Source organism: Meleagris gallopavo, chromosome 5 (genome assembly GCF_905368555.1).
Source record: "Meleagris gallopavo chromosome 5, MGAL_WU_HG_1.1, whole genome shotgun sequence".
NCBI lineage: Eukaryota > Metazoa > Chordata > Aves > Galliformes > Phasianidae > Meleagris > Meleagris gallopavo.
Genome location: NC_139408.1, coordinates 13,386,061 through 13,457,196, shown reverse-complemented (window position 1 = coordinate 13,457,196; position 71,136 = coordinate 13,386,061). Strand labels below are relative to the sequence as shown.

General features: G+C 44.6%; 1 protein-coding gene across 5 annotated transcripts; it reads left to right on the top strand.

Annotated features, from left to right (window-relative positions):
- Positions 1-12,768: 12,768 nt before the first annotated feature.
- Positions 12,769-46,899, top strand: LOC146544247 (uncharacterized). 5 transcript variants are annotated; one of them, XM_085224310.1, is made up of 5 exons: positions 12,871-13,004; positions 13,195-13,303; positions 13,842-14,003; positions 46,024-46,143; positions 46,592-46,899. In XM_085224310.1, the coding sequence occupies exons 2-5, from the start codon at positions 13,283-13,285 to the stop codon at positions 46,640-46,642; spliced, it is 354 nt and encodes a 117-aa protein (XP_085080436.1). In that variant the 5' UTR covers positions 12,871-13,004; positions 13,195-13,282; the 3' UTR covers positions 46,643-46,899. The 5 variants fall into 5 exon arrangements, 1 of the variants encoding a protein (XP_085080436.1); XR_014883420.1 differs by lacking the exon at positions 13,842-14,003; XR_014883423.1 differs by lacking the exons at positions 13,195-13,303; positions 13,842-14,003 and having other exon boundaries at positions 12,769-13,004.
- Positions 46,900-71,136: the final 24,237 nt, after the last annotated feature.

Sequence of the window (71,136 nt, the reverse complement as noted above, 5' to 3'; positions counted from 1 at the left end):
CACAGATCACAGAATCATTAAGATTGGAAAAGTCCCTTAAGATCACCAAGTCCAATCCCCACCCCATCCACACCATGCCCACTGACCACGTCCTTCAGTGCCACAGCTCAACAGTTACTGAACACCTCCAAGGATGGTGACTCCACCGCCTCCCTGGGCAGCTGTGTGAGTGCCTCACCACTCCTTTGGAGAAGAAATTTTTTGTAATGTGTAACCTGAACCTCCTCTGGTGCAACTTGAGGCCATTACCTCTCATCTCAGTCTTGTCACTGGTGTTGAATGTTGTTCTGTCCTTCTTCCATCAAAGTTTCCTTGGTACAGGGCAAAACAGACGGGCATGATGACGTTTGAGAGCTATCAAAAATCTTCCTGTAAATATTATCTGCTTTGATCGTACTGGGGCAGTAAAGGCTTGTTTTTGTGAAGAGGAAGAGCCAGTTTTCCAGAACTCTAGTATTTTACAGAATGCTTGACACAAAAGCCGTAATTGTGGGATTTTGGTTCCCTTTTTAAGTCCTTATGCTTTCAAATTCTTGGAGCTAATTTTCATTGACAATAGGAACATTCCTTGAAAAATGCTGATGTAATGAAGTACGTGCTACTTGAGATTAAAAGATTTATTCAGTGAGTCCCTTTTGAAACTTTTGCGAAGTATCTTAACATTTTTATGTTTCTCCAACTGCCAACAAAATCACATTGCACCACACAGTTTGCAACATTAGTCAGATTTTGACACTGGCTCACGCAAGAGGCAGTTTTCATAGTCAGGAATCATAAAATGTTAAAGGAATCACCATTATTTGAAAACTAGACGCAGTTCAGTGAAGCAGATGGACTTGCTAACTGTGACTTAGGAGGTCTGTAGCACAGCTGTGTTGACATGGATTATAGACAATCAAAATTGTATATAAAGGGCATGCCATAGTTTTAGTTTTAAGCATATTGCTAACATTTAATGAAGTATGTAACCTTATATGGTTTACGTATTTTCGTACTTTAGCTGCAAGTTATGCTAAGGCCTTGACTAAACCATCCCAGAAATCTCTGTTGCTATTTGTAATGCAGTCACGCAGACCTAGAGTGCCAATAAGCCTTTGATTGAATCTTGATTAATGTAAATACACTAAGCCTGTAGGTGCCATTCCAGCCTAGGCAGCTTCTTGCAGCTTTTAACCATGTCCACATCAGAGTCAGCCTCTTTGCTTCAGATGATTTCCAAAGACCAGCTGAAGAATGTTTGGACATGTTTGTGAAGGATCAGGGATAGAGACATTTCCTGAAGCCCCTCGCTGCCTTGTTTGCAACACCATCCAATAAAAATTAAGCCCTGAGACAGAAACTTAGGAAAGAAGGAAACAGAATTCTGTATGTTTCACAACTGTACTCTCTGATCCCAGGAGAAAGGTTGGGTAAGAAATGATATGATCTTTCTTACATATCTGTTTGTTTTCAAAGTTTTTAGTTAGTTTTCTTTTACTAGCCAGGGCTCCTGGCTTAGGTGAACAAGTTGCCAAAGTGTTTCAGTTCATTGCTTTAACTAAGTGGTTCTTGTCTAACCAAGCAGCGTGTAACTGAGTAGGAAATGAGATGTGTTTTGGGAGGAATAAGGCATTGCAAAGCATGGTATATGTTATTGGGATCTAGATGAATGGGAAAGACCAAAGCTAGTGCATGGTGGTGTTTGGTGCCTTTGCACCTGTTTTGGTTGGTGCCCAGCTGTGTCCCAGACTAGGATGTATGCTGAACATTTGTAACTGCTTCTGTGTGTGGGATGGGACAGGGTTTTCCAGCACTGGAACTGGCTTCTCTTGAAGTAAATCTGTGTGACTGTAACACTCCTATCTACATCGCTGCCAACACTGGCTAGAAATTCTGCTGTGGGGAAAACTGTAACTGCAATGGCATGTGATGAGAGCAAAATGTGATGATGAGGAAAACACTGCATGGCTTTTGTCCTTCCTGCTATGGTAATACTCTGCAGTGCCTTCTCCTTGACGATGTCATCTTCAGAGTCTGGTTTACTATATGGATCTGTATACAAAATAGGTTACATCCCCTTCCATTGTCTCTCTGTCTAGATTCTATGTTGCAGATAGCCACAGACTAGTACTGCTACTGCTAACAAGAGTCTGCCACTACTGGCTGTGATGGGAAGAGTAGCTAAGAACTTTCTAACCTACACAAGCTTGCGCCCCTTCTGTGATACAGTTCATGCCCTTCATTGGTGAGCATCATTAGAGCATCATATCTCCTTTTGCCTGTGGCAGCAGCATCTGAATATTGTGGTTGGTACCTCCTTGGCTTGGGTGTCTTTGCACAGCAACAACACAGGAGAGGAACTGATATTCTAGAATGTGTTTCAGGCTGGCAGACGTTTGGCTTCTGCTGTCGATCTGCTTTATTGTTCAGATATACAAACTGATAAAACTGGATTAAAGAAGCCATAGACCAGACCCCAACTTCCTCTTGATTTGCATGAATGGGCAGATAACGTAGGAAAGCCTTGCCTAGACCTCTGCTTTTCCAGAAGGATTTTTAAAATTTATTTTCTCCAAACTTCTTTCCTTTTATTCTCATTTTGTTTCAACCCTTCTAACACATGTTGTTCACTGTCACTTGGAGCCCAGGAGCCCGGAAGAGTGTTCACTGCTTGTCTGTTCAAGAACTCCAGAATAGTCCTATGCAACACAAACCTCTGTATTTTTAATGGGGCCTATCCAAGCTACAGTTTCCTATCGTCATTTGGCCTAACTGGGTCACTGTTACACCTCCTGGTTTAACACTGCTGCAAACAGTTGTAGACTGCTGCCATTACTGCGTGATGACATTTCTCTGGCTGTTCAAATATTTCCTCTGACTTGTATTTTCTGTAACATCATTTTTCTTGTGTTTTCTATGGCTTACTGTACATTTCTTTGGTTTCTTTTTTTTTTCCTCCTTTTCTCCAACTATTCTTACAACACATACAAAAAACCTCACAACTGTCAAATATTATTGTAGGACTCCCTGTGACTACCTATGTGTTTTGCTCCAGACACGATAGTTTTCTTTGCTTTTCTTTACAAAAGAAGGCATTTTAATCAAAGAAGAAATCTTTTTTAAAAAATAATTCTGTCAGCCTTTAAAATATGCAGTGCCTTGATTTGTGGTTCCCGTAAAATTGTGAGTTTTCAGCCAGAGTTAAGAGATGAATTATTGCCTGAAGTGGCAGACAAAATGAAAAATGGTGAAGCTTGTCTCTAACGCACACATTCTGGGGGTTACCAGTGATGTCATACCTGTGATTGTGTCCTCGTGGACCTGCTCTTTATTTTTAAGCAGAATATTATTTCCTAATCTCAGTAAAACAATCCAGACCAGTGCATTATGGTGCAATTACTGTCTCTTGGCTGCAGTTGCTGAGTTCTGGCCCTACGCTTTGGAGGACCACCTTGATCGTTTGACACTCGCCTGGTTGTGCTTTGCCGATTTTCTCACAGAAACCCAGCTTGTTGTGACACCTATGATTGAAATATGCATTCTTCTTATTGATACTAACGCAGGCTCGTCTTTTTTATTTTTGTGGAGGCAAAAAGCACATGTACCAATAGCCTTAGATTACAGTAAAACTGCTGCTGCAGCTGTCCAGGTAACCAGGTAGCTGTTCATATTTGGGTTAAAATAGCTACCCCAACATGCCTCAGCTTCACCAGAAGTTTTATTCCATGGCAAAGCACAGGACAAGCAACAGTGTCTCAAATGCCCTCAAGTTGCGCTAGTGCTGCAACTTGATCCAGGCATTCTTAAAGAATGATCAGCTCTGGATCAGCCTAAATTAAAGTCCTGCCTCATCTTATTTCTACATCTCAACCCATAGAATAGTAATGCACGAATCAGCAGAGTGATGATCACAAGAATTGTCCTGCATATGATCTGTTCTTTTGCCTTTTCTCTCCCATTCAGTGTTTGCAGCAGAGAACCAAATTATTAATATGTACAGAAATTTAGTATGGTGGAGAAGAAGCAGGGTTAATCTGCAAGCCATAAGAATGAGTTTCTTCCTATTATTTCTGTTATTTCACTTTGTTCTCACTGTGTGCTTTTCTTCCTTTTGGTACCAAATCACGATGGTGGGAAAGTTCTACATTGGCAAATGATCTCTGGGGTAGATCATCTGCTGTAAAGATTACTGCACAGCTTCCCTGCATCTTGCTATTGAAAGACTTGCATGAAATTACATTGGATTGCACTTGCTTCTTAATGGACTGCCATAGACTGCTAGCAAGATAAGTTCAAGCTTCTCATGCTGCTGAAGACTTTCTGTGATGGCTGCAGATACTGAATCTGTGAAGGCCTTGTTGGTGTTCCCCAGACGTTTCTGCTTGTTTCCCGCTTAAGGCTTGAGGAACAGACCCAGTAAGACCTTTTCTAATTAGTCAGTAATGAAAATGTGCTGTTTTTTATGTTAGTAAATTAACTGGAAAGACAATTTGGCATTTTTAATGAATGATAAAAATGCCTTGGGTACTGGATTGCCTTTATTGGACTGGCTTGAATGTAATATTTTCCAGAAAGCAAGTGAAATCAAAATCATCCAGTGCCACTGTTGCATGGTTGTCTTGGTTCAAATATAACCACTGATCCCTGCTTTCTGAGAACTGGTGTAAAAAAATCCACACCACTGTATTTGGGCCTCTACTTTTAAAGCAGTAGAACTCCTCATCATGATGAAGCAACACCAGTATCTCAATGAGAGGACAGATGTGATCTGTGTTTGCCATGTCATCTTCATAGTGGAACCACACCAGGGTTTGTAACATACAGAGATGTCTTCCCAGTCCAAACCAGACGTTAGTTAGGATTGGCTTATATACAAAGATGCATTTGTTAAGCGGATGTTTTGTTAAATCAGTTAAATCATTGCACAATTCTGTGAGTGAATGGTGAAGTAGCTCAGGCCAAATGCATCCTATTCAGATAGTTCTTTGCCCTGGTGTAGCTGAATTCATGTAAAATTCTGCATTAAGTAATATTTAAATTGATGGCAGGATGTGTGTGATGAGGTTTAGACCTGCCTGAAAAAACATGGCATAACATGAAATTCCAATGGTTTTTGACCTGTTCGTTTTTGTATCTGTGTTGTGCATTATCCACACGGAGTCTTCAGCATCACTGGCTGTGCTTTGGGGTGAGGGAGGTGGTTAGGAGTTCTACTGCAACGTGTGTGTCAGTACTGTGAAATTTAGCATTCCCTGTGGACAGGGGCTGCCAGACAGAGCTGAGAGCGGAGTTGCCCAGTTCAGTGAGGACAGAGCTGTTCTGGGCAGGGGAGGTGACTGCTCCTGGTATGCTGGGAATGCGAGGGAAGAGCCCTCTGTGGCACAACTCCATCTGCTTTTACTTATTTCTTCCTTTCATATTCCACGGGGTTTTAGTTGCTGCTTGTTGTTCTCGCTGCCTGGACCTTCCTCTAGGCTTTACAAGCACTGGAGACGCCCCTCGCTCTCTGCTTGGAGACGCTTCTCTCCCTCCAGCTGGGAGCATGGCATGCTCCAAACCCGCGTTTCATCCTTTCCTCAGGAGAGCAGCCACTGCTCTTTAGGGTATCTGGGGAGGGGAGGTCGCTCCTAAACCCAGAGCAATGCAGTTTAGTCTTGCTGTGCATGATTTCAGTCCAGTATAATGTTCTTCCGCTTGTATTTCTCCCCCTACTCCTAAGTCCAATGAGTCACTTTTATGGAAGCTGTGGGCTTCGCACGTCATTGTCATGGCTTTGTCTGAGGTTCTGTTCTGGTCCCTCTGAAGCCAGCAGAGTGCTTTCCATCAGTGGAAGCCTTTTCCATTGATGGAAAGGGGAGCTGAGTCAAGCATCTGAGAAGTGGTGCCAGAGCCAGTCAGGGACAGTCAATGGGTACTTTTGAAATATACAATTGTCTGTATGCTTTGGTGAAGAGAGAAGAGACCAATGAGGGGATGGAAACATTTTTGTAATGAATACTAAAGGTCTTCCCCAGACATTAGCTCCCTCATCTGGGATGAGGAGACCATCCAGGAATGAGGAAACTCTTGCACGTCGCCAGAAGCAGAGCTGAGATGTGAGGAGCAGCCTGTTTCCAATCAGGGTCTCACGCACTGTGGCCACGCTGCTCTCGCAGGATGCAGAGCCTGCCTTCCACTAGGGTTTCTGCATGGGCTTGGTGAGACAAAGGGTAGCACTAGCTCCTGCACTTTGTGAGCAGTGCCCCAACATTCCCACTCACATCATGAAATCCACCAAGCTGCCTTCCTGAAGCTCACGTTGATTACTTGCTGTTTCCCAGCCAGAGGTTATCCAGTCCCATGATTAGGAAAGCAAGTGAGCCCATCACAAATCCAAAGCCTCTTGCTGTGTCCTGCCTCCTGATGAGTTTCTAATTTATGATGAACAACCTCAGTTTGAACAAAGCTCTCCTTGCAGGTCAAGTTTTTTTGATCCCACCTGTAGCTTTCTGATAGACAATTTCAAGTCAGTCCACATCCTTTCTGAAGTTCAATGTCCTGAGACTAGATTGGCTGCTCCAGCTAAGGCTTTGTATTCTGAGCAGTGCAGAAAGGTTCTCCGTGTGGTTTACAGGTTGATCTCATGTTTGTACAGCCTAGTACAGTGTCCTTTCTTTGTAGCAACAAACTGGAGTTGACTCATTTCCAGCTTGCAGTCCATCTCAACTCTCTCCATATTTTTCTGAGGGATGTTGTCAGTTTTTCTCTATGCTTATCTCTACTGAATGGGCTCCAATTTTTTTTTCCAAACAATTTCCCTACTTTGCCAAGATTAGAGTTTAACCCTGTCTTCAGACAGTCCTTCCAAACTTCATAGCAGCTGCATATTTTATAAGCGTGCGATCTATCTCATGGCCCATGTTGTTAGAGAAATCTTTGAAGAAAGCTGGACTCACAACAAACACAATACAACTTCACTGGGTTAATCCCTCCATTCTGACAGTGACCCATAGATGTTTAGTGTCCAAGTGTTATATTACCAGTCAGTTTTGCATCTGCTATGCAAAGGTTTATTTGAGACCATTTATTTGATGTCTTATGAGGATGTTATGCATCTGAAGCTTTACAAGTCAAGGCACGTAACATTGGCGGCCTTTCTGCTATCCACTAGGCTGTCACAGAGGGAAATTAGCTTGGTTGGATGCAGTTTGTTTCTGATTAAATCCACATTAGCTGAAGTCTTTGCTTTGTTATCTTCTGTGCTTACGAATGTTTGTGGTATTTATTCATTATTTATGTTGTAGACCTTTTTTTTCTGGGAATGATTGCTAACCTGACTTTTACTCCTTATGCAATTCCAAAAGCTTACTTAATTTAGGTACGAAGTTTGCTTTGTTCTCTCTGCTGTGCATCATGCTTGACAGAGACACAGATAATTCCTCATACTTTCAGCCAGTTCTCTAAATCTTGTAAGCTAATGTTCATCAGGTGCTGCTCTGTCCTCACTTTGGGTTGAATACCTCTCTACAACTGGTTTTAGCCATGCTTCTTGTGATACCTGCTGCTAGGTGGCCACTCAGGTTTTAAAGTCTCGTGGATGTACCATGGGCACAAGCGAGTACTGCCCATTCCACAGAAGCCTGGAGAGGAAAGTTGACAAGCAGCCTTTTACCTCACCCCTCTCTGAAAGGTTTTGGTGTGTGAGAAACACCCTAGTGCTGTTGCCTTTGTTAGCCCCTGGCTGTCCTGCCTGGTGACAGGAAGCTGTGCAAAGTCTGTAGTACCAAAGAGAGGCACTGCTGCTGTCTTTTCCACGTTCCAAAAAGGCTGTACAGCACCTGTGCTCAGCTCAGCACAACTGAGGAGCCCAGGTTGGTTTCCGTGCAAGGCAGTGCTGAATCAGAGTTGGTGTTGATGCTTATTTGCAAGCAGATGCTGAGCTCCAGCTGCTGGTGGAGGAGGTCAGCTGCATAAACAGCATGGAGATGGTGCAGTGCAGCTCCCTGTTAATGTGTGGAAGACAGGCAATAATTACGGGTTGAAAAACCTAGATTGGAGGAAGTGTATATAAACAGTGAGTAGTGGCCTCTTCCAGGCTGGAATGTAGTAAGTAAACATGGGGAATGCAGGTTGAGCAGAGAACCTGTAGCATTCTTCTAGCTGAATGCACTGAGACATGTTAATGACCCAGCAGGCTGCCTAGGGCTCTCACAGGAGTCCAGAGAAGGAAGTGAGGTTTGAGTGCCCAGACAGAAGGACAGAAAAACAGAGGTGACTTTGATGTCTCTTCTAGTAAAGCTGTAATAGCTTTCTGAAACTTTTCTTAGGAAAAAAAAAAAATTGTTCCTGGGAATGTTTTTGAGGCTGTAGCGTTCAGAAGTCCTGTGCAGCCTCAAGCTGTTGGTTTATGCAAAGAAAAGGTCTGCTAACCACTGGGGCAGCACCTCCCTTACATTGTCTTGCCATCTGAATTAGCCTGCAGTGCCCCCATCCTGTGTTATCCAGTGTGAGTTAACTGGAGCCAGATCTTTCATTTAACGAGGGATATATATAGGGCCAGAAACTGGATCTAAAAGATGAAGAGACATCTAGAGAGTTCCAGCTCAAAAGGTTGTCTGGGAGTTTGCACCGCACCCACTCTTTTAGGAGCAGGAATAATATATAGCCTGGCAGACTGTAAATCAAAGTCTTGTATGGAGAGAATCCTACCGTGTGCAGTCTACTTCTCTTTGTTGATGTAAGGACTTCTGGCTTTCTTCTTGCCTTCTCACACTTTCTTGCTCTCCAGACCAGTTGGTGATTTCTGGCCTTGATCATTCCATCCACTGCCACGTCCCAAAACTATCACTACCTGCACTGTGTCCAACAGGAGAGCGGCTCCAGCTGTAAGGTGTGGAACAGCCTTTCTCGGCCTGCAGTCTCTCAAGCCATTCTCACGAGCTTGAGATCCATCCCCAGACTCACTTCAGCTTTTGGCCCAGCTCCAAAGCCTGTCGGGAGGGCTCAGAAGTGTACTTGCTGCAAAATCCTGGGCCAGATAAGCCAATAAAGAGATAACAATGTTGGAAAAAAATAAATAGAAAACAACTCAGTCCCCTGATTCATTTTGCTCTGGGAATCCCCATAGTCTTAGGTTTCTAGGCCTGGCCTTGTTTCCAATTCGTCCTCCTCCTCTGAAGAGCCTTTTTGTCCTTAATTGCAACTATAAATAAATCATCGTAGCCAGAAGTAGTATTTTTCCAAGTCTACAACTCTAGTGTCTAAACCCTTCAGTTCCCAGGAATTCACTTCATCTTACCCAGAAGTTGGGACAAAGAAGTGAAAACTGCATTCATCCTTTGTAACACTACCTCCAGGCTTAAGAACTTTCCCTTGAAGTATTTCTGTCTTAGATCCATACCTGACCTCCAAAATATGGTAAAGAAGGGTACATTAAGACTAACTTGTCTCTCTGGACCTCTGGGGTTTGTTGGAACTCAGAATGCAGGCTTTGGTGCCTGAAGGTGAGTTAGAGCCAACAGAGCTCTGTTTGGATGTCAGCCTTCCTCAGCCCATGGGAAAGTGGTGGCATCTACTGTGGGCCCTGTACCCTCAGATAGGCCAGGAGCTGAAGAAGAGACTGAAACCATTGTGCAGGACATGGAATAAGCTGGGCTGGCAGCAGTCATAAACTTATAGCGTGTTTTCTTTCCTGCTGGTGGAATACATAGTTTGTTCTGAAAGTAATGCCTCCTATTTATTTCCACGGCACAACGACACTGTTTGATAGAGCAAATTTTCAGCTATGAAACACTGTTCTTTAATAAAGTCACCACCATTAGCTATGCATTTTTGCCAGTGATGAGCAAGAGCTTCCATGCCATGCTGGTAGAAATCTGCACCAGTGGAAGCCCTGCTGTTGTTGTTGCTACTGCTGAAGTGCACCACCCACTAGTTGGTCTTTGTACAAGTGTTGATGAATGTCAGCGAGTGCCATTTTTACTGCATGGAAGAATTGAATTCCACACCTTTACTTCATCCACACTTCTGTGTCAGGCATCATTTTGTCAGACTGCCCCTCTACTGCCATCTGTGGTACAGCAGCAGAACATAATGGAATACTGATGGGAAGGTTCAGCCTTTACTGTCATGCCGCCAACATCCATCTCTGAAATCACTGGCCAGCATAATAAAATAGGAGGCATTACTTTTGGAGCAGCCAGTGTATTTCAGCTTTGTTGACACAGGAAGTATTTCTGCTTGTGTAAGTCTTCAAGTAAAGGGAGGAGCAAGCTGGGAGTGAAACTGCCTTGTAAGGATAGAGTATTAGTCTTTGTTTCAGTCTAATTCCCACATTGTCACGGGAACATGTGTGATGGTGGTAGTCATCCTTGTGGATTGTCCTCTTGTTCTTCAAAGATCATTAAACACAATTACAGGAAAAGAGATCTTTGTTTCTGAGCAAAACTCAGCTTTTATGTAAGTGTTCCACATTTTCTTCATAATTCTTTACTGATCGTGGCTAATTTTAACCATTTGGTTGGCATGAATATAAGCCAGCCCTTTTCTGCCTACTGCTTCCCATTTATTTTCATGAGAATCGGGTGTCTGGATCCTTAAGTCACCTTTAAATATGCCAGCCTCTGATCACATTTGCTTCGTATGACTTACTCTGCTACGTGTCTTGGGGCGAAAACCTCCCATTTTTGGATAGTGATGGTAAATTCCTAGGGGCCTCGGTGAGGGCTGAATTCACATGTCTAACTGGAGAGAGGCTCTGCGTTAAAGAAGCCTGCACTCTCTGCCTGTTTCTGCTGTCTGCCTCTTGGTTGGCAACGTGTGAGGTTGCACTTCCATGGGCCACAGCTGCCCGTGTACACAAGGGAGAATGACAAAGGGGCTTCCAGACCCAAAAGGGAAATTGTTTTAGCAAGGGATGGGATGTGGTAGCACAGTGCATGGAACAAAACAGGCAGTGCCACAGCCAGCAGTAGACAGTAGTCAGCTGGGCAGGGGCTGGAGAAGCAGAATCTACAGCAGCTGAGGTCTAACTTGAGTTTGATCTTGCAGCTTCAATAGGTCAAGGCAGGGAGCTGTTGGCTGTATCTGTTTTTTTTTTAGTGATGGTACTATCATCCAACAAAGGCCTCCATTTAGAAGGTGAAGGCTCTCTAAGCTAGTAGAGACTACTAAAAAGTATTAATAATAAAAATGCCTTTGTAAGGCAAAGAGAGCTAGGGCAGAACTGGTTGGCAAGTGAAAAGTATTTCCCATGATGAATTATGAATGAAAAGAAACGTTCCTGTGCTTTGAAATTTCTGCAGGATTTTTTTTTCCCCCATCAGAAACATTAAAACCTGAAAGAAGTTAAGTTAAAAAGAAATAAATAAGATCTTAAGCATCTCCTCCCTCCAGGAAATGAGCTCCTCCATCTCCCTTTTCTATGAAAATGTGTATTTAGAAAATAAACTGTTTTTCTGTTTGAAAATAAAACAAACTATCAAATATAAAAGGTTGACCAGCTCTAGGAAAGTCTGGTCTTGTGCTTAAGGCACTGATTTTGGACCAAGAGACCTGGGTTTAATTTCCACTTCTGCTACAAACTTTTCCTGCGTGACCTTGGGCTAATCCTTTAATCTCGCTTTGCCTCTGTTCCTCATCTGTCAGATGAGGCTATGACTTCCCCACCTCGCAGGGGTGTTATGAGAGTAAACACATCCTCCGTGCCCCGTGCCTCACCTTCCAGCCAACTCCTCTCCTGGGGAATGGGGAGAGAGGGACGTGCCCCCCCTCTGGGAGCTGCTGCCTACCTCCCTCCGTGCCATCAGACAGACCGGAGAAGGCAAGGCTGGTTAGGACCCCTCGCATCCTTTGGGAGTGAGAAGAAGAGAAAAGAAATGCTGAACATGTGTGAGCCATGGGAAGGAGAGATCTGTTGATTTTCTGTCTTTTTATTTTTTTTTTCTTCAAGATTTCAGTATGTTTTTTTCAGCCCAGACTTCACAAAGCATCCACAGCACTCTAGCTGCAAAAGAACCGGCCCTGTGTAGGGCTGGCTGCTTCCTGAATTAGTCTCCATTTGCAGCAATTACCTTCTTTCCTTTCTTGCCAAATGTTTCTCTGAGCCTGAGGCCCAGCTAATTTTTTTTGTCAGCTCTGGTTGCACCGGGCAGCGCTCCTTTCCATACGGGAAATAGAGATGCCATTCAGGCCCCTCTAATCCCGCTTTCACTGCTGCACTCGTTAAAACACTCCTTTATTTATTTTAATTTTATTCTCTCCTCCCCACCACCTTTTCTAAACAACCCCTTACATTATGCTTTTAATTACCTTTAGATTTCCCTTGTGTAACTTCGCCGGCGTTCACAGAGCCGTAGGCAGAGCGCGTGGTGCCGGAGCCTCGCACACGGTCTGTGGGCTCACCCCTGACTCACTCAGTGGCATGCTGTGAATGACTCAAGGACCCGAGGGGACAACTGGGAGCGGACAGAAGCGTGGGGGATCCAAACAGGGGTATAAAGAGGGGATGAGAGATAAAAGTGCTCCGCTGTCCCTATGTGCCATTGGTGTGAAGAGGAAAAGGATTGAGTTGAAGGCTGAGAGCAGGATTGGGAAGCGGGGTGTCCCTGGCAGGGCTGGGGGCAGCAATGTCTGTATCATGGCTCCACAAGCATGAGCCGTAATACGGCATTATATAGGCATGACTTCATCTGTTTCCATAAGATTGCTTTCTCCCTCTCCCTTTCTTTGGCTGGTAATTGAGAAACGCATGAGCTCACCTCCTAGGAGCGGGAAATGAGAACCGCAAGAGGAAACGAGCTGGAAAGCATATACGGGGCCGGAAAAAAAAACAAAGATTAGGTGGGGGGGTGGTCAGAGATACTATGGAGAAGAAAAGGGATTCCTCTTGCATGGGATCATCGCCATACAGGGCTTATGACAACTTCCTCAGCTCTGCAGGCAGGGCCAGGGCTGGGGCAGCCCCACTGACATTGTGCGGCAACCTTGCAGCTTTGAAAGCATCCTTAGGATCAAGACAAATGGATGGTGTCATATGTAACAAGATGGTGGGTAGTTCGCAGGTTTTAGGGTAGAAACACAACCCATCTGCCCCAGCTGAAGCTGCTTAGAGATGAAGAGGGTGTACACAGGTGGAAATGGGAGCACAGTGTGAATGCACCCAGGTGCTGGGGATTTAAAAAGCCTGGGGAGAAGGGCTGATGGTTTTTTGTTTGTTTTTCTTTTTTCCTCCTTCAGAATTAGGTCTTTCTTGGGCTGATAGATCTCATTATGAGGGCTGGAGTTTCCTGCTAGTAGGAGAGTTGCTTAAGGTTGTGCTTTGCTCATGGACTTGCCTTGCAGGCTGGTAAGTAGAATCTATTGCCAGTCCTCCACTTCTTTAATTCTTGTCTTGAGTCTTCTACCTAAAGCAATGTCTAGTATGAGGTGAAAAAAATCTCCTTTGGGATCTGGCTTCCACCTGGGTTTTTTTTTTGCCACTTTCTTGGCTTTTGAAGTGGGGCTGTGTTGTAGTAAGCCTAGAGGATGCTGTGAGGATACACAGAGGGCTGGAATACCTCTCCTCTGGAGACAGGCTGAGAGAGTTGGAGTTGTTCAGCCTGGAGAAGAAAAGGCTCTGGGGAGACTTAATTGTGGCCTTCCACTACCTAAGGAGAGCCTACAGGAATGCTGGTGAGGGACTGTGTGTCTCGCTCCGATTTATAGGAGGGAGATGAGGTTCTTTTAATATTATATACCCGGCGTGAGAGTAAGAAGCAACGGTTCAAGTGTTGGTCCGACCAGTTTATTATAATCCTAATCAGGGAGACGGGGAAGGGAAGGAGGGAGATAGAAAAGAGAGGAAAGAAGCAAGAATTGTGTAAAGCGAGGATAGTCACCACCAGGATCCAGCAGCGGTCCCGTTGCACGACGTTTCGATGGTCCGAGGTAGGAGCAGCAGCGTGGCCGGCCTTGGGCAGCAAGCAGGTGGCAGAAGGAAGTCGCGGAGCCGATCCAGGAGGAAGCAGCAGACCCAGGAGAGTCCGCCAGCACGCAGGAATTCCGTGGTGAGGGATCTGATGGCAGACACCTATCCTCATGGTTTTCGGTTCCTCCTTTTATCCTCCTTTTCCTCCTGCTTACGTGACATCCCTGGGCGCTTGAGCAAGAGTCATGTGGTATCCCCCGAGATGGCCATCGTCCTGAGATAAATCCACACAAAAGACCGCTTCACAGCTATTTAGCTGCAGCTTATCTCTTTCTCCTTGCCCCTGGCCTTGCCCATCGAAGTTCTCCAGACAAAGGATTCCACAACCTTTGCCCAGGACTTGCCTGGACTTGTTCATCTATGTCCTTCAGACAAAGGATTTCACAACCGTTGCCCAGGATTTGCCTGGACTCGGACAAGTCCATCTGTGTCCCCAGCAAGCTTTGAGACACTGATGTTAACAGAGTAACATCTTACATCACCCCGTGACTCAAAGGTTGCTTTAAAATGGGACACAGATGATCCATGGTGGTGAGAGAAGGATAGCAAGCATAAGGGTAAAGGAAGGAAGGGGGATCTAGATCCTCGCTGTTATCGAAGGTATATTCAGTTTTTATTAAAGGGCGCATCTGGGCTGGAGAAGCCTCTAATTTGTCTAGCCTTGCCTTCATTTCTTTCAATCCTTCTAGAGGAAAGATTTTTTTCCTGAGGCAAACTATGGGTGACAGTATCGCTAGTATCCTTACATGTTAACAGTTCCTTAAAAGCCATCTGCAACAAAGCTGAATTATGTTTCTCTCTTTCTAATTGTTCCTCAAGGTTCACTATTTGATTCTGCAAAGTTTTTACCAATTCTTGCGTTACTTTAACCGATTCCTGCAGTGCTTGTATAGTTTGGGTTTCTGCCGAATGCTTTTCATCTCGGAACTCCACGGCAGCTTTTAAAGCAGCCCCGAGTACGGCACAAATAAACGCCCTTCCTTTTCCAGCTCGGGTAGGAGCATTCTTTTGCAGAACACTAATTCGGTCCGAGACACTCTGCAAGTTATACCAGTTCTGTCGTGCCCAATCCACACCTGATAAAGAGGGTCGAGCACCGTGTTTTTCTAAAAGATCAAATAATATATCTTCACTTTTCATGGTGGCAACGCTGTCAATATGCTGAAAGATCTACACTAGGGGAGGAAGAGGTATACGTATTTGAAAGCTCAGGTAACTCCTTACCTCCCGCCGGGAAGGCACACAACACTTATTAAACAAATGCAAACGCTCCAATCACTCTTCCCTTTCTCTGAGAGAAGCACACAAAAAGGTTCAAATTTCACGCTTAAGTTACAAGATACTTAAATCACAAAATGCAGAGAGGTCTTCCCGAGGAGGCACGCACGTATTCAAAAATTAATTCATACGTCCCCGAGAGGTATACGTATAAAAAGTAAAGTTTCAGAATATGGAGCGGTCTTCCTGGAGAAGGACTCACGTCTAAGTTTTCAAAAATATCGCTCCTTGCAACTCCAGGAGGTACGCACAAAGAAAGTTTCAGACTATACCTGGAAGGACAACACTCTCACGGTGGGTATCCTGCCTTTGACTACGAAGGAGAGCCTACAGGAATGCTGGTGAGGGACTGTGTCAGGGAGCCTTTCTAGGGTAGGGGGCAATGGCTTTAAACTATAAGGAGATAGGTTGAGATTAGATGTTTGGAAGAAATTCTTCCTCACGAAGGTGGTGAAGCACTGGAACAGATTGCTGTGGGTTCTCCATGCCTACAGGTTTTCGAGGCCAGGTTCGATCGGATTTTTAGCAGCCTAGTTTAGTGGGAGGTATCCCTGCCTACAACAGGAATTTGGAACTATATAATTATTAAGGTCCCTTCCAGTGTGAACCATTCTGATTCCACTGTGACAGAAAAGCTGGCTTAATGTGACCAGGTGAATGAATACAGCCTCTTTCTTGCAGTGCCTTACGTTCTTTCCCCAGTGCCTGCTTTTTCTATCTTTCTCTACAAATCCTCTACTTGTTCTCACTGCTTGCTCTAAGCATGTCTTGCATCTTCTCCTACTCTCACTTTTGAGTTGTGGCTGGGAAAAATCAGCTGTCATCAGTTAAGGCTAGGTTTTGAACCAAGAAGTCTTATTCTTACCTTGCTACTGATACAGTGTCATCTTATTTATTGAAGGGGCCCCCACTTAATTAGTTGTCACGCAAGTGTAAATTACTGACACAAAAGAGCAATGATATAAAATAAAATAATTATCGCCAGAAAGCTGGGCTGGTGAGAGTCCTACATGCAGCCAAATGCAGCTGGGGATGGATGAAGCTAATGATATAAAGGTGGGATTTATAGAGAACTTGCAACATGTCTGGTCAATGCAGGGGACTGCTGAGCTTCACCAGAGGTGGTCTGAGGAGCTTGGAGCTTTGCAAATGAGCTCTCTGTTCTTGAATTATGTGACCCTGATCAAAAAGCATAAATAGAGACAGGTCAATGCAGGGGACCAGGTGTCACTGGCCTGTGTACCCATCTCTACTGGCTTGTTCCACCTCTCTGTGGTGACTAAGGGTTTTCTTAAGTATTCTAAAGGAACTTCTATCTGAAGGGAGGTCTGTGTGATGTGTTAAGGCTTAGAAGGTCTGTGCTGGCACAAGTGGGTGCCCCATATACGTTATACCCTATTTATGTTTCCATTAGATTTTTTTTCCTTCTCTTCACCTCTTTTTTTTTTTTTTTCTTCACAGTTTTTCCTAAGTGAAACACTAATGCAGTAATGTTCAAACCCACAATGTTTGAATGGCCTCTAAATTAGGCAAAACAAGCTTGCCCAGCCCTAGCTGAGAAAACTGGACTCACTTTCTAATTCATATACACTGTTCATTTTGCCCTAATAAATACATTTCTGTCCTAGACTAGGAGTGCTGGAGGACCTTGAAAAGTTTAACATTAGGACAGGTGACCCAGAGGGAAGAGGAGAGGCTGGGTTGATAGCCATGAGCATTTAGATGCCTGGTAAGAAAGGCCATATATTGCAACTGTGCTGTGTTTGAATAAACCTGTGCTGGGAGACTCAGTCACAGTTAAAGAAGTCCCTTCGATGTCACTCTTGGTTTTCAAGAGTTTCTCTCTCCCTGGAGAAATCAAGGAGGTTTTAAAACTGTAGCTAATGAGCAACAGAGTGATCTGATGGGGCTTCTGAGAACTGGTGGTATTAATTGACAAACAGCTGAACGTGAGCCAGCAGTGTGCCCAGGTGGCCAAGAAGTCCAGTGGAACTCTAGCATGTATCAGAAACAGAGCAGTCAGCAGGAGCAGGAAGGTGTTCACTCCTCTGTACTTGGCCTTGATGAAGACTGCACCTTGTCCAGAACTGAACACAGCACTCACCTCATTATGAGAAGGACAGTGAAGCTATGAAGGGTCCAGAGCACAAGTCTGATGGGGAGCAGCTAAGAGAACTGGGAGTATTCAGTCTGGAGAAAAGAAGGCTCAGAGGAGACCTTATCACTCTCTACAATGACTTGTCAGGAGGTTGTGGTGAGGTGAGGTTGGCCTCTTCCTCCATGTAATAGTGATAGGATGAGAGGGAATGGCCTTAAATTCATCTGGGGAGATTCAGGTTGGATACTAAGAAAAAATTATTCTCAGAAAGAGTGGTTGGGCATTGGAACAGGTTGCCCAGGTAGTAATGAAATCACTGTTCCTGGAGGTGTTCAAGAAACGTGGAGGTAATGTACTTAGGGGCATGGTTTAGTATGTGTGGTGGGAATGGGTTTGATGTTGGAGTAGGTGATCTTAACTTTAATGATTCTTTTACTGATTGAAGGTGGGCTGGGGTTAGGCTCTATTTCATGTCTTAGAGCACAGATCTAGTTTGCATCAGACTCGGTTACTTTGATTTATAATGTGCAGTGTCAAACCACCAGCAAACTTATTCTGTGCAGCGCATGTCACTCTCCTGTAAAGACTGAATGTTTAAGTGGGGATTCTTGGGACACTGAAAATGAAGGAAATGTATGGAATATGGTTACTTCTCCTACACGTACACACAGCCTTGCAGCTGTGGCAGAACTTAAGAAGCCAGTATCCCTGTCCCAATGTGTGCACCTAAACTGACCTACAAGCACCACCGTGGCTTTTTGAGTTGGCCATTCTGCTCTGTGTGAGTTGCTTGGAGTTTAAGAAGGTCTGTGGTTCAGCCCTTGCAATCCTCTTTCCTGCTGTTAAGTTGGGAATGGGCCATGAGAAAGATAAATGATTCTGGCTGTGGTAGATCCTGACTGACTGATATCTATCCTAGGGAGAAAATGGTCTGTGCATCTGTGCGTTGTGGAAGCACCCTGGGCCCATGTATATAACAAAAGGCCTGATTGCATGGCACGTCTTGTCCTGTTACAGAGTGAGGGAGAGGGCTGTGGGCCAGTCTGCTGCTGCCACAGGGAGAAATTACATGGTTTGCTTAATACAGGTTTTCAGCCCTGATCTCAGCTGCATTAGCTATAGCTATCCCATCCTATAAGAAGGAAATTAAATCTCAACTTGTGAAGCTGATGCTGTGCAACTCTTCCTGCTGCGGTGGTTTCTTTGGGGACTGTTAAAGGACATGGCAGGTTGGCATGTCCTCAGTGCTGGGCAGGAGTGGGAGTTTCCCCAGTGGCCTCCCATGGAAATGAACACAGCTTCCGTGTAGTCTACAGGTCTGTGGGTAGTTGCTGCTTGATTCTTACCTGGTCTAGACTAATGATGAGCCTGTCTGCGTTTGTCTGAACACCCAACCTTTTCCATGAAATGCACCAAGTGATAGCGTGGTCTAAAATAAATATTTTTTTCAGACTTCCCTGCCCGGTCACCTTGCCTTTTTACCTTCAGACCATAGAGTATGAATCAGAACCTGTTTGCCTGCCTTTTTAAGGCTTTGCTTTTTTCTGACTAATGTCTCATTACCTTTGCTTTTGCCTTGCTTTCCTCTTCTGCCCACTGCTGCATGTCTCTTTTTTTTTTTTTTTTTTTTTTTAAATCAGGCCTTTTGCCTGGAAAAAGCAGGCTGTGCCTTCTGCCTTGCACACCTGCCCTCATCTGTGTTGGCCACTTAGGTATTTTTGCCTTTTTTTTTCTTGGCCCGTCACACGCATGTTGATCGTCTGTGCAGCTGAGGTCAAGGAATTTCCATGTCGTACTTGGAGAGAGGGTTTCCCCTTCACAGCCTCTGCCTCAACCAGGCACCAGTTCATGTAGAAATAGCTTGGCCACTCTTGGAAATAGGTCTGTATGAAATAATAAAATAATATTGTCTTTTTGAGGTCAGGAAAAAAAAAAGTTCTTTTATACAGTCATACATACACTCTTAATTCCACAAAGCTTGGTCTGTTTTCTCCCGTCTCACACTTCTCCCTCGCCCTACCTTTTTCCTAAAACACTGGAGGATTCAGGCTCGGAGTCTGACGGCACTGAGCATACAGCATGTACTGTGCCTTTTGAAATGCTGGCTGCACAGAAAAGCCTTAACTCTGCACTCTGTGGCTTTATGACGTTGTGCGTGGTGTGTTGGTGGTGGGGTTCCCTGCTGGCAGAAGGGCTGGGGAAAAAGGGCAGGTGGAATGAGGGCTTGGAGGAGTGGAGAAGAATGGCTTGTGTGATGGGCAGGTTGGGGATTTTTTCATCGTTGTTTCTTCTTTCTTATTTCTGTTGTGACCCTCCATACTGCTTGAGTAGATGGAGGGAAGCTATGTATCTACATATTGGCGTGTCTTGTGAAGTGTTTCCAGTTGAAACTGGAAGCCAGGGAAGCTCTACCATGGCATCCTACAGGCACAGTGATGGACCAAAGAGCTGATGGTGTTGTGCTCTATAAGATGTGTGGGCAGGATGGTTGGGGCTGTGTGCTGTCATCCTTTAATGCTTCCCATGCATTCACAGAATCGCCAGGACTGCTCTTTACTGCAGCTGGGGAGAAGCTAGGGAAAATCCCTAAACGCTAAGGAAAAATTACTCGGTTTCAATGGTCATAAGGGTGCTTATGCCATCTTTGCCTACATGCTTGTTCTTGTCAGAGGGGTCAACTTGGACTGATTCTTAAAGCAACCACAAACCCATCTGAAGAGGCTTGCTGCCACTGTGGTAATGTAACTGTCCAAACTGAGCACACTGATCTGCAGCCTTTGCCCTAACAGATGTTTCCTGAGTCACAAGTGCCCAGTGGACTGGGGTATGTGCTCTGATGCAGCATGGCAGCATTGTGATTTCCCTTCTTTTGTGCGGTGAGTAAATGGCACGTGATGCCCCTCTGCATTTTCACTGTTTGATATGAACATTTTAGCTCTCGCGTTCTTCTTCTGGGCATGTTTAAAAAAATCCTTTAACCTCTCCCTGCAATCTTGCTGTCTCAGGCTCCCTCTTGGTTTTCTTCGTTGATGTTGGTTGCCCAACATCTTCTCCTAGCCCCAGAAGGAGCTCAATGACTGCTGAGGCACATGAGCCAGCAGGCACGTATGTATCGTACATGCTTTGTTGGTTCTCGTGACAGAGCAGCACAGTGAGAGACGGCAGATTGCACTTGGGGTACCAACCAGTCTCATCCTGGCATCTTATAGCATTGAGATCCATGTGTTAACTGGGCGACCTGCAAAGCTCTGCTGAGCTATTTTTCCTGTTTTAATCATAGTCTGGGGAGTATTTGGGTGGCTACTATTTCTTTAGTATAAGAGCAAATGAGAAAACCTGTACTGCATTGCTTGTTATTTTGTGCACTTCTACTGTAACCTGTTTTGAAGCAACCAGCCCTTAATCTTTGATCCTGATGACCTTGAGAACTCTTCTGTGCTTCTAACGACTTCTGGCATCCTTCTCTGGACTCATTTGTGCTATCCCTGCTCTGAAACGGCAAACAGACTTCAACTCACAAAGTGTGAATGTCATTGATTTATGTGGTGGCATTTATAACATTGTTGGTATTGTTTTTTATCTTATTTAACCTAGCATTTTTTGGTTCTTTTTTTTTGATGGCCTCTGTGCATAGAGCAGATGTTTTCATTGAACTGTCCGCAGTGACGCCTAGATCTTTTTCCTGAGTGGTTACAGTTAATTTAAAACCCATCAGTGTATTACCTCAGCAATCCCTTGATGTCACTGGTTAGAAGATCCCAGCTGGCTGCTGCTTTTAGTTCTATTGCCTGTCTGTTTCCTATTATTTTTTATTATGCTTACATTGACTTGCATGCTGGGCTGGTTTTTAAAGCGAGGTGGGTACAGTCATTTACAAGTGGCTAATGCAAGCTCTGAAATTCTTCTACTTGTGTACATAAATATGTTTGTGCTTAGGTGTTTTCACAGAATATAAATGCTTTTCCCGTAGCAGATATGACTGAGTAATGCCTGTGGGAAAACAAACAAGTGCGGCATGTGTTTGCACATGCTCGTCTTTGGAAGCAAACCTCACTCGCTGCAGAGATGCAGATCCCTATGAAAGAGCAGCTTGTGTAGCATGCCCTTCTGGGCTGTGCCAATGGGCACAGTCCTGAATGTTTGGCACTGGGCTCTTTCGCGTAAAGTTGTGTGGCTTCAATGAAGTGACGGGATAGGAGAGGAATCCCAGATGCACAGCAGGTTGAAAACAGCTGACGCAGGCTTAGGCAATATAACGGTGCCCTTTGAGATTCCTGTATGTGTGGTTTTGTTGTTGATTTGTTGCACGGTTTTGAAGACCTTTAAAATATTGCATGATACTTTCCGATGTGTGAAGTGACCTAAATAATATGTGGTGTCCCAGTGTGCTAAATGCAGCCCTCCAGAGGGTGCTCTGGTCTGCTGAGGCTCCGGCTGAGTCACGTAGATGGGATCAGGGCACGCAGGGACGATGCACGGGGTTTGCATTTGAAAGCTTTATCGTGGAAGCTGGTGGAAATGTCATTCTTGCCTCCCAGAAGGGCAGTAGTAAATTGGTGTTAATGAGAGATACTAGGAGCCTGCTGTAACTCTGCTTAATGACTGCAAACTCTGTAAAGTCCCATCTTGCTCTGAGCAACCTTGCATGCAACCTTTGGCAGCAACCACATTATTGGCTGTGCTGGAAGCCATGCACCCAGCTGCTCTGCCACTGAGGGAAGCATCACAGGAATATGCAAGTGTTTAAACAGGAAAACAGAAAGACAGCTGCAATATGTCCAGTTTCCTACTGCGAGGAAGATATAACCAGACTAATTTTGCTGAACCATGACTCAGTTCAGTCCAGAGATTCCAATGCCATGCAGTAAATGTTACAAGCTCCTTTGAGGGAGGAGAAAAACGCCAATTCAAAGGCATGGAGCGGAAGTGCCCAGCAAGAGACAGGGATGAAATTGCCAGCAATGATGGATGAGGAAAGCCCAGGAGAGGGTACTGCCGTGCAAGAGTTGAGAGCAAAAAGAGATGAATGGCCCTCGATGACCAGGACCCACCAAAGTTTTTGTGATGTGGGTAAGAACAAAAGCAAGCTGCACTCAGCTGTGCGTAGTAAGGAGGGGATGGTGATGTGCTGCTGCCTCATGCTGTGGAGCTCCAGGGTGGGTGATGGATGATGCTCTCGAAAGCTAAAGCCACAGTGGATTCTCCAGTTCCTGGAAGTGTACAACTCGGCTGGTTCCTCCCTGCAAAGGACAGGCAGCTTGGCTGGCTGCGTCAGTTCAATGCAAGCCAAAGGTGATTGTGAGCAGTGTGCTACACCCATTAACCTCAGTGAAGAATGCCATCTATTCATCTTGAGTTAGAGCAGGAGTAACTCATCTGATAAGCCAGTTTGTGAAAGAGATGAGTGAGTACGTGTAGCCCCAGAGATATGCCATATCTGTGCCTTTCAGCTGAATGTTTAAATGTGATGGGGATAAGCAGTCAAAGAACAAAATCAGATTTTTTGCAAGCCCTTTAGTCCTCAGCTCCACAACGTTGGTGGTGATTGCAGCAAGTTCTGCTGATTCATGGCTGGAAGCAACAAGAGTGGGAAATGCCTTCCCAGTGCACTTAATGCTGGTAAACCTGATAGGCGACTCTATGGTGGATGCTGTGAGGATGCACAGAAGCCTATTTCCAGTGCCAGGTCTTGGATGCCAAAACACTATGAATGGAAGAAGAATACCTCCTGCTACAAAGGGATAGAATTGCAAGGAGGATGGGGGGAGGTCAAGGTGTTCTAAAGGATAATTATGTGGCAGGAAAGTACCAGAGATGTTGCCTGCTCTGCTATAAGCTTCACAACCTTTGCAGGAGATGTCAGAGCAGGGCAGTGACAAATCTGAACCACATAGGGTCAAGCAGCTGAAACTCTTATTCCGGCCTGCAGTGTGTGGTGGGAAGCACTGCTTTCCAGTCAGAGCCTCTGTTGTTACTGGAATAAACCCCAATAGCCTTTTATCAGCTTCCCTTTCCCATGCACATAGCTTATTTTGCTGGGGCAGATGTTTCACAGGCATTTCTCTATCACAGCAAGGTCTACAGTTCTCCCTGTAAAATCATTTCTATGTGAATCAGCTCTTTCCTAACTTATTTGTAAACTGCAAGACTGCAATAGAGCAAAATATTCCTAGTGCTGAGCCAGACTTCTCATGCAGTTTCCTGGTAGATAACCAAATTCAGAGGCTATTCTGTTCTACAGCAGTCAGCACAGTGACATTTATTGCTGTTTTCTTGCTGGAAACTGCCCAATGGTCCACTGTGGGATGGCAGCAGCCCTTTTCAATCTGTGTCAAAAGGTAACATAAAGGGCTTGGTGTACCGGTCACTGATGCAACTTGCCTTTTCAGGATTTCTTTATGAGCACAAATCTAGGCATGCCTTTCTTCCTTATGCACCTATGCCTGCTTGGTAGGAGCACTTGGAGCTGTGTGTGTGCAAATGAGGACTCACAGATGCAATACCATGAGGAGCTATGCAAACCAGAAATGTATTGAAGCTAGAGGCGTTGTAACCTGGAGCTTAGCTGAACAGTGTGGAAGAAGTGCTGTCAAATCTGTGTCTGTGTGAGCTATTATTTCCCCAGCTAGGTCCCCTCCAAAAGTTTGCTCAGCATGCTGACTTTCCAGGAGCTTTCTTACTGCTTGGAACAAGCTACCTATCTTCTGCCAGAATCGAGAGAGGAACACGACTGGCTGACAAATACCATATGTCCCAGGCTGGCCAAAGGAAGCCTAATTGTATTTTGTTTAGCTAGCCTGTTTAACTGGTTTGCTGTAGTGAGATTGGGTAGGGCTTTTTGGTGTGTATGCTTTTTGGTAAATGAGTTGGATCCCTTCTTCTACATGGGAACTGTCCTGTGATGAGTCTGTGTTTTGGTTTGGAAATGTGGGGCACAGCCTTCTACTGCTTCCCTCAGTGGAAGAGATCAGGGAAGAGGTGAGTGAAGGGAAGTCAGTTGCCAACAGGCGTGATCAGAAATTGCAGGGCTAAAGTCTCAGAACGGATGTTCTCTGCCTAGGATGAGAATGCAACAAAAATGCTGACTGAAATAATCCCTCTCCCCTTCATTTTTCATTTTACTGATTGTTAGAGCATCAGAATAGATACAGTGTGTGTTTGGGAATAGGAGCACAAAAGTGTGGATGTTCAGTATCTGAATGTAGATAAGCTGTGTTTTGAAATGGCTTAAAATGAAAGTTGCTGTACCAATTTCACCATGTAGATCTGAGTCTGTAGAAGATGGACCATTCTGATCCGTGGTTTGGTTCCTACAACCACCCTCCTCTGGGGTGGAGCCAGGAGAGAGCTTTTTTCCTCTTGTTCTCTCTGTTCTTCCATACTACTTCTCTTAGAGCTGGTCACCTTTCCCTCATGTGCTTCCTTGTCCCTAAATGCCCCAAATATTTATGGTGAGGCCCTGTCTTACATTGTGTTTGTGCAGCATCTCGTCCAACAAATCTCCACTTGGGAGTGAGACACTATGCATCTTGATGTTGCATCGAGTGTCTTTAGCTCAGCTAAGACAAACCCACCTTCAGGTTGCTGGAGCATGTAGATGCAAGTTCTCCACATTTTCCTGGACAGCTTCAGCAGTGAGGTTAACAGCAGCATGCTGAGAGTTGTGCATCAGCTAGGAAAGAGTTGTAAGTTTGTAAGCGTGTGCTGTCTTGGCAGGCAAGCAGGGAAGGGTGGGGGCCTTTATTTCTAGCAGAGCATGAGAGAGGAACCAGAGTTAAAATACAACTGCCACTTTAAGTGGATCTCTTTCCCCACCGTTTCTTATTTATCTCAAGTCTTCCTGTTTACAGTGTCATTTCCCGTAGCTCCCATTCTGCTCATTCAGAGGTCAGGTCAACAGAAGGTCTGCCCTGTTTCAGAACACCAAATCAGTGCAAGTGTCTCCATCAGATGTCTCCCAGGAGATATGGGATGGAGGCCCTTTTTCCCCTCCACTATCTTTATATTGCTGTGCCACAGCGAAGCCATAGCACATCCTGGGTTTAATGGAAGGCAGAACTTGGCGCAGCTCTTGACTCATTCCTCTGAACTAGTTCCCTACTGTGTCCTTTCACTTCTGACACACTTGTTTATCCACTGGCTGCCTGCACCCTGTTCTGCCATGTGCTTTGCAGCCCACACAAACACGCTCAGCTGTGTGCTCAGCGATCCACCTAGCTAGATATTCATACATTCTGAATCACTCTTTGATGTACTCTCATAGCCACGCTCACAGATGGACTCTGATCCTCATCAGCTTAAGTTCTTGCTCAATCTGCCATCCCCGTGTCCTCAAGGCAGGAGAAGCTTTCCTCCTGGAGGAAGCATAGGCAGCATGTCTGGTCAAGCACTCATTTATTCACTTGTTAATGATGATTTAGGGCTGTGAGAGAAGATAGGGATGCCTGGAAAAAGTTAGTGAATGTTTACATCTCATTTCTCTAGCTCGCTTGTGCTCTAAGGTCTGCTTTGGAAAGGTGCTGGAACTCAGTTGCCTTCTTTTGATTAGATGGTCTGGGTGTTTCTTCATGGCTGTGTTCATGGTGTTCTTTCTTGGCATGTCCGTGCTCAACTCTCATTGTAATGTTTGGAATGGCCACCATGAGAAATCTCAAGGCCAAGTCCTTGCTGGAGGACATCTGTCCCACAAATGTGTGTAGGCCTACGCATGGCCCTGCTGATGCTATGATGTGCGCGTGTTGGATAAAATGCTTCCTGATGAGAAACATCTTCAAAATAAAAAAGCCCGAATGTCTTGTGACTGCCCCATTCAGTATACAGTGCATTAGCTCCCCTCCCCTCCACAACTCTGATTCCTCTACCCACATTGGACCATTTAAGAACTAATGAAGGCCAGATGCATGTTCTACAAACGTAGGATTGCTGCATTTTGTAGTAGACTCTGGCTCGATGCCTCCTTGTCCTTCAAATCCCCCAATACAGCTAATAACAACCAGACAGCCCTTTTTGGGCTGAGGTAGAGCCCACCTCAGTGGTGACGTCTCTGTGACTGCAAAGGATTTCTTGGGGACCTGGAAGGAGACCAGCTTCCAGCCAGAGAACTCCAGGATCTGGTTTCATCTCTCCTCAGCACTGATGGGGATGAGCTCAGCAGGACTGAGCTGTCCAACAGGGAGGCAGTGAGCTAGGCCAGCTCTGGATTTCTGAGGGGGAGGGAAGGAATTTGGTGTATTTTGGTGCATGTAAAAATAAGGGATGGATCATGTTAGAGGGAGCTGTCCATGGGATGAGACAACAAATGTGCTGTAGAGCTATTGCAGCATCGTAAGGTCTGTCATATCTACAAACTCTCAAGGCAAGGATAGGTCAAGGTGAGTTATTGCATTGCTTTTTTAGATCTGAATCTTGCAGCAGGTATGTGTCCTGCTAAAATGCCACTGTCACAGTACCTTGGGCTTCCTTGCTGCACACAACCTCTGCCCTTCTTAGGTTTGTCTTATGGGCGTTCATCTAGGAGGTTGTTGTAGGGCTGCTGTTTGGCTGTCCTCTTAAAAATATGTGGTGTATGCTGGGAGTTGTCTGGCTTTACGTGGACCTCTGCATGCATGCAGGGGGACTAGAAACAGAGGGACCACTACAACCTACAGAACTGGTTTTATTGCTCCTTGGAGTGAGAGAGCCCACATACCAAGTTCTGAAGTCAAAATGAGTTTTAGGCCTGTTCCCTTGTACAGTGTTGGCCCTCAATGAAAGGCTAGGAAGCAGTATGGAAGCTGGTGGCACAGATGATCTTCAGGGAGAAGTGGTACAGCACAGCTTTGCTGATCACAGCTCTGCCACTGGCATGGAGAAGCAGCTGGGCCAGGACTGTGTTACATGTAAGTGGCCCTAATTTGAGTTTGCTATGATTTCTGGAAGGCCCTGTAGTTGCTTGTAGTGGCTCATGAGGGGTATTTCCATCACCCAGCAGTCTCTGGCATTGTGGATCTTGTGCAGCTCCCTGGTAATGGGTGGGATTTCTGCTAAAAGAAACTCTCATCCCCAAACAAGTCCAAATTTCTCAGATATTTAGCACAGAACCTTCTCTCTTTTTCCCTTCTTTCCCCATCTCCTTCAAACATACCTGTGGGTAGAGGTAGTGTTATTGGAGCAGCCTATTTGACTGCTATAATATTTTCCACGCCGATCTATTGACTTATGTTTCATGTTTTCATTGGATCAACACCTTTTGAGAGCAGTGAAAACTGCTTGTATTTTAATACTTGGAGGTAGTGTGTCGCCCTGCTATCTTTTCTTGATTTCACCTCTAGAAGGCAGCGATGATATGTCTATTTAGTCACTCAAATGAAATGCGTGTCTTACATCCCTCAGTGAGATTACTTTACTAATAAGCTTCTATATGCTGCATAAAGCAACACAGCATGATTTCAGTGTATGTTTAGGACCAAATGTATAAAGAAGGGAGGAACTGCTATATTTCAAAGCTCTTCTCTCTTCTTAGGGAGAAGAGGCAAAGTATGGTCTTTGTTCTAAATCTTGTTTGCTTTTATTCTTTTCACTATCTGTGATTGCCTGGCATAAAATAAAAAGCAAAAAGCAAGAGGAGCTCCTATGCAAGGCGGAGATTTAATTTTCCTGGCACTTCCTGCTGAACCCACTTGCTGTCTTGGTTGGAACCCCTCAAAGAACAGATTGTGTCCTTCCTTCCTCTCAGGGTCTCTGGTTTGATCAGTGCAGATCTTCCTTTCCTGCAGGTCTGCCCCCTGATCCCTGTCCCCACATCCATCACTGAGAAAAATGCAACCTGGGTGCAAACAGGCTGGCTGACCAGCAGCAATCTAACAGCAGGGATAAATGTGGGACTCCTGATGCAGCTTTTCTCATTAGGACCATTACTTGCTTTTTCTTTTTTTGTTTTTTCCCCTTCTTTTGAACCATTGGTTTTTGGAGAACTTCCAGGACTGAAGAATCTTAAAATCAATTGGTAGATAGGTAGGGTTATACCTCTCTTTCTATGGTAGGGAATAATTTCATTTGCCCAGAAGTTGAGTCCCTATGGGAAGAGAAATATAGCTGCATGAGCTGAGGTGAGAAAAAGAAAATCAAACCAGATCCAGCGAGGTGGGAATTATCATCTTGTGCTTACTGAATATTGCCATCTCTTGTTGAATATCATCGTGAAGCTTGCAGTGTTTGTGGATTTTACTTGAGACTTTTGGTCTTTATTTGAGCTCCTGGAATCAAGAGACTTAATGAGATTCTCAGCTTTCTATTTATTTTTATTTTTTTTAAACTAGCATTTCCAGCTCTCTTGATCTTGGAAGAAAACAACTTCTCTTAAAAATATGAAGCCTCGAGGGTCTAAATGAGAAAACAGATGAAAAATACTCCAAATACTTTTGGGTTGGTTAAGTCTTTTTATTTTGAAGCCTATATCATTCTGCTCTAGGGCCACACGCAACATTTTTGAAAGCTGAAAATTGGCAACACTCGTTTCTTATTCAAAGGGTGAATATTAGCAGCTGTCGTGAGTGTGGGTGTGGGGGGTGATATTGCAAGCAGCCTCTTGCAGGTCTGTGGGCTTCTTGTGCAAGGCAGCTCGCAGTCCCTGCCTTGCAGAGTTCAAGAAGGAGGAGCCTGTAACACTGTTTTCCCTCTTCTGTTTTCAGTTATCCATCTATAAGGAGGGAGTAAGTGAATCGCCCATGAAGTCTAGGGGAGAAGTAGGAATTTAAATCCAATTTGCTGCAGCTATTTATGTGACCCACCTACAAAGCAGTGCCGCGGTGGTGGGAAAAATGCTGAGGCGCTTAACAACACGATGGTATCCCCTCCGTGGGACAGGAAGCACAGCCAGGCGTTGCTCAGGACAGAGCAAGGGTGAGAACAACTCCTGCAAGCAGAAAAACAGGGGCTCTGCAACGCCGCTCAGGCACTCCTCCTGACCACGATGGTTGCTGTTGTTGTTGTTCCTGCCTTTAAAACAATATACAAGGAACTATCCAATATCCTAGGGCTTTTGTTTATCTAGATTTTTATGAGAGGGATGGGGGAAGAGGAGAGAAAGAGAGGGAAACACAAGCATTCCTTCCAACCAGAAAGTCATGAGTTTTGATTCAGTCTAATTACACAAGTGATATTTTTATAACCTCTGTGAAGTCTCCTTGCTTTCTTGGTGTGTCTCCATTGTTTATGTGAGAGTGGCCAGGTAGCCAAGGCGAAGTAACGTTGCAAGAATAATTCCCTTGGCCTCAGAATATGCTGCACTTTCTTTTTGGCTTTGTAAACAAGCCTGTTTTCCTGGTTTCAGACCTCATAGGTTCTTTTCTTATTGCTTCTTCCTCTGAACCAGAGTTACTCATATTCTGCCCAGCTCTGGTCCATGTTGGCAGCTATACTATGTCCCTTAAGTATGCACAAAGTAATGGGACTAGATCTCCAGTGAATTAAATCGATACTGTTTCTCCTGGTCTACTATTGTTTGCAATAAAGCAGTGTAATGTGTGCCCCCCTCCTGACTACTGAGGGGTCCCTGCCTTTGGCTTGGCCCTGAGGAGATAAGCTTGATCCTTGTGAGCATTTTGAGATGTGAGGATTGTGAGATGTGATTTGTGAGCTTATTTGAGATGAGTGGTATTGGGATTCATGTGGCAGCAAGATGCCTCTTTTCTGTAGGAACCTCTATCAGTATGTCAGGGAGAACACCTGCTTTAAGGTTTCTGGACTGTTGTGTGTCTGTGTCCCCTTTGCCCGTTTGCCACTGGGACATGAAAGATTTGGTGGCAGGACAGGCCCCTGGAATGCCTCTTCTGTGAAGAGCAGCGTTCACTGGGAAGAGAAGGCCCAGTTCACTTCTTGGTCATACAGTATTAGGAAGGATGCTTCAGTAGCTTCAGCTGGTGAAGTATTCTATGGCGTAATATAATTGATAGAGCCTGCTTAGTCTCACATGAAAACGTGCAGCTCTCAATGTGCTTGCAAACTGGCCTCCCTGCAATTACAGCAAATGATAGCTGGCCATCACATCTCTCTCACTGCACTGCTATTAAACTGAAGTGCTAGTTCTTTTGGACTCATTTTATGATATGTTGACTCAGTCAAAATTCTGAGCTATGAGTTTTCATAGGTTTGTCAGACCAGATCTTGGATGCTCTTTGCATCCGATTGCCTGAATGTTCTCCCCGGTACTGTGGTTGCTTTGGTGTGCTTCTTGAACCACCTTGTTGAGATTTGGAGAATCCAAAGGTAAAATGAAAATCATTCTGTGCATGGGTCTGAGGTAGCTTTGGTAGTGCTACTGCAGTTCCACAGCAAGCTTTTCTGCCATTTTCACTCTTGCGAGAAATGAAGTCAAGCTCTCAGCTAGTAAGTGATGAGCACTGGTCTCTTGCAAGGAGGCTGTCAGCTCCAGTGTAGCACTTGTGTGCTCTTCCCACATCTATGGATGCCACTCTGTGTGTTTATGGTGAGCTGTCATCCATACATTGCATGTTTGGAACAAGCAGTGCTAACTCTCCTCTTGTGTGGTGGTTTGGATGATGTGGAAATAAGTGGATGTTTTCCAAGTGTAATTTTTTCAGGGGACTGCCTGAGGAATGACCTAGAGCTTTTAGCAGAGACAGGGGAATGGTGAAGGGCAGGCTCAGAAGAGAGGAGAAAATAGAATGGTAAAGCTTCAAAGATGGTAATTGGGTTCCTGACCTTGGACGTGGTATTGAGGATGTGTGGAGGAAGGCAAAGATGTGCTCAGGAATATGGTAGGAGGAGTCTGTCCACCTGGGAGAAGCGCTCACCTTGAGGTGTCCATGAATAGAAAGACAGGCCATGATGGGAAGAGATGGAAAGATGGTATGAGTCAGGGGTGGGGATAGCCAAATTCAGCACTGCTTTTAGGCGGAGGAAACTCTGCTGACATCTTATAGCTTCAGGCAAATACCAGCAAAAACATCTGGGCTGGATCTTGATCAATATAAATCTGCTTCGGGGGCCACTGACTTCAGCAGTGCCACGCAAATTTACGGATGTGGAAGGTTCAGCCCTCTGCTTGCTTGCTTCCCTGCTCTCAGCCCTGTCTGCTTCTGGGGTCCTGTGGAGCTCTCTGGCTGAATTTGTGGGGCTCAAGACAGAGGGCTTCCTGGTAAATGAGAAAAACACTGTCCTTCCATCCCGCTTCATCTGCCTGGGATTTCCGACTGAAAGGCACTGACTAATTCCATCTGGCAGGCTGACCACGCTTCAAAGACTGCAGATCCTGAGACTTTTAACTTACAAACAAAACCATGCATTAAAGAAAAAAAAAAAAAAAGGGGAAAAAAAAAAAAAAGGAGGGGGGTGCTGGGAGTGGGGAAGACAGCTCTCCCGAGGGACAGTCTCTGCGAAATCCAAAACAAGGTCTCAGCGCCTGCCCTGGTGCTCCGGCTGACGCCAGTGTTTTTTCTGCCCCTTTTAAAACTGAGCTGGAGTGTTCCCGACTCCTCCATTCGACACCTCTGGCTCCCTTATTCCCCTTGGTGAGTGGGGTGGGGGGGAGGCTGGAAGGGAAAGGCCAGAGCAGAGGAGGAAAGAAATGCCTGGTATTGATCCACCAGGGCTGGCCAGACTGCAAGAAATTCCGGTTCGTGAAAAATGTTGCGGTTTAGAACATTTGTTTTCGTTCCACGGTGGGATGAAACCAAGGCTTTCTGGAAAGGGAGGGGGGGGAGAGGAGGAGAGGAAAAGAAAAATGACCCTTTTTTTTTTGTTGTTGTTGTTGTTGTCAGGGAGGGGCAGCTCCTCAATCGTATGGGAACCTGCATCACAGGTTGGGGTGTCAGTCCTTGCCCATCAGCCTCTTGTATGGAGGCTGTGTTCCTCCAGTCGAGTAGGGCAGTGGCTGGAAGGAAGCCTGTTGGGATGAGGAGGGACGTCCTTCTTCCTCCTGCTAATCATGTGCTCTGGTAGGGCAGAATCTGGGGGAGATCCTCAGTACTGGGACCTATGACATTCATGGCAGTGCTCGTGCTTTGTGGGAGCTGTGCCCTTGCTGAGTTTTTTTCCCACTAAACTGGGTGAGGGGCCAGCTCACCTGCAGGGAGGTGATAAGGGTCTCCTCACTCCAGCGTTGTAAAATCCTGACTCAAGATTTGAACAAAGGGGAGTTGGAGTGATTACATAAAGTAATGGACGTACACATTGCTCTTCCATTGGAGAGAGAGAAAAAAAAAAAGTGTTCTCTTACTGCACAGGCCCTGGTCATGGGTAATGGGAATTCCTTGCAAGGAAGAATAGGAGAAGGTAAAAGCCCAAGCAGAGCTGGGAGACTTGAAGATGTCAAACAATAAGACAAAGGTAGCATGCAGCTCTCGTGCTTTCCAGGGAGGCCCTACAGGAAGGTGAATGAAGAGCTGAGCTCGCCTTTGGGTAACTAAATAGCGAGCGAAACAATGGTAATCTGGTAATCTTTTGCATCTCTCCCAAAGTCAGAGTACAAATCAGTCTGTAATGTGGGCAATGGGATATGGCAGTGCTGCCTCCCATCCTGGCTGACCCCTTGGCAGCTCAGCCCTAAGGAGCTGCCTTGTTTGTTTGCCAGGAGATAAAAATCCCTTCTGGACGTCATGAAGCAAGTTATGCAGAGGAAAATGGGGGGAAAAAAAAAGTCTCTGCGAATGAGTCAGAGGGCTCCTCTGGGGGGCTGTGGGATTGCGGGGAGAGGTGGAAGAGCGTGGCTACTATAGGCACTAAGCCACAGGCATGAAGTTTTGGAGCTCACAGACCTAGGAGCACAATGGGACCTTCATCAGCTCTTTCCAGGGCAGGAGGGCTTGCAATAAAACCTGAAGTGTTTGGTATTTTGATTGTTAGAGGCCACATCTTCCAAGGCAAATGCTTTGGAGTAGCCAAGGAAGAAGGTATAGCTGAGGCTGCTATGTGAAAGCTGCTTACAGAGCAGCCTTATTCCTCCAGAGGGGATTTCTTGCCTATATTGTACATCCAAAGCTTTTTCGCTAGCAGTGAGCCTGTCTTCCTGTGAGCACCCCTATTCCTGGCTTTCACCCAGCACTGCTCTCAGGACCTTCAGTGGCCATAGCCTCTTGCCCCTGTCCTGTTCCTGTGGGGCAGGAGTATCACCAACCCACTGTGAGACAGTCACACATCGAAAGGTGGCTTGGACTCTTCCACTTCCCCTGTAATATCATTGGGTATCCCTTCTTTCAGAGGAGGGTTTCCTGCTGAATGAGACCAGTTATAGCTGCCACTTTTGGAGTAAGAGGGCTGGGAGCAGCCCATGGGGCAGCTGCTCTTGAAGTCCAGGCCTGTCTCAACTTGGTAAAGTGTCCATAAAGCTATCTGGTTAGTCTGATAATATCTGGAATCATCTAAGATTTTGCAGGACTCCGAGGTTGTGTATAACTTATTCTCTTCCATTTCCCACTGATAACAAGAGACAGATACTGCCCGCTCCCAGCAAAGGAGCGGGTGGGATTTAACACCATAGCTAGATGTCTCACTGCGGTGTCCCTGGTGCCAAAAGTAAATGGCACCAAAGCAGACTTTCTTGATCTCTCTCTCCCTCTTTTTTTTTTTTTTTTTTTTGCATAGACTAGAAGTAATAAGTTTCTCCTGACCTTCCCTGTGTTGCAGATGAGCCGGTGCTGCAAAGCAACTTCAAATATCTGGTAAACTCATCACCCCCAAAGCATCTGAGGCTCTGTGTGGGACTGCTAAGCATCCAGTGAAACAGAAGGCAGGATTGAGTCTGTAGCAGTGCATTTCATTACTTACGCACTGAAGGCATGATTCAGTGTTGTGCTGACTTAAACTAGACTGGGGTAGGGAGAGCATTGCTTCCTTGGTCCTACTATCTTTTGTTTTTGTACAAGAAACAAAACTTGCTGTTTTCCCCATGCTAAAGCATGCAGATGCACAACGCACTTCTGCAGGCTCCCTGGAAGAACTCGCTGCAATCTGTTTGCATTTGCTCAGCAGCTCTCTCATTATTTATCAGAAAGCCCGCCTGGTAATGCAGCATAGTCTGGAGCCTGCAGAATGTTACTGTGAGCAATATGTATCTGTATATCCTGTAGAACTGGAAGATTTGTTGAAGCCAAAAACTTCACAGGATTCAAAAAGTCACTTTTCACACACATTTTTCATTGTAACTGAATTTCAAGTTACTTAACAACCCCCCCTTCCTCCTTCCCTCTTTCTCCTCAAAAGGGACAATCATTTTGAAAAACACAATTGTCTGCATGCCACATTCTCCTCTGTAAGAGATGCCCTGCTGTACACTGAAGAGCAAATGCACATGGAGGCAGGGTAGAGTTGCCTCCTAGTGTCCTGTTTGAGGAGGAGGGTAGGGCTAGTACCTCTTTGTACGTGCTCAGCATTTCATATTGAAAGACCCTAGGCTTAGTTGCTAACGACATTGCCAACTGCTGACCATCCTCACTGGTGTTTTTGGTGCCAGGCACATGACTCAGGCTGAGTTCTTGATGGGATCGCATCAGCTGAAATGGTTCAGCCGTGTTCAACAATGAGATCAAACAGTTTTTTGGGAGTCTGATTTGTCTGAGATGAACTTCCCCTATCATCTCTGGAGGAAGATGGGGGTGTTCAGTCAGCCCATCTGAAAGTAGGTGCCTAAATAGGAGTGGCATGAATTACACCATTGGCAGTTTAGAAAGCTTGTTTAAAGTAGACTTCTCATTCTTAGAACAGTTGTGTACAATATTCTGAGGCTGTTGAAGAGCCTGTTGCTGTTAGTATGGGAAAAATGAAGAAATCAGCCTTGTTTTATGTTTTAAAGAGGGTGAAAAACAACCCTGGTTTGTTTGCAGTGGTGAGAGTTTGGTAAATTCTCTGATGGGTCCATTTGAGCTGTGCGTTGTTGCAGTGCCTATACAAAAAGAAGGACGTATTTCATCATGAACCTTTCTAATGATTTTCTTGGTACTGTGAGGCTAGAGAGGAGACAAAAGGTTGTCTATCCCTCCTGTCATCATTGTGGCTTCAGTTTTGCTGCTGGCTGGGAGGAGATTCAACCAGATTTCAAGTGCACGAGTAATGCTGGGAGCTGAATCTGTCTGCGAAGGGAGCAAATAGAGACAAGAAACCTGGCATGGGAACACCTGCAGGAGATCTGGGGCCTGAGATACTGCTGAAAACCAGTGGGGAGGAGGAGTCTACTCTTGGGAAAGGAGCAAGAAGGATGGGACTGGGAGATGGAAAGAGCATAGCAGAGAAGGGGAAGCAGCTGAAGATTTTGGTGAGGCAAGGATCATCAGGGTACTGAGAAGAGGTTCAGAATTTAAGCAAGACCTTGTCTAAGAGAAGTGGAAACTCCGTTGTGGAAGCAGCTGTGCAGAAGGAGGCAGAACAAGGACAGGCTGTGGGAGACAGGCAAAAAAATTCAGGCTTGGATGAGGACCAGGGAAGAATGATCTGGGATGTCCTGTGGAAAAAACTGGCTGTGTCACAATAACCATGTTCAGGGGAACCAGTTACTGCTGCGTGAATGACCTGGATTTTGGCACACAGAGGGCTTCCAGCTCCTGGCATATAACATCCTTTGTGGGTATAATACTGTATGGAGTGAATGTATTTTTTCATCTGGATTTTTCTCTCTGCTCTATTTCTTGTGCTAACCTTTCCTTGGTGTTTTTTCTCTACTACTTTTTCCAGCCTTTCATGTTCAAACTTTGGGCCCAAGAAGGTTTCTGCTGCACTCCCAAACATACGCCGTTCTAGCGGTTTGAAGTATTGAGTGAAATGTGTTCATCTTTCACTAGCTGGAGCAAAGATACATAAGAAAGAGGTTTCCAGGAAAAATACCCTCAAGTCTGAGGAATAGCATATCATCTGTATACCAGGACGTAGTCATTCACTTCTGGCTGCTAGCAGCTCTATTGTACTGAGGCAGAAAGGGGCCTTGTGCTTCTTCTGGCCTCTGAGGCTATAACTTGATCTTTGTCTCTGTCCGGCACTGCATTTCAAACCCAGGCTGATACCGTGTGCAGCCCTTGGACAATCCTGCCTTTCTACGCACTTGCTGTTCCATGACCCTCTGGCAGAACCTCCTGCCCCCATTATTCATCCTGACACGGTTTGTAATGGACGGAGCTAACCTGCAGGAGCCAGCTTGCAAATTTCCCTAAGGCTGTCAGAGAAAGAGCACTATATGCAGGCAGAAGCACACAGCATGCAAACGTGCTCTTCATGTGTTTTCACATGCTGTTTGTGCACGGATGTGTTTATGCACACTCATCTGCAGACGCATTTTTTGAAGACTTGTTTTGTATCCTTGATGAAAAGCTGAGAATGAAAAATGTGTCAATATACATAAGGGAGCTTTTCAGTATGTTTTATTTGAAGTTTCAACTTGCAGCTGTTTTCTAATGTTAGGATAGGATAGGGAATGGAAGAAGAGAAGGAAAAGAAAAAGCAAAGAGGACGCAGAATAAAAAAGGGAAAAGAGAAGGAGGGGAGAAAAAGTGGAGAGAGGAGAAAAGAAGAGGGAAGCAGAGGAGAAAAAGGAATAAGAGGAGAGAAAATCAGGGGAAATGAAAAAGAGAAGGCACAGATAACAATGATTCAGAGCTTGTATACCTTAGAATCTGAGAGATCCAAAAGTTCTTGACCTGCATTCCCCGTTTCAGGAGCTCAGTACAATAACACACCGTGGTTTGTTTAAAACATGGCAATTCGAGTCTTGTGTTTCAGAGAAATGTTTCGCAATGGTGCTGAGGAGAGGAGCAAAAAGATTTAGCTGTTCCTCCTTGCTATCTCCCTCCCTCTGCCTTTTGGCATGCTTGGAACCAAACCCACTCTCTTCTGAAACAATGAGTAACATTGCTGTTTTGATGGAGTTAGGCTTGAATTAAAACTTCATCGCTGAAAAAAAAAGGGGGGGGGGGGGAGGGGAGTGAAGAAATCCTCAAATCCACTGAGACAGGATGCTAGTATTCATTATCTAGTGGGTTTATAGCTGAGTGGTTTGACATCTCACACGCAGAGTGATGGAAGTGTGTGCTGCAGAGTGGTCTGCAAGGGGACAGTCATCACGTGGGACTCTGACTCATTCAAGTGGATTTTGATTTCTGTTCAACTTCTTCCATTCCGTTTAGAAAGGACAGAGTCAAGTGCTCCAGCACAAGTCTGGTGCACTAATGGAATAAACAGTATTGTGGAGGTGCTGGCAAAGTCTCAGTTTCACTTGGCTTTGCTGGTCTCCAAAGAGTTATATTATTGATTATTTATGAGTATTCGGATGACCTTTGAGCAGTAGGGAAAATGTTTATGAATCTAAAGGGCTTCACAAACTTTAGCACAAAAGCTTGTTTTGTCCAAAAAAATATGAACTGTAAGTGACTTCTTCATTATTCAGCCTTGCTTATCCTCTTACTTTAAAAGCCTTTGGTCACCCAGTTGAGGTGTAGAATCAAACTGCAGGGCAGATAAGCAGTGATGTGCAAGTGAAAATCCAAGTGGGGAGCATGCAAGTAACTCCAATAGAGCAGCTGGTTTTGTTCAATGGGCTGGGGAAGGCTGAGTTATTCAAAGAAGTCAAAGGGAGTTAGGTACTGCTGACCCATTATGTTTGTGGGCTTTCACACCCACAGGGGTATACTTTTGAAAGCCGTAGATTCTCTTGGGAAAAATTAGGATCCGTTTGTGAGCAGTTTGTAAGTGGAAGGAAAAAAAAACACCAAGCCGGCGGCTGAATTTCCAATCAGTCCTACTGATAATGAATAACTTCTGCAGTTCTGCTTTTCAAAACTAACTTGGTGTTGTCCATTTCTCTGCGTGTAGTTTCAGGAAATTGAAAGTACTTCGGGGTAAAAATTATCCTCAAACTCTTCAGTTTAGAAAACTTACTCTTTTTTTTGTTATTTTCAGGATTTTCTTGTGCTTTTTATATTTCTGTTACTACTATCCCAGCATGGCTTGAGTCGCATTCCAGGGTCAGTGTCTGCAGCTCGGTAAAGGACTGGTGCATCCTATCTGCAAAAGGCTGATCCCTTTCTACATGCTGTCTTAATGTTACGTTGTACTCCCTTTGCCCATTGTAGACAAAGCCTAAAAAATGCCACACTGGGGAATTGTCATGTTTAATGCGTCACTCCCCCAGCAAAAGCCAAGAAATGCTGGCTATTGAACTTCCTTGCACCTGGCTTTAACTTCTAGAATAAATCAGAGCAGCCTAAAGCTTATTATAAATTACTCCTGGTTCCTGGTGACTCCTGGGGAGTCAGGCAGGGATCAAAGGGGAACACAAACAGCCCAGCCACAGCTCCTTCCCTTTCCTGCGGCTGATGCTAGGCTTGGGTATCGCTGCAGTGACTCTGTACCGTTATGGTTTGTTTTCCTTGGGAAGATCTTCCACCTATGGTGTAAGACAGCATCACCTGGCTGCTTCATGCTGACAGGGACTTGTTACAACACTCTGCCTTTAAATTTCTGAAGATGGACTGTGAAGTTCAAGCAATGCTAATCCTGTTAAAGGCACTCTGGGGTCCTGTTTGTGGCCTGTAGTATTTAGCAGAGTTTCATAGGGCGGGATGGATTTTTGCTTGTTGCACCAGCATAAGGTGAGTCAGTTCTGCCCCCCTCGTGGAGCTGTCTGGTAGGACAGGCAGACAGTGACAGCAGACAACACAGTAGCCTAGTGACTCCTATTACCTATAGTGCAATTGCACAGTTATTGACACAGCCAGGTACCACGAGGACGGATGCAGTGTCCATGCTCCTAATCAGGCAAGATGTGGCTGGTCACAGTTGTCAGTCTGGGGTAATTTTCATAGAATCATAGGAACATTAAGGTTGGAAAAGACAGCTAAGATCACCAAGCCCAACCATTAACCCACCCCCACCATGCCCACTAACCATGTCCCTCAGTGCTACATTGCCATGATTCTTGAATACCTCCAGGAACTCTACCACCTGACTGGGCAGTGTGTTCCAATGCCTGACAGCAATTTTTGAGAAATTTTTCCTAATATCCAACCTATATTTGGTGTTGTTTTTTTTTTTCTCCGAAGACTTAACTCCTGGAATCATGGGATTTATACAAGAGCTGTAAGTTTGAGCTGAAAAAAAATCACCAAATTCCACCCGCGTACATGTAGAGTTTGAGGGTATAAACCTGAAAACCTCAGAAAAACAGAGGGCAGAGAAAGAAAAGTCTGTCTGTCCATTGGGTTTTTTAATAATGAACGGCTTGTGATTATGTAAAGGCAGTCTCTCAGTGTTTTGAGCATATTCATGATCTTTGGATGCATGGAACAGGCAACACCCACCGGGCACCTATAACATGCCCGGAACACTCCTAGCACACCCCTTGCTATAGGCAATTGAATAAAACCCAGGGTATAATTCTCAGCTACCTTTCAGAGCAAGAATCAAAAACTTCTCAGAAAGGGCCCTTTTCTGTTATGTTCAAGTCACGTTTTCCATGAGGGCTGTTGCCATGCAGTTATTCAAGTGTTGGAGTGATTTGTTCTGCCTGTATTTTAATAACTAATCCATTGACTTTTCCATAGGTGTCACATGAGTTCTAAGAACTAGAGCACGGAAAACCAATCGGGAAATAAATAAAGAAGAGGAAAGACCTTGTTTCTGTCTATCTGCAGAAAAAGGGGAACTGGAGGGGGGAAAAAGGCCCTTTCCAGTGTGTCTCTAGGCTTATCCCACAGGAGGAGAGGCTGTCTGCTGGCTGAGGGCTTAGCTTGGTTCACTGCTGAGACTTTCTTGTTGGTGCAGTATGGGAAGTGATGGATTTCTTGTGGTGCTCGGGCTCCCCAGCCTCCCTCACTCATTCTCCAGCCAGCCATGGATGGATTGCGCCCATCCAGGGCAGGAGGAGCATCAGGGCAAACTGTCTGATGCGTACTGTGCCCAGAGAAGCTGTGGATGTCCCATCCCTGGAGGGGCTCAAGGCCAGGTTGGATGGGGCCCTGGGCAGCCTGGTCTGGTGAGGGGCAGCTATGCCCACATGAGGGGATTTGAACTGGGTGATCTTTAAAGTCTGTTCCAAACCAAGCTGTTCTGTGAGTCTGTGAAAAAGACATGTTTGGATGGCTGGAGTTAGTTTAATCTCCAGAGATCCTGGACTCTGTATATAAGGAGGAAATATTTCTTGATGAGAGCAGTGAGATGCTGATCTACTGAAAGATGTCCCTGACCGTGGCACAGGGTTGTGCCCAATGATCTTTAGGGGTCCCTCCTGACTGAAACCTTTCTATGTTTTTAGTTTTGGTAGTGTCTGGTACTGTCATTATATTGCATGCAGCTGTTGCACCTTCTAACCATCATCCCCACCTTTGTGCAGTGGGTACTTAGTTGTCTGCTGGTGGCATTTGAGGACAAGGAACTTCTAGCTGAACAAGGAGACACAGCTGCTTCCTCCCTCTCTGAGTTTGTCCCCTTGCCATGCAGCTGAATTCACCTCTGGAGCATCTGTTTTGCATTGCTCTGGCCCCGTTAACAACTGGAGGGACCAAACAGCTTGAGGCTGGCAGTGGTGCTCAGGAGCATCCCTTGTCCTGCCAAGTTTCTTTTCTACTTGCTGTTGCCTGCAATGATGTTCCTCACAAGGGAAGTCTCGTTCCACTTGGCTGTCTTGTTCCTTGTTTGCATGCTGTGGTGTTACAAATAATTTAGATGCTCTCCTCTGACTCGTCAATTCACTGCCGTGCATTATAAGTGGCAGAGAGTCTGCATTCGGTAGGTTTCACTCCTTTCTTCTCATGTGGCAGGTGCTCCTGAATGTTTTTCCTAAGTTGTACCCTGTGCTTGTGACTTATGGTTGTTGTCAAGGCTGTTATCTCTCTCTTTGACTTTGTCAGAGTTCTTATGCAGGTAGTTACAAAGGAGAGCCCTGGAAGATACCATCCCTCGCTTTCCTTTCAGCCTCTTTGTGTAATGAATATGTTGAATAGCTGGTACCCAAGATGCATGCCAAGTGCTGAACTTAACTAAACCTGTTTACAACAGTGGCAGGGTCTTGCTGCACCATCTAGGGTGCTGTCTCAATTCTGAGGTGACTTCCAGGTGCCACGTGGATGCCAGGGAGCTTACCCTGGCTCAATGCTTCCATAACTGTATGGCCATTCAGGAAAGGATCATTCAATTATTAGAGGCTGGAACTGAAATCCCTGTTACCTGTGGAGAGCTTTCACAGTCCAAGAGGAATCAGGACTTTGGATCTGCAGAGGTAACTTTGTGCAGCATGCATTTCAGGCATAATTCTGCTTTTATTTTTTTCTTTAGATCAACCTGGTTATGAAGGAAATAGGGATAGTACATGATGTGTTACTGGGGCAAGGGAAAGAAACCTGTGGTGATTCCTTCTGCAATCAAACCCAGTTTCAGAATATACAGAAAAGAACCTAATAAACCTTCTTGGACCAAGCTCCAGGTATTGTTGTAGTCATACGTGCTTGGAGGCTCTTTTCCCCTGCATCCAGCAGGTAACCACCCTTGTTCTCCACTACTGGGAGCAGTGCTGGGGAAAACTTTATCTAGGTATGCCCTTGATCCCTTAGAGCAAGAGGTTTGTTGTTTTAGTATTTCTGAGGGCATTTTTCTGCTCGTGAAGTCTGTGAGAATTGCAAGTCAGGTACCTTCAGGCAAATGCTTTGCAAGCTTTCTGCATGGACTCCTATCATTACCTTCTGTGCTGCCCAGATCTTTAGATCCTCATGACCAGAAGCAACTACAGAAGTCACTCAGTCTGATGTAGTGCAGCACCGATTGCAGAGCAAGGCACGTTTCTGCAGGGATCAGGCAGTCTCCCATCTGTTCCTACATTCAACTTGGGCATCTGCATGGCTAAACTAAGCAGAAGGCTCTATTCTCAACCTGTTCTCAAAGCCCCTTCCTCTCTCTCCCCTCCATGACATTGTTTTCCCCATCCTTCCCCAGAAGCCCATTCCGGCACTGGGATCTGGTGCAGCAGCTGTGCTTCCCTCTGAGCTCAGCAGGCAGGAGCGGAGCTGGCAGGTGAGCAGGGATAGGGTTGTTTAGTCTGGGAGGCAATTAGTGCAAGTGAGCAGCATCTGGAGAGCATGCACAGAGGCTGACAGAGGGGAAACTTCTGCTTTAAGATGGAGCAGCTTGGGGGAAATGGGTAGGACCAAGTTTTTTTTTTTCCCAGATAAGGAGAAAAATACAAACAAGGGTGGGCCCATTTGTCACCTGTCCACTACTTCCTAGAGTTATCCTTGTGTCAAGCATAGCATAGCAGAGTGGTTAGGAGATGGAGGGATGGGAACCAGCTCTTTTTAGGAAAGCAGAGGGAGAAGTAGGGATTTTTTTTTCCCCTGGAAGGTAGCTGAAAGCAAAAGGATCTCTGTTGTCTGCTTTACTTGTTCCTTCTTTACTTCAGTGGGAAATCAGGATTAAGAGAACACATAGGAACAGCGTGGAGGGTGAGAGTCCATTTGGTGGAGTGGAGGCACTCATCCAAATGGCACTAAAAGGCACTGTGGGAAGCTTCTTTAGTAAGGACAACTGGGTGGAGAGGAGCAAAGTCAAGCTGGAAAGAAACAGTGTGAATCCCTCTTGGGAGGGGAGAAGTCAGAATAGCTGTGAGTGAATCTCAGCTTTGCCACTGGGGATGTTGGGTAAGTCGCCTTACCTTGAGTAAGTGTGTCTTCCTGCTGTTCTGCCTTACCTACCAGGAAAGCAGTTTTACTGTGAGTTTCATTGGGAGCCTAAGTGTCTGTGCTTTGGGCATCTTTAGTGTGGATCTTGAAACAAAGCCTGTGCCCTGAGATCCAGGGTCATTCGAGGGCTAATTCATTACAGTTGGCAAGGGAGTTGTGTTCAGTTTCATGCAGTTTCACCTACTTCTTGCGTCTGAGCTCTGTCTGCATCAACAGATTAAATGCAACTTCTGGCGCTCTTTCTAGAAGGCAAGATTGCTCTGTGCCAGAGCTGCAGCCAGGGGAGGGAAATGTGTGGACACAGGCACCACAAAGCTACTTGAGCAGTGTACTACTGGAGGCAGGGTGCATCCTAGGCAGGAGGAACTTCTTGTGTGCTCCTTTCTTATGCTCTTTTCTCCATTTCTATTGCTGGCCACCATGGGAGCTGGATATAGAGGTAGGTGGAACTTTGATCTGAGCCAGTATGAATGTCCTTGTACTGCTACTCTACCAGTGCAATTATGAAAGTCCTTAGTGTCGTTGACCCCATATGCCCTAGATGTCTCAGTGAGCTCACATCCACAGAAGAGTAACCTGCAGAAGAGTTCCAGTAGTCTTATGTGAAAATGTGGAATTTAAAGTTGCAAGCTGCACATCAGCATGTGTTACACAACTCACCTGTTTTCTCAGAGCCTCGCTAACCCTGCTGGTGGTCCCACACACACACAGCTCAGTGGCTGAGGAGCTAAGATGGCCACCCATGGCAAAGAGATTTTTCAGGTCCTTGTTCCCTAGTGGAGTCCTCGCTGACCTTTCCAAGGGTGCTGTGTGGGGCTGTCTGGCTGCCTAGGGCCAGGGGCTGGAAGAGGATCCTGTTGGGAACGAAGCCCCAGGACTGCCAAGGGTTTGCTGCCCTCCTATGGCTTTGGCCGGCACGGCCAGGGCCATAGGAGGCCAGGGTGGAGGAGGTGGTGGCTGATGGAGCCAGCCCTGCACACAGCCTCAGTGTCCTCGGTCAGGCTCTCCCTGTGTGCTCTTGTGCAGCCGATAGGTTGGAGCCTGGGCTTCCGTTCAACTGGTTACACAAATCCAGCAGAACAGCAAGGTTTCCCCAAAGCAGCTCCATCTGTGCAGGGCACTTGTTCCTCAGGACTCCCTCGGTCGTGCTGTGCTTTGCCGGAGTTTGTGCCAAACCCAATGCTTGTGGTTTAAAAATAACATTTGGATATGACAGCTTCATTATTTACCTAGGAGCCAACATTGTCTGGTAGGCAGAGCCAAACAGCGAGAAGTCTGAGGTGAGATGTTCTCCTCTACTGCCGCTTTTGTATTGCCATCCGCTGCCTCAGTTTCCCTGCTGGTGAATTGGGGTTAATGAAAAACAGCTCTTGATAATTTCTGCACAGCTGAATTACCTTAAGGATCTCGATTAGGACTTTTTCCTCCAGAATCCTTGAGCAATATCATGCTAGGGCAGACCAAGTATTTGTGCCTCTTGGTAATGGACCAAACCTTGAAAGAATCTATTAACACAGAGATCTGTAGTAAAGGGCATCCTGGAAGACTTATGGTAGTGGCACTGCTATGCTGCTGGCTTGCCCATTATTTCCAGAAAAAAATATTGCATGCTCTATTCCCCTTCATTTTCAGCTCTGCTGGCTCTGCTTGTGCTTTTAATTTCAATGACAGCTCAAAGCCAAACATCTTTGCTTCTTCGCTCTGTACATTAATGATGTCTAAAATGTACACAAACACCACAACATATAAGTAGAGTCACCTTGTATAGTTTTGTTTTTTTTTAAGAAGTCAGACCTTAGAGATTTTCTTCTGCTTCTAGGACTCCTCATTCAAGTAATGCAGTCCACTACGGACTGATGCTGGCGAGGAGACATGGAGGCTGTCAGCATCACCTGGCACTGCACAGGCATCAGGATGGTGGTATCAATTTGCTGTGACCTCTGGCTGAAACTGGAAGAAAGCTGATGTGATGGAACACTGTCCTGGCATAAGAATACTGCCTCCAAAGCCTTCCATTCCTCTCTATGTTCTCCTGAAGGGAATGTTTTAATACCATGGGCAAAGGTTTTCTTACAGGTCTTCAAGTACCACAACTGTGTTTTTCTTTGCTCCTTTCTGATGTCTTGAAAAGTGAGGTTTTCAAACTGTCTGGAGGGAAGCTCATCTTTTTGCCATCTTCTTAAGCCATACCAAATACAGCAGGGTTTGTGTTCCTGGATGGCATGCAGCAAGCAGGCACTACAGGTGTCAGGCATCTGCACTTGCTGGAGGACTTCTTGGAGTTCTCTGATGGGTACTGGGATTGTCCTCTTACTGTAAGGTGAAGGCCTGAAGTTATTACATTTTAATCTATGTTGAGTTTTCTTGGAGTGCTGTGATTTTCTTTAAAAAAATTAAATAGATCCTTGGTTGGGGTGAATACATGTGGTTCCACTGACTGTCTTGCAGCTAATCTAGGTTTCTGCCAGCGAGGAAGCCAGCTTCAAGAACTTAAAGGAGCCTGCCTAGGATTCACTCTCCTCTCCTTCATCTTTTGATGACAGGTTTTGACTCCTGTTTCCATTCTGCAAATGGCCAACAAGTCCTGGGCCAGGAAAAACTGGAATTCCTGTGATAGCTCAGATGAGATCATAACTTAGAGCCAAACTCTGCAGATGTTTGGGACTTTGATTTGAATCATCCAATAACAGATTTACTTATTGCTGCTTACTTCAAATTCAGTGGATAAGATTGTTTCCAATCAGCCACCTGATCAGCATCTACTAGGAGGCATGACCAGCCTGCCTCATCTGTTGAATCTGGAGTTGGAGAGCTGGGCAGGTTCATGACACAGGACAAAGCATTCTTTGTGGAGTAGATTTTTCTTCTTTAAAAATATATATTTTTTTCCCCTGATCCTTTGTTTTTCTTGTTACCGAGGCGTGGAAAGACAAAAAGAAGAAAAAAATAATAATTCCAGATTGAGCAGAAAACAGGGAGTAAAATTAGCTGAGGAACTTCCAAACAAGTGTGTATGTGTACACACAGGAGAGCTTGGTTTTGTTTACTATTTGTTTTGAATTTCTATTTGCCCTCAGATCAAGCTCCAGGAGAAGGGAGAGCCTGGAATGAGGTCTCAGATGTCTGCAGCTCTGAAAAGCTGTGAGAGGAACCCCAGTGAAAGGCTGAAGCAACAGATGCATGACACCCAAACAAAGGCATGTGCAACACTTTCAGTGGCTTTTTGCTCTGGAATCCTTGCTTCCTGAGAGTTTTATTCCCTTTGTAATTACTGAGAAAGGTGGTAACCAAGGAAAGGCCAGTATCTGTTAACCTCTTCAGTGCTGTGCATCTGAGTGATGGCTGTCATCTGCATCACAGGAGAGCCTAGAGGCTGAGACCAAGTGCTCTGTGCTGATCTGTGCATTGTAAGACAGAAGTCCTTATCTGACAGATATGACAGAAGCACAAGACACATAAAGGAAGTGCAAGAGCTCTCACATGAGTGTTAAGTAAAATCCTGCTTGGATGATTCCTTAACAACGAATTGATAAACTTTCAGTATGCTAATGATACTACTGGGGTATTGGAGAAATAAGCAGCCTGTGTGGGTAAAATGTTCTATCAACTCCAATAACCAGATTTTTGCATTCTTTTTGTTTGCAGACTGCTTATTTTCTGGTCCTGGTGACTGCTGAAACCAAGTTCCACATGTAGATCACTGCCTGGTTTGAAGCCATGTGGTTATTCCAATGTTCTCTGTCCTGTAAACATCTCCTAGAACATGGCATACCACTTCATCTGTCTCTCATTAAGTAGAGAATGTGATTACTATTATTCACGGAGTTGTCAAACCAGTCTGGTGTTTGCAGACTTTACCAAGGATCAGGTGTCCTCCTTCACCATGCCATCTTCTTCTCAATAGCTGCCACGGGGAAAACTAAGGAATGCTTAAAAAAAAAAAAAATCAAATATACAGTACACAAGATAAAGTACCAAAATACAGGTGTAGTGCGTGTCAGGGAATTATTTAAAGTGTCTGAAGTTTGAAATGCTGAAGTTAAAGTATCAGCTGGAATTTGGCCTTAGCTTGGTCACAAACAGAACATGCAAAGTGCTCAGGAAAGGAGGCCTTGCTGTGGAAAGCTAACTCTTCTGTGGCTGTTTCTTCCCACCTGGAGCTCCAGCAGAGGAAAAACACAGTGAAGAGAATGAAGAACTGAAGGGAACAAGTGCCATTGCAGCACGATACATTCTGGAGGGCCAGAATTGTTGTTAACTTCTGCCTGTTACAAACACAGACTTGTTGGTTCTGGTGGGATGGGACTGCTTCCCCTTCTATTTTGCAGCTCTTTGGTATCTCTCCTGAGACAGGCGGTAACACTGTGTTTGTCTCTGCCTAGGCTCCTCTGCTCTCACCCTTCTAGTGTTCACCTTGCCTTAGGAAAAAGTGGAGTGTGCTACAGAGCACAGATGTGCATACGTCCTTGTGGTAGAAGGAGGACTGGGAGCCATCTGCCTTTCATAAGTGCAGATGTTTCCCTCTGAAGGTGAGACTTACATCAAGTGCCCTTTAACTGCTCAAGCTTACCTCCTGGTAGGGTTGTGTTCGTTATGTCAGGGCTAGCCACTGTTGAGAGAAAGGAGTCTTATCATTTGCCAGATTACTCTGATACCCTGTGTATGTATGTTGTCTTTAACCAGGCTGACTAAAAAGCAAAAAGTTCTGCTCATGTCATGGACTTACGGTAAATGCTGATGCCTTTCAACCCGCTGCTGTCCTGCTTTGGGGGCTGGTTGCAGATGGCTCCTCTGATTCATCAACTTTTCTTCCATTGCTCTCACCTGGAGTTTGGGAACATTTATCAATCACTAAAGTTGGAAAAGACCATTAAAATCACTAAGTCCAATCCCCGACCTGCCATTCCCACTGACCGTGTTCCTCAGTGCCACATCTCTGTGGTTCTTGAATGCCTCCAGGCATGGTGACTCCACCACCTCCCTGGGCAGTCTGTGCCAGTGCATCACAGCTCTTTCTGAGAAAACTTTTTCTTAATATCCAACTGAACCTCCTCTGGTGCAACTTGAGTCCGTTGCCTCTTTTCCTATTGCTGTTACGTGGGAGAACAGGCCGACTCCCACCTTACCACAACCTCCTTTTCAGGCTGTTGCAGATATGTAATTATGGGGAAGAAGAGCTCCCAGAGCCCTCCCACCATGCTGTGGGGAGGCCCTGCAGGGCAGTGCTATGTGATCTGGCGCAGCACTGCAAGCTCTATGAAGCTGTCTTGCTCCCCAGGGAACACTCACACGCTCAGAGCAGCCGCGGCAGCAGTGAGGATAACCCCAGCGTGGGCAGGGGGCTGACTCATCTCTCCAGAAGAGGCAACACTGTTTATTAATTACTGCTCCTTTGAAGTGCGAAAATGGAGAAAATCTCTCATGGCCAATGTTGTGATTAACCATCTAATTGTTCTGCTGGTATGTTTGCTTAAGGGGCTTCCTTTGCTCCGTGTGCATTAAGAAATAGTTTCTCATCCTACCGTTGTTGCACCCAGATGATAGTCATTAGCAATGTACCAGACACATTGTATGTGTCTTGTCCTGATGTTGGAGTTTTGTTTTTTTTTTCTATCCCTTGGTCCATCTCTGTTGAAGTGACTTCAGTGTTGGAGGGAGAATGACTGCTCTTCAGAGTAAAGTTTTTTTTTTTTCCCACAACACTCAGAGAATCTCTTTGTGGAAGAATCAATTCATTGTCCCAACCAACAGATCCCTCAGTTTTCCATCTCAGGAGACTGTGCCACAGGTGATGGAGAGTGCTCACATCCCAAAGACCCACCAGCCTGGGCTGCAGGCGCTGGCTGCGTGCTCAGACCCCACTGAGGTGCAGAACCACAGCCAGGTCTGCCAGCCCTGATGTTCTCATCCCAGATATGTAAGGGTTAGAAATGGAGTTTGGAGGGAGTCAGCATACCCACCTGTGGGAAAGCCTCCTCTTTGGTGCACAGAAGCAAACAAAGAGGTTTACCTAAGGGCTTTCTTTGTGCCTCCTAGGCTTTGCCTGTCTTTGCTTAAATGTTAGACTGAACTTAAATCTTGGAGCTTGGCAGACTGAACATGGGTGAGAATCTGCTTGATCAGCAGTATGGAAAGAAAGGAGAGAAGGTTGCTTTACCTTTGCCTTGTTCTATATGTGTCTGTAATAATGGGAAACTCAGAGTGCGTCTCAGCAAGCCAGACATGAAAGTAAATGGTATCGGTAGCAGGCAGCTAGTGCTGGAAATTTTTGTCTGATCATTAATTCCAGGCCAGTTCCCATTGAATGTTCCATTACAGGTACAATTTCCACCGAAATGCATTTCAGGACTGTTTCAAACCTTCTTTTTTTTTCTTTTTTTTTTCTTTTTTTTTTTTTTACTGTATCCAACAAAGCAAAAGGAGATTTTGAAATGACAAGTAGCTCAAAGCAAGGGAAGACTTGTACTTGCTCAGTCTTGCTGACATTGCCATTCCCTTCTATGTATGGTAAGCATTGCAAAATCCAGCATTTCCTTCATGCTGCTCACGTGGAAGTCCATGCAAGCTTTACTACTTGTCTCCAGATCCCATGAAACCTTAGATTTTCCCCTTCATTGTGCACTATGCAGTATCTCAGGCAGAAAGGTACTTTCCATGCACTGGGCAACTGTGTTGTGCTGCAGCACAGTAGCTCCTGCTGTGCCCAGTCCTGCAAGGCTGTGGGCTGCAGCTAGAGGGGGTGAGCATGCAGAAGATAGTTTCTGCTAAAATTTCACGTTTGAAACTTTTCATCTCACCCCCATCGTTTCTCCTTCCCCTGCTTTCAGTAGCACCTGCAGGCATATCTCTTTCTCTAGTAGACTTCTGCTGTGTATGTGTGAATTTCTAATACGCATGCAGGTATACATACTGCATGTATGTATATTCTATATGGGTGTGTATCTGTGCACGTGCAGCGTATCTACCTATCAGCATTAGAAACTGTGATTTGTTGTGAGACAATTCGGGGTCTCTGCTGGTGACTGAGGTTGGAGTGCCTGAAATGTTGTGCACACGTCATGAGTAAGTGGCCCTTTCTGCCGAGATCTCGCAGTCCAAGTGTATGATTAGGAACAACAGATGGATACCACAAACAGACAGGCGGCGTGGGTGGGGGAGGAGCACAAAATACCACCGAGATAATTAGGATGAATGATTAATGACTCGAATGGATAAGAAGGGGCCAAAATGCTCTAGCTGAATATTGCTGGTGATGCCTCACAGGGACCTCGATGAAGGTGGACAAGAGATGCACTGTATTTTGTACTTGCTTGTTATCGAGGCTACTAATTTCCCTCTGACTCCGTGTTTGTAGATGTTTGGCTCTAAGATTACACTGCAGCTACACTGTAAGGATGGTGTAACTCCAGTGTGTTCTGTATGGAATGCAGACCCAACTGTGCTGAAACACTAGTCCTTACAGGAATTTGGATCTCGTAGGAGCTGATCCAACACCCACTGGAGTCAGTGAGCTCTTGACCCGTATGGGATTTGGGACAGTCCCAGAATGTTCAAGTGGGCTTCAAACTGGGCTGAACAAGTGGGATATGCATTTAAAACGATAAGAAGAAATGCTTTGTATGAAACTCATTTAATATCTTTCTGTTTGCATGTACACATTTTTACAGTGTGAAATCAGACTGATTTTTTATCTGCTGCATCTATCTCGACATGTGGTGTATGTTACAGTGGATGATCAGTTACATGATTAAAATACATGGTAAACAGATTCACAGCATGCTTAACACTAGCAGTTTTGTATTTTTGCAATAATTTTACCCCAACTTTTTCTCTCATGAACTGTGATTTTATTATTGCCTCTTTGTTTTCCCTTGAGAGATTGCCCATTGCTTTCCTAAGTCAGCTCAGTCTATTTCCTGAAGATTCTTCTATTGCTTTTATGGTAGCTGAGTGGCTTGTGAGTACTCAAGGTTGTCAAGCTTTCTCCCCACTTAAACAAATTGCACTGATGTTGAAAAGGATCACAAAACACAGTACCTTTCGGCTGCCAGGGTCACCCCATATTATTGACTTCAAGGAACTGAAGGAAGGCAGGAGGAGGGAAATGGAAGGTGCCAAGTAAAGACTTCTTGCATCATCACGCAGGGTTTGGTTCTGACTCTGGTCAATGAAAAAGCTTTTACTATGTAGCCAGGTGGAATTTCAGATCATTTGATGCCACTCCAAAGAGGATCATATGTGCACAACTTTGGTCTACTCCCTCTGTATGTCAAGCGGTGCTCACCTTCACAGGGAGGTAGTATGGACTAGCCCACTGTCCTTTAGTGCCTAGGTGTTGCAGCTATTACCAACGGTTCTATTTCCACATTACTTGGATTTTTGTGCATACTAAGGGAAAATATTTACAGCTGTTGTCATAGGCATGTGAAGAAATCTTACGCTACTTTTCAAGACAAAATTTTCAGACAGCTAGACTCGGCATGATGATTCAGAGAAGGATGCTGGTACTGATGCCAAACTTGTGGTTTTCTCTAACTCATTTTGCAGGACCTCCTTTTGCTGACTAGAAAGCCTTCACTTGAAATGCAATTACCCTAACGTAGAGAAAAGAACAGGCATAACCATGACAGATGAGAGGAAATTTCCTCAGATCATCCCTTCACCATCAACAGTGGCACATTTTCTGTACTTGCTTGATAAAAAGAAAGATTTAGGCTGGATCACTGCATAACCTAACAGCCCTATTGGCTTCAGCAGAGCTTTACCAGTAAACATTAAGTCATAAGAAAAGATAATTAAATAGAGGACTAACTATAATCTCATAAGCAGTGCAAATTAGTACAGTTTTATTGGAGTCAATGGTGCAATGTCAGTGGAGAATCTGACCTCTTGGGTGCACCCAAATGATGGCAATGTGGTAGCAAACTTCCTCCTAGAAACAACCTCACTTTTTGTTAACTCTTACATTCTTTCTGATCTGCCATCCTTTTTTAAATGTACTTTTTGTGATGCATCTTGGCTGGTCTCTCTTTGACATTCTCAGCATTTTTTTTTATCTCTATTGTAGCCTTTTCCATTAATTCAGTTCTTTAGCTGTGTTGCCATCTTTTCATTTTTCTCTGTTTGTCTACCTCATCATCCTTTCTCTGCATTGAGCAGTGCAAGATGTTGGGATTAAGTGAATTGAAATATTCTTGTAGAGTGGATTGACACACGTGCCTTTGTTCTGTGGAGCTTGTTTTCATTATGTCATCCTTTCCCTGTGATTGCTTCCTGGGTCTTTGTGAAGTAATGGACATGGTGGTTTACCTCATACCTTCTGGCTCCTACTGATACCCAAGTCTTTGATACATCAATTCTCAGCTTTGAAGAGGCATGCTGACAATGGTGGGCCATTCCAGAAATCTGAAGCCAGCATGTCTGCTTTCTCCTTTTCCAGCTGGAGTTACTATGAAGAAGTACTGATAGTGATGGTAATATTGTATTCTGAATATGAGTCAAGAAGACCATGGAGATGGGAACAGACGTTTCCCTTCATCTCTGTAAACAAGAAGATCTATCTAACTCAGAACTTCTGAATGACAGAGGGGATCTGAGCTGGTGATTGCACTGTCTGAAGGTGCTGTATTCACTGGTCCACACACAGCAGCTGTTAGTGAAGGTAGAGCTGCTGTCATTTGCCTGCATTCATTCCTGGGGCCAATACTGAAACTCATGTAGAGAAAGATGCACACCAGACCTGTTCCTGTTTACTCAAACACTCTGAGAAGTTGCAGGGGATGCACCTATATCACATGTTACGTGAACTTGGAACAGCTGGTGTGTGTGGCAGAGAGGATTTGAAGCCTGGAGTTGCAGCTGAGTCTACTTGCTTTCAGCTGGTGTGCTTGGGCGCAGAAGGGGCTAGAGGAGCAATGCAGTTCTCTTGACAAGCAGGAGACCACAAAGAGCACACAGAGGAAGGGAATTGCTAGTAAATAAAGGTTAGTTTTTGTGAAGTAAAGAAAGAAACAAAAACGAAAGAGATCTAATCAAAGAGAAGAGCAACTAGTGTGCACAAGAAGAGATGTGTAGCTTGTGGTGATGACTGAGTAGAGGAGCTTAAGAAGGAACGTGGAGGCAGAGAAACTTGGCTGGTGAAGAGTCCAAGGGATGCATACCCTGAAAAAGGAAAGAAAATTAGGTAAATAAGCATGTGGTAATGGATAGATATCAGTGGGTAGATGGATGAGCAGATAGGAGAGAAAAAATGCTGGTGCTGTGAAAGCATGTTTGAGTGGATGGTATGTTAGTTCTAAGATTGCACCTAGTCTGTTTGGGGTATGGAATTGGATCAGTAAGAGACAGCTGAAACATATCTATGTTAAATGCTGTGAGTCTGGTTAACAACGTGTAGGCTCTTCAACTAATTTTTCTGTGTGTGAAAGTGACTATCTTGGGATAAATGAAAGAATGATGAAATAAGTGTTATTGAATGTGTTCACATGCTTAGGAATGTGACTTTGTCCATATATGCAAAGATATTGCTACGTTTGTATGGAGAAATTGCTAAGAGTAGCATGGATTAAAAGTGAATGTATGTTGGCCAAACTGATTTTGATTATGAGTGTCTAGTATTGAGGCTTTTCTATAGGCTTCAGTCTTACTTGGTGCATTGTGATGTTTTTGATTTCTCTGGAAATTTTTTAGTAACAAGGACTGGGGTAGCTTGCTATGCATTTGCGATGTTTTGCATTGTGACTTCTACTAATGCTTCTTAAGAGATTTCTATTCTTTTTCTACTCTGTTTTCTTGTTAGTTGAGGAACTGCTTTAGTATGATATATGACCCGAAGTCAGTCCTAGATAGAGTGACGCTGACTGTTCTCCACTAACATCTTCATTTCTCATGAGCTGTTAACATGGACTGTGACAGCAGTATCTGTCACAGTGGACTGGTATGCTTTTGGTAGCTATTGCTGGTGGCTGCTATGGCTTGGATCGAGTTCTTGTTCTGCTGTCTTTCTGCATCTGTGTCTATTGTGAATGTGTCTTCTGCATACTGGAGTGATAATCAAACCACTCGTTAACATGTGAAGAGTTATGGCAAGAGGAGGACGTTTTGTGGGGGCATCCAACTTTTTGGGTTTTCCTGAGCTCTGCTCATAGTTGCATCACTTATAGTGTTATTAAATACTCATGTTGATTCACCAGAATAGATCTTGCTGTGAGTGCTTGGTGTTCTGTGGTTTGTTTTGCCTTCTGCTGGAAACCATTCTGAAGGTGTGCAGGGAATGTGTGCCAAGAACCTAGCTTGATCCATGTTGATCACTGACAGACTGCATAGATGCTGTGTAGTCTTCCTACTATGCCTAAAGCTGTTGTGATTCCTGGTTTAGCTTTGAGTGAGAGGATGTCCAACAATATGCACTGAGCACCAAATAGGGCAGGACGGATTGGCTTTAAATACACAACAAGCTCTCTCCTGTACAAAAAAATTGAATAGACACAACAGAAAACATAAAACTCTACAAGCTTGTTCAGCTAACAGCTGTGACTGAATGCTAGCAGTTGGGGAGGAAAAAAAAAAGGAGGGGGGGAGGGAAATATGTGTGCTTATACAAAGGACAGCAAAAACAATATTATCAGTAGGTTTGCCAACTGTCCTCCTAGTGCTGAGGTTCTGTTAGTAAAGATACTTTGTATCTTTAAATCAATGGGGATTTGAATATAAAGTTCCAGAACAGACTGTGTTTTGCTGCCAAAACACTGAAATGTGGAATCTGCTCCTGCCAGTTTCTTAAAACATACAGTATTTCTTTCTGTGTCTTTATACTCTCACTAACTGTCATGACATGGGCTCATATTCAATCTGAAATAGTTTGGCAGGTCTGGACTCTGGCTTTTGCTCACTCTCAGGTTATAGTGCTTGCTTAGAGCAAGTGCTATGTCTATTAAGTCATCTACTCTCTTCTTCAAATCTATCTGTTGTTGTGATAAGAGATGCTTTTGAATTCCTGCTCAGTAAAGCTCTTTGGTCATAGTGATACGTGGGGCATCACTGAAAGAGTTAAGCAGCTTTGAGAATTCACCAAGATCTGAATTCTAGGCTGTTCTAAGTCATGGATTCTAGGCTACTAAAAATGGGAATTGTTCTGAGTAATCTGATAATGTTCTCTTCATTTGTGTTTCTTTGTTTCAGGGCGTTGTCGCTTCGTATCTGTCTGGAAGTGAGGTAGTGGAAGGAACTTCTGGATGTATTCAAAACTTTTCCTTTACTCTTTATCCTACATCTTTGGCTCATGTGGGTATATGCTCAAATGCCCAACCCTTCAGCAATGCAATGGGTACTATTCTCCTTTTCTCCTCCTCCCACTGAAAGTGCTGGAGCACCTAAGGCTGGGAATTGATGTGTTATTCAACTTTCACTTTAGTCACATGCATCTGGGCTCTCAGAATAGGCTGGGCAGATCAGGCTGGTGCTCTAGGTGCTAGAGAAACATTGTTCCTGGGAAGGTGTGTGGTAAGTGCCACAGACATCTAGTAGGTCAAATGATTCTTACAGCATTCTCTTAGGAAACACTTGTAACTCGAATTGAAGGACTATGTCTTTGTTTCTTGGAGCCAACCGATAGCTCTTATGATCCAATGATTGTCTTAAACTTTAAAAGCTCTCACATTTCACCTGTATGTGGTTTGAGAGTTTGTTAACCATCTTTGGTTTGTGCACAGTCAAAATTCTCTTTAGCCTCTCTCTGCAACTACTTACTCTATCCAATACACTTCGTGTGTACTCCCTGTAGCCTGGGTCTTCATAACACTCAAAGGCTGCAGGATTCAAAAGGCTGACCCATGTCTTGGAAGCATACTTGTTAGGCTGGAACCCTGATTTTTTTTTTTTTTTTTTCCCCCTCCCTTAGATCAATTTTGCACAGAAGCCTCTCACCATAGGTTTATACTGGAGGACTGTATCTCAGGATCACATCAGTGCTCTCACATTGCTAACAATTTCTGCAGCTCCTTGTGGAGTGTTTTCAGGATATGTAATGAGATTTTGCTGGTGTTATCTGATGGTGCAACTGGAGTGCAGTTAAGGTTTTTGTAGAAGGGGAAATACAAGAAGAGTGGTCTGATTTACAGGTGCTTTTGGCTCTTCTGCACATTCATTTTGAGTGCACTGGAGTTTCTGCATCTGAACACTTTATTGCTTGCCAGCTGAGAAAAGGCAACAACTGCAGCATACAGGGGCTGTATGCCCCTTTCCTTACAGCCCTCTTTAGCTTTGTGCTAGGAACTCTAGGGTTTTCCTGGCCTGTCTGGCTCTCTTGCTTTATGGGACTGAGAAACAAAATTCTGCCACTGAAGCTACGTCTTAGCTGCAAACCTGAGCTTTTCTTAGCTATGCTAGATGAAGGAAAAGGCAGTGTACAACCTGCCAAAAGACAGTGTGAAACTTCTTGAAAGTTTTGACTGTTTCCCCTCACCCAAGAAAACATACAGTATGGAGAGACAAGGGGGAGACATGGATCTCATAAGATAGATCTTCCCTTTGGCTTGGATTATAATAACAAAATGTCTGAGTCACCACATGGTACATTGATATGAAGCAACTGCCTGCAAAAAACCAAAGCCATGCATTTTTCTGAAAAACGAGGGGGGAAGAAGAAGAAGAAAAAATATTTATTTTCATTCTTTTGGCTAGCCTAATTTTCTTCTATTTCTCATTAACCTTTAGAAAATAAAGCTAGCTTTCCTGAGGGAAAATAGCACTTCTTTGCCTCATCCCACTAGAGCTGCCCTTCAGCAGCCAAATTTAGCTAAAGGCATGCAGTGGTTTCTTGGCCTACTGAGTTGAGTCTAACTTCTGGTCTGCAGGGGACCTGCCTTTAAGTCCCATAAAAGCTATTGCTGAGATTATGGAAAATTGTCTGTCGTTTGGGCCGGATGCAAAGCCCCCTGGAGGCCACTGGAAATGCCGATGAACTGTGGCACAACTCTCTTGTTCCTACTGATTAGATCTCAAGACCATGAAGAGATACTATATCCCTTTAAAAACACAAAGCATGGAGTTCCTCTCTAACCTCAGCCTTTGAAGTTGTTTATCTAAGTTCTCTATTCCCTAAGGAGAAGGGCCTGGGTACCTCCAAAAGTTCATTTGCTCCAACTTGCATCCAGTGTCCAAGATAACTTCCTTCTATAGGACTTCAATTTTTCCAGGTTATAACAGGAGTCTAGCTGACTAGCATAGATGTATAGTTATGTCAGCTGGAGATATGTATCAGGAATGCCTTACAAATATGGGGGCTTCTCTAACTGGTTTCTCTTGTATTTTACAGATCACAGGTCTCTTTATCTTGTATGTTGATAAAAGAATATGGATTTTGAAATTCTGGTTCGTTTATCTCCAGCTAACCACAGGTTTGTGTAATGCATAGCTGGATTTTCATCTTGGGCGATGCAAACTTAATGGATCAATGCCAGCTGCTCACACTGGGGCTTCGAGTAGGCTTAAAGCTTTGAAGGAGCCCATGAGAAATATGAAGTGTAACTGATATTGTATAAAGAATTATATATTCTGCTCCAGGTTACCTGTTTAGAGAATTTCTTTTCTCGCCAGAGCAAAGCAGTATGCATTTTGACACACGTGCAACCTGGAAAATTGGGAACATGACATGAAGGTGTATCAAAATAGCTCTTTAGATAAATGATTAGGTACTGTTACTAAGCAACTATATTGGATTGATAAAAATTTAGTGGACCATTTCTGTGGAGTCCCTGGAGGAGGCCATCTAGAACCAAAGTGTGACCTCTGTTAGTTTCAAATCTGACCTTATCTGGTGGCACTCAGTGCTACTAAAATATATGGCCCACGCACTTGTAGTACTTAATCCTTTAGATGTGTATCTAAATGTTTGTGTGATATTTTAGGAATGGTCTACATGGCCAAACAGAAGACTTAAAGAAACTTTTGGGCTAGTCTGTGCACTAGGGCTGTCAGAGTCAAGTAGGGTTACACAGAAGCACCTATAATGATGACTGTACCCATCTTTTCTCAAAGAACAAAGAGTTCTTTGAGATACAGACTTCATTGAAGAATGTCGATGAAACAAAAGTTTTGTCAGAACTTGCAGATCTTCCTCTATATGAGAGAACGTTTCAGAAATATTTCAACCTGAAGGGTTTTACAATGAGGCAAACAGAAAAGAGCTGATACAGACTATCTCATGGGAAGTTCACCAGACAAGTTTTCCAGCAGCCTTTGTGCTTGCTGGGTAACCACTTCTTCCAGGCTCTGGTTCATCCTATCTGCCTTTCTCCCTTAAATGTTTGGGATCTAACCTAAACTAATTGTTTGAAGTACCTCTGTAGTCTGTAGAAACATCAGGTCTTCTCACAGTGTGCTTTGTTTCACACAAAAGGATGTGGTGCATCAACCGCTTGTTGCATTTGATTCCTTGTGTTAGCTGCCAGAGGAGTCTGACTAGTTTACACTGGACATCTAGCTTCTGTGCCTTCAAGTAAGATGCAAATCCCTTACTGTGTGCTCAGATCCTATTTAGGGGAGATGAAGGAAAAGATGAGGAAGAAAAGATGAAGAAAGGGGTCAGTGTCTGTTCAGGGAAGGATGGATGAACATCTTAAAAACTTGTCTGTCTGTATTTATATATGTACCTAGCTTGCTCAGGAGGTGAACCTAAGAGTCATTCTAAGGTGTTGTAACAACAACTTTATTGGTAAGTTGCAGACACAAAACAGATGGTATCATGCCTATAAGCCACTAGATGGTGATCTTTATATATGTTAACCATGTGCCCAGGTAGGTGAAGACACTACATTTTCTGTCAAACCTGACCTCCTCCTTCCCAAAAAGACCTCAGTGTGCTTTTAGAAAAAAGTAAATGTGGTTCCACTTGGCTGAAACCAAGACAATTTGCTGTTATTGTAGGAATGGAACTGTCCTTTATAGATTGAGATTGGCTTTGATCAAAGTTTGGGTGGAGATGAGGTTGGTAATCTGCTCTTGTCTTCATCTGTACATCTGCAAGGCTTTGGGGGTGGCAGGGTCACCTGCAGCGAATTATTGCTTGTCTGTTAGGCTCAGCTATCTGACCCACACTCTGTAGAGCCTGGATGTAGTTGGGAATGAATATACTGGCTATGGGCTCACAGATTCAACACCTGGAGGTTTAATGCGTTCAGATCTTTTATTTCAACTTGACTGTGTGGTTACCTTTGGGAAGCAGGCAAAGAGCACTGACTTTGTTTTCATCAAAAGGTAGTCATGGCAATGTTTGTACATGAAACACCACAACAGGGTGCCTACATGCTGACGTTTGATCTTGGACACAAACGTTCTGTATGAATCTTAGGCAGGTTCTGACGTGGACCTCCTGATCAGACTAATACAGGTTGGAAAGGACCCCTGGAGGTCGTCTCCTCCAAGGCCTTTCAGAGCAGGGCCAAATGAGTCCAGGGCCTTGTCCAGCCCAATTTTGAGCCTCACTGGGGATGAAGACCTCACAACCTCTCTGAACTACCTTTTATGGTGTTTGACTAACTGTAAATGTGAATTTGTTTTCCTGACATCTAACCAGATTTTGCAACATATGCATCATTCAAGCACAAAAGTACCTGTGAGTAATGAGTGCGTGATCAGTAGAGTCTGTTGTAGGGACTTGAAATTATATTTCAGAATCATCAGTAACTTATTTCTAGAAATGTTAAACTATTGGCCACTCTAATTAGAATACCAAGAATCTTATTTATCATCAGCCTATATATGGAGGGGTTATTTGTAATGGATGAAATTACTGCAGATTTTCCATATTTGTTTTCTTATAATTAGCATCAAGGAGACGGGATAAGAAGCCCTTGGAAGAGCTGTCAGATCAGTTGAATCCATACCAAATCTTCACAAAGACTTGGGGCAAGGAGAATTGAAGAAAGCTTTGTAGAGTGCAGTGCTATTTGTTACGTTTGTCAGTGTTGTTTGCTTTGCTTGGTTCTGGATTGGGCCATATGGAGAAATGTCTCATTCCTGGGTAGGAACAGCACTGGGAATGAAGAGATTGTGTGGTAGAAGCATTTGAGCATTACTTAACTTCGGTGGAGCAATGCACTGAGTAGTTAGTACTTCATGTTCATAGCACTTCACCAGTCCATCCTACCAAGAACCAGCAATGTGCCAGAGCTCAGCCTGAAGCAGAGCTGTGGGACTGTCTGTCAGATGAAGTGAGAGCCCTACTTGGGGCTTAAAATCAGTGGTGTTTCTGGGAGGAGAGAGTGATTACTGGAGCAGTGCACATCAACCTGCACAATGCTTGACTCTTCCTGGTGGTGAAAAATAGCAGAAAGTTGCATGGTCAACCCAAAGAGCAGGCTAGTCTGGTCCTTTTATGGTACACTGCCTATCTTTATAGGCTTTCCAGTTGTATTTCTGCCTAAGTCTGCATATAGGCATCTATAAAGGAGGGCTTGTTAGCCTTTCCCAGGAGCGTGCTTATTGCAAAAAGTTTGCCTCTCCCTTCCCCGTGCTAAGATGACTAACCTCATTCCAGTGAGATCACGGTCAACGTGACCAGAGATGTAGCGTAGCCAGACCTATTCTGGAAGGTGAGGCCAGAGCCCCAGCCAGCATCCAGGACCCATCTGTGTGAGGAGGCAGGCTTGGACCAAGCTGCATTTAGTTTGTGCCCTGTGATTTAAACACAAAACATTTGAAACTCTGAAACACCACCCAGTTGTGACTCTGCATTTTCTTCCATACCGTCAAAGCAGAATACTTGAGAAAGGCATTAGCTTAACTAGAAACTGTCCTGAGCTGAGTGAGAGCATGATTCCCAGAGCCAGCTGAAAGGCAGATAGATCTGAGCTTTGCCAGCCCAGAGCATCGGCCACTAGCTCTCTGTATGAACCTTCCTACTACCTTCTTGCTCCGTTTGGAAAGAAGATGCAAGAGGTGGCACGGCAGGGACTGTTGTTTCCTATGCCCTGTGGTTTTTTCTCATAATTCTTGAGAGGTAAACAGCTGTGCTTTGCCAGACTCATGTTTGCAGATGCGTTTACAGTGGGGGTGGTGACTGTGCCCACTGCAAGCTGCTCTGCTCCTTGGGGGATCCCTAGAGATGGCTCCAGATACCTTGGTCCTGACCCCATCCCTTCCTCCCTGTGCTCTTGCTCTGCTTTGCGCTCCTTCCATCTCTTACTGACACACACGCTTACACACACAGCGTGTCTCCACACACACCCTTCTCTGTTTTTCTTTCTTTTTTGGCTTCCTCTTGCTGTATTGTTTTAAGTTGGTGGCTGGGCTGTCGCCAGTTTAAATTTCATCTGCCTCTCTTCTGCGTTGCCCCCCTCCTCCTCTCCCTCTCCGTCCCCAGAAGTGATACTGTTTACTTTCTCTGCTGCTTTCCCAATGCCTTTGTAGGCACTGCAAGGGATATAATCACCAGCTGTGGAGAGCTTTCTGAAACTCGAACTTATTCCTCAGTGCCCCCGGGCTAGCGACCTCACTGGTAAAAATAAATGAAGAAATGCAACCATGCTTGTCTTTAAAGACAAGACAATGTATTTTTCAACATCCCAGGCTGGATCTTGAACAATCCTGCCTGTTTCCTTCCCTATTGCATGTGCAGTCATAGGGCTTATATATCAATGGATGGATATCTAAATGGGGCCAAAAAAAAAAAAAAGAAAGAAAAAAAACAAACAAAAAACAAGCCCACCCACCCCTAAGAGCAGTATTTTTTCCTTCTCTATTTTGTGGTGCTGCTGTTCTTATTTTATTTACTGGGAGAGGAAGAAGAGCCCGCCGTGGCAGTGTCAGACTCTGGAGGGCACTTTGCCCGCTGGACAAAGCCTCCACAGCTCTAAGGCGAAGAAAGATTAGAGGATAAAAGTGTTTGCTAGGATCTTGTCTTCCTTTTCTTCTCCTTCCTCTGTGTGTGTGTGCGTCTCTCCCTTTTGGGAAGGAGGTGAAAGGGAGGTCAAACTGTGCCTACTGACCTTTGCCCCTTGCCCCCTGTGAACCAGAGGGAAGCCTTTGAAGTTGTAAAGTGCCCACAAAAACAGCAAACCAAACACACTGCTGGCTTTTCCCTCCCCTTGTCCCAGCCGCCAGCTGCTTAATGGAAGGTGACAGTACGGAGGCAGCGAGACGGGGGCTCGGCGCGCCGCTCCTCCACCCCGACCCCAGCGTGCACTTAATTGGCACCGTAAGCAGCCCACACACCCGGCCAAAGGGAGGGGGGCACTGGTGGAGGGTGAAAACAAGCCCTTGACCCTCTCTGCCCATGGCACCGGATCTCCACGTCCTTTGGAGTGAAGGCAGGGTTGGTTGATGGAGATCCATCCTGGGAGGCATCGAGTCTGGATGTAGGAAGGTCACCAAGATGGCCGGGAGGAGGTGGTGAAGGTTCTCCAGGCCCCTGGTGGCTCTGGTGAGGCACCTGCGGCATCCTTGTTTGTGGGGTCTCTCCTTCCTCTGCTCCCTCGCTGTCACGGCTGCAGCAGGAGTGTTGGGGTCTGCTACTCTGTGAGAAGCAGGCAAAAGAAAGTGGAGAACTCCATTCCTCCTGTGCAGAAGGTTGTTCCCAGCATATGGGGATGCTGTGAGACTCCACCTGCATAATACAGAGCTGTGAGCCTTTGTCTTCTGTCCTACGAGCTGGTGCCTTCTATAAGATGGTAGGCTGGTGCTCTGGCAAATTGCTGCTTGTTTTCTTCTTTTTTTTTTTTTTTTTTTTTTTTTTCCCATGGCCTGGCAGCTCTTTCCTCTTGGTGTATCTCTGGGATTTAACGGTGTCTCTGTAGGTTCCTGCCCCAGTGACTGGAGAGCCCTGGGTCACCCTAGAGCCTCCTCTAACAGCAAATGCGCTATAATTTGGGGTTACCTTCATAGGAAGACATCTTGATTTCCAGACCTGACTTCCAGCCCCTGCAAAAGCCTCACCCTAAGCCTTAGAGGAGCAGCCTGGACTGAGCGCAGAACAGCAATCCTTCCCATCTAACCCAGGTGGGTGTGCGCCCGCCTTGAAGCCAGCACAGCCGGGTGCCCTGTGTGGGCTCAATAGTTTCTGCTGTCTGTTTCCTGTGCTTAGTACAGTTTTTACATTTGGATGCTGGGCAGGAAATCCCAGCCCAAATGAAGTCAAACTGAGATTTGTCATTGACTTAGTGGAACCAAGGACTTTGCTCCTTATCTACAATGGCAGCATTCATGGATTCATATAGAATAAAACTCCTCTGGCTCGTATTCTTCCTACACTTCTGAATGCCCAGATAAGCTCTGTGGGTTCCAGCTGGCATTTCTGATCTCATGCGTCTGGGGCCTGATAAGATGTTACAATGTTTCGTGTACAAAATCCTGCTGGGTTTTACCTCTACTGTTTCTGTATGTGTTTTTTTTTTTTTTTTTTTTTTATTCTTGCAGAGAATGTGGCTTTCCTGGCTGATAACCTGCCAAGAACATAGTAGTTAACTATGGCTAATAACTAATGAGCTGCATAGCAGTGACAACTGATGCTTAATGCATCCAGAGGTTGAAACTGCTCTTCTGTAAGTTCAGTTCCAGCCACGGCTACCTCACTAACTGTTTATACGGTCAACAACTTTTAGTCTTTCATAACTCAGAAGAATGTTTTTCATCTTGTTTCCAGTTAATGTATACTCTGTCTGTAGCACCTCCATAGAAAGTTGGGTATTAGGAAAAACTCCTTCTCCAAAAGAATGATTGGGCATTGGAACAGGCTTCCCAGGGGGGTGGTGGAGTCATCATGCCTGAAAGGTGTTCAAGAACTGTGGAGATGTGACACTGAGGGATGTGAGCAGTATTGGTAACAGCTGGATGGTTGGATCTGATGATCTTAGTGGTCTTTTCCAACCTTAGTGATTCTATGATTCTGTATAATTCTAAGATCTGAATTTTATTTTCTGGTCTAGGTGAGCTTTTACTCTCTTTCCTACTGAGAACAACACTGTACTTCATATGCATGTCTAGTGATAAGGCTGATTACCCTTCTTTGATCTTTCATGTATGCCATACTTCACCAATAAATAAGTAAATAAAATGTCATACTTAGTTGCTGGAGTAGCAGAGCCATGGTGAGGCAGCATCAGTTCCCTATCTGACATTCTCTGTACATTTCCCCTGGGCTCATACCCTACTTGCTGCATAGTGGTTTCCGGGGTTTGCCATCATTGTGTAATATTCACTGTTCAGCGAGGGGCTTGAGTCAGGCTGCCTAAGTGCTGAGAGTGGACGAGGAAGTGGAGAAGGTGCCTCAGGGGGGTGGTTGGACCACATAAGTAGAACAGGAGCAAGATTCTTAAGCTCTGGGCCATGAATCATGTTAAAAAAAAAAAACCATCTGCCTGCCTTTGGAGCTTGCAGGGGGGTCTGAGTTTCCAATTTGGACGTCTCAGCAAAGCCTACAGAGTAAAATAGCCTAAGATACCTCTGAGCGATTGCTTGGACACTCATTGGATAAGGCTGAGCTCAGCGTCTTCAGGCCCTTCTTTGAGAAGAGCTTTTCTAGGAATAGCTGCTTCTTACTGCTTTTCTGCATCATGCAGTCCAGCAGGAGGTAGAACCTATTTTGACACTTTTTTTTATAGGGACCCATTTTCTGTCTCATCTCCAATCTGTCCCCACATATGTTGAAGAAAATTGTTTCCTTGAGCACATCTTTACTTTAGTTTCTGTAACCACTGCTGCAGCGCTGCTGTTGGCCTACACCTCTGTGGGAAGGCCGAGCTGCAAGCTGCCCTGTCACTGCCCTGGTTTGCAATTTGATGTAGCACCTAGGAGAACATGCTCCGTGCTTTCTGTTCCAGCATCTCAAGGCTCAACACCTTTCTCTGATTCAGTCCATACGGTTTCACACAGTATCTCCTACCGTTTGCTGCCCTCCTTCACCCAGGCTTTTAGGCAGCTCTTTGTCAAGCTCTGTCTTTTTGGTAGGCCATGTAATAAACAGAATTGATGTAAAATCTCTGCCTTTCTACATGATGAGATATGTCAACTGAAATACCCAGGCCTTCTCACTGATGCAGTAATTAGCATCTCTTGATTCCAAAAGAATGCCAGTAGTCTTTCTCTTCTTTTTTGATACCTGTGAAGTTTTTGGGAAATGAAAGGCCCTCAAACCCTGTCTGCTCTTCTTAGTTCTTCTGGAGACATCCTGTAGTGTCCTACAGATAGTGGGATGCCTAGCAAAATGTTCCAAGATCATCCTAAAACATGAAGGCCATCTGTTTGGGCAGGCTCTGTGCTGAGCCATGGTATAACAGCATTTTGTCATGATATTATTTTAGCAGGTGTTTTTCAGCTGCTTCTCGCTTCCCACTTTAGTGTATATGTTGTCATGAGAACATAACTGGTGAGACATTGTCAACACATAATATGAATGCAAGAATTTCCAAACACCAGAAGATTCATCTTGTACTAATGTGACCCCAGGTGAATAATTATCTGGTTGCCTATTTGCCCTTTTTCTGATAGTCCATCTTTGGGGTGGTTAGGCTCAGTGCCATCATGCTACTGTGTGATTTGTTTTCCTCTATGTTTGCAGCTGGAATCCAGACCAAAAAAAAAAAAAAAAAAAAAAAAAAGCAGATTTATTTCTGCCTTGGATTTTCTCCTGTAGATGACACTGAAATCATTATCACCAGCTTTGAGGAACAGATTTATTAAGTAGTAGATTTCTCTCTTCCTTTTTGTTATTTGCATCACTATCGTAGGGCTGGGTTGTAGTCTCGGTGGAGAGAGCACTTGCATTTCAGTGTTTAGCACAGGAATTCACGTGCACTCGCAAGCATTACAAGGCATAGAACTCATAGGAACGAGCATGGCTCTGGGAGGCAATGGCTGCACTTTTTTCCATGGCCTTGCTTTTAAAGGGCAGGTTGGCTTCTGCTACTTGGCATCCTTCAACACGTCATATAGTCAAACCAGTCTTTTCTGAAAAGTAGGTATCCATTTCAAGTTTGACTGAAAATAGCTTTAGCTTATAGGCATAACAAGGGCCTAGCATCGGACGTGGCCTCCTCGATGTGCCATTCATCCTGTATCAGGCACTGAGCCCTACCTAACTCCCTTCTAGGGGGGACCTGAGCAGGTCTGAGCCCTGTTGTGGCAGAGACACGTACACTTGGGCTGAAACAAGCCATCAAGGATTATTCCTGGAGTGATTAGGGACAAGTTCTAACAAGCCTTCATAATAATGCAGACTATTTAAAGCTTCTGAGGGCTGGGATCATGTGGCAAAGGGCAGGGTAAATGAAAACAGGGTATTTTCTGGTGCCATGGGCATGCTAAAACGGGAGGTGGGGAATGTCTGTGGGTCTGCAAGGGGAGTTGATTGGAAGGAGGGGAACATTATAATAATAGCATTTATATAATGCTTCATGTATTTAAAACACTGGGCAAACAGTGACTGGAGAGGAACTGGAATGCACTGTGTGATGCCCAGGGAGTGCTTTTTCTTTTTCTTTTTTTTTTTTTTCCCCTTTATTTTGGTATCGATCTAGGGTAACAAGTAGCTCCAGCCAGGGAAGCAGCATGGCTTGCCTGGCATGTGCATGGGTGTCACTTGCTGTGGCAGGGCCAGAGGATGCAGGAAGAAAGGGGCCTGGCTGTGGTGAGTAGAGTGTTCCCTGGGGAGCAGCGGGCAGTCTGGCTCTGGTGTACCTTCTCATGTGCCCTCGTGAACATGTGGGAGTATTACAGTGCCATTTAAGGTTCCACTAAGTCCCTGAGTCTTGCCCTTGGTTCGTGGCTAATTTGGCAAAACATGAGCAAATAGGTGCTGTGGTCAGCAATGGTGATTTTTTTGTCCAGTGGATTCAAAGTCATGTGGAAAGGCACATTCCCCTGTAGCCACAACATGACAACGCGAGGACAACTGCAAGCCGTGAAGTAGCAGCACTAAAAGTACCGTCCTGGCACTGCTTGTGGCCTCTTACACTTTTGTTTCTAACAAAACTTTTTTGTCTTGTGGCGCCGTGGGTGACTTAGTTCCAGGATGCATGGAAGCAGGTGCATCGTCTTGAGAAATAAATGGAGGTTGTGTATGTTGGTGAATGAAATGATAGCGAAGATGGGAGGAATCCAGAAACTTTTCTCATTCATAGCTTTCTTGCTGAATTAAAAAGGAGATCATTCTTCTTTCATGTTGAAGGAAGCACGTGGAGTTCCCGAATAAATACTTAACAAACAAACAAGTTTTATATCAAGATAGAATCTTATTTCAAACTGAAAATTCAGATTTCCTTTGGCAAAACAAAATGGCTTGATTTTGTCCCTCTTGCTTATATTCTGTCAGAAAAAAATAAAACCAAATCACTAGATACAGTGGGATTGCGGTGATTTCTTTGGTCCACTCTAAAAATGCATTGCTCACTCAAGATGTTTCCTTGAAACATTTCCTTTAGGGCTCATTTTGGGCATCTCCCTGAGTGCACCATTCTTTCTTCATGCAGAATGCTCAACTGTGTTTGTGCTATACCCACTTCCAAGAGCCTTCTTTTATTTTTTATTTTTGTTTTTTTTGTTTTTTTTTTTAAAGAAAGAGCTAGCCAAGGACTGCAAAAGGAGTTGGGGAAATCTGGTTGGCACTTTCTCAGTCCCACTCCTTCCAAAAAGGAGGAGAAAACATATTTTTAATCATCTGTTTACAGCTTCCATTTCCAGTGTACCTACAAAAAGGAAATGGCCCGACTGTGTGTAAGCTGCTCTGGTGCCTAGGTTGAAGGTTCCTATATCCCATGTTCATAGATTTACAGTCTATCTTGCGTATTCTTCCTGAGTGATGGCTGATTGCTACTTTATGTGGTGTTTCCTCTCCTAAAGCAGGCTTTTTTTTTTTTTTTTTTTTTTTTTGCAGCATTTTGCTCTCTGCTGACTCTTGATGTATAAGTATCTTCCTCTCTCTAAATGGAAAGGCTTGTCTTGGTTCCAGAGAACTTCTGGAGTGTTCTTCCTCATGGTCCTCGAGAATTGTGCAGAGCACTTCTGTTTTCCTTACTTACTGCATCAAAATGGACTATGTGCTTTGCATTCTGCAGTGCCAGATGTGGGAAGAGCCAGCCTGTGCCTTTGTGTATGCTTTTGCACTGAGCTGTTAGCTGCATGTGGCAAATCCTTGAAGGCTGCCTCCTCCTGCCTTTCTCTGTATGCTCCCAACCTTCAGTACCCACCCGTGCAGCTTGGAAGCCTCACAAGACCTGCCTTTGTCTTCTGGCAGACTTGGCTCAGGTTGCAAATGTCACCCCCAAGGAGTCAAAGTGAGTCACTGCACATGCACGTGTATCTCCAGAGCATTTTCCATGCAACACGATGAAGTCATTGACAGAAAGTGTCATGAATCACTGGAGCTACTGGGTGAGGAAGGCTCAGGCTGTGAAATCAACTCACGTAGTCATCTAAAATGACAGGAATATCGAACAATTTAATAATGGGAACTGGCATATTCTTTGCAATCACTTTGCCCCAGTTAACGTAAGAACGTTTTGTTCATGCTGATGGCAGGTTTCCTAATCTACTGCTTCTGAGGGGGAAGTCTACGGGTCTATGCCAATGACTGGCTACAGGCAGGTACACAGTGAGCACAAGACCTCCTTGTGTTAACTCTACTCTCATTCTCTCTCATTTCTTTCTTTATTTGCATCAATTCCTTCATCTGTGTTTTCCTTCCCTTCCACCCTCTCCTCATACCCCCACTTTTCCTCCGCTGTTTCCTCTCCCCTTTGTTCTGCACAGAAAATAGTTCTGATGGATAGTTTTCTCCTTTGCCGGCCAAAATTCTCCACGCTCTTCCTGTAAATAGTTCAATATCACTATGAGGCAGCATTCATTTGTTAGCATTTTTTCTTCATTGAATGAGCAGCGTGTTCTTATGTTCGTTTCTTCTGGGAGGTTTTTCTTCATGTTTTTAGTGTCTTAGTCTTTTATTAGTATTTCTTCTTGCCAGTGTTTTGCTGCGGAGTGCCGCCTGGTCTTACTATGAATGTTTTGGTATGAGGCAGAGAGAATTCATATTTCTGGGAGATTCATTCCCTCGGTATGCACTTTGGGCAAGACCCTGTCTCCATAAATATGCTAAAGGCAAACATTCTCATTGATTCCTCTGAGGAGGAGGGCTGGGCCTTGCTTTTGCCCCCATGGAGGATTGCTTTGCCCCGTACATGTCCTCTGATATCTTAGGCCATTGAAATGCCCAAAGTAAAGCAGAAAATAGGTAGCCCATGTGCTGAGTTGTTGAACTACACCTGGGCTGTGTTTGACCTGTATCTGTAGGTAGCAAAAAAATATTTTTTGCGTGGGTGGGATGTGTGAAGGGAGGCAGAAGCAGTGCAGATCACGTTCTGAGAGTATTTCCTGCAAGTAATTCGAAAGTGCTTTTGGACAGCACTCCTAAAAAGTTCTGTTTTCTGATTTGACAGTAAAAAATGCAAGCAAGGCAAAAAATTGGAAACGATCTCAAAGAAGAAATGGAAAAAGTCTCAGAAGTTCCAATTTTAAGACATAAATGAAAATGTTTTGTTCATTTAGATATTCTTTATTAACCCTTCACCTTCTTGTTTGCTTTTGTTCTGTTTGGCCATGAAAAATGGAGGCAGCGGAGGAAGAATAAAGGACAACAAAGCTAAAACCAAAGCTGAAAAATTTCTTAACTGAAAAACTAGAAAAATTTGAGGGAGGGGAGGGGAAAATGCTCATAGATTAATTTTCTTCTGAAGAAAAACCACTGTTTGTTTAAAGAAAAACATTGTTTTGACTAATTCTGTTCTTGTTTGAGCAATTCCATGCATGGAGAAAGAAGTCTGGTTTCAGAATTCAAGTTCTGGATCCATGGTTTGGCTCAATGCCTTCTTTTTAAATGCAAGTGTAGGTAAGCATATATGAGCTAGAACAGTTCCTGTAGAATAATGAGCCTATTTATTTGGAATAGCCCTTTTCCCCCCACCTACTTATGGTGTGTTTAATTTTCAATGACTAACTGGAATGATGATTAAGACCTCTGTTTGGGCAGCAACCGCTTGTCTTCAGGGGTAGTCCAACTTCCATCTCCATCATAAATAGCTATATACAGTTTGCCACGTTTCTTCGAAGAAGTTTTTTTGGACAGTCTTAACCAGATTTTCCAGGAATCCTTTCTCCCTCATACTTGGAAGGCGTTATGAAGCAGTGCCTTTCTCTTTCCATCCTTGTAACGCATCCCAAGGGCCCAGATGAATGGCTAGGTCCAATGATTCAACACTGAACATAAGCACAGCTAAGTAACTTCAAAGGGAGGAGGGGGTGGAAAAAAGGGGTCTGTGACTGGGAGACATGTTGTAGGACACTGTGACCTCATTCATGCGCGCTTAGTTGTGTGTCTTCCTAGATTGCTTTGGCTTGGAGGTAAAGCAGGAAATCCTTTGTCCACGTAGTGCCAGCCTGTTGGGCTGCCATTCAGGAGACCCAAACTGATAGTCGGAGGGGAGAAAGAAGCTGAAGGACCTGTGGATCTTGAGCATGTCTGTATGTGATCAGACAGGTCAGAGGAGCATCTTCTTTTGAGGCCATCAAATAATTGTCCTCTCCTCAATGATTCTCGACTAATAATGCATTTCTTTCTGTCCCAGTGGGGTGCACTGTGCCATTTCTCAACAATGCATGATTAATTTTTTTTTCTATTGAAATGCTATGGGGTTTCAGTTTTTTAAATTAAAAACTGAATGTTTTTGAAAATATTTCTTCCCACATGAACGTTTCTGGTGACTTGCAAAATTTTTTTTGTTAAATGTCATAGTAGATTGTTAACCCATTTCTTGAAACTTCCTCCTATTAAAAATGGCTGATGTTCTGAACTCTTTCAGGAACTGCTTCTTCCCCTTCCCTCACTGAAAAATGATGATTTCAAAATTGTGTTTCTTCCTTTTTTCTTTCCTATCTTTCTCTTTATGTCTCCATAATTTTTTCCCATTCCTGCGTGGCACTAAACCTTGCTAAGAATATTTCTGAATGTGGAAAGTAGTAGAAATGGCACAAGTAGTTTAGCCAGGATTAAAGAAGTGATTTAAGCCAAGCCTGATCTATAAGGATAAGTTGCCTGGAACCAGAAGCTGTCATACTCCAGCAGATTTCTCAAGCCCTCGTGTATACTTTAATAGCTTGGTAAGCCCAATGTACAGTTCTACATGAACTTCCAAAAGGATCTCATTTGC

Excerpts from the sequence above, each read along its gene's own strand:
- LOC146544247 (XM_085224310.1), top strand. The coding sequence starts at position 13,283 with ATGGACTTGCCTTGCAGGCTG. Across the intron at positions 13,304-13,841 it reads TGGACTTGCCTTGCAGGCTG|GATCCAGCAGCGGTCCCGTT; the intron begins GTAAGTAGAATC and ends AGTCACCACCAG. Across the intron at positions 14,004-46,023 it reads CAGCACGCAGGAATTCCGTG|ATCAAGCTCCAGGAGAAGGG; the intron begins GTGAGGGATCTG and ends ATTTGCCCTCAG.